General features: G+C 31.9%; 2 protein-coding genes, 2 long non-coding RNA genes and 1 pseudogene across 12 annotated transcripts; 3 read left to right on the top strand and 2 right to left on the bottom strand.

Annotated features, from left to right (window-relative positions):
• The first annotated feature begins 6296 nt into the window (after positions 1-6296).
• Positions 6297-17079, top strand: LOC114191456 (BTB/POZ domain-containing protein At1g04390). Of its 6 annotated transcripts, XM_028080639.1 has the most exons (11): positions 6297-6584; positions 6751-6889; positions 7459-7966; positions 8063-8196; positions 8277-8719; positions 8914-10038; positions 10484-10636; positions 14405-14936; positions 15824-15935; positions 16368-16524; positions 16670-17079. In XM_028080639.1, the coding sequence occupies exons 1-8, from the start codon at positions 6481-6483 to the stop codon at positions 14823-14825; spliced, it is 3027 nt and encodes a 1008-aa protein (XP_027936440.1). In that variant the 5' UTR covers positions 6297-6480; the 3' UTR covers positions 14826-14936; positions 15824-15935; positions 16368-16524; positions 16670-17079. The 6 variants fall into 6 exon arrangements, with proteins under 6 accessions (XP_027936440.1, XP_027936449.1, XP_027936432.1 ...); XM_028080648.1 differs by having other exon boundaries at positions 14405-14931; positions 16368-17079; XM_028080631.1 differs by having other exon boundaries at positions 16368-17079.
• Positions 17080-23247: 6168 nt separating this feature from the next.
• Positions 23248-31471, top strand: LOC114188290 (annotated as a pseudogene).
• A 6087-nt stretch (positions 31472-37558) lies between these two features.
• LOC114195646 lies at positions 37559-40944 on the top strand. Its single transcript, XR_003606520.1, has 3 exons — positions 37559-38501; positions 39672-39751; positions 40615-40944. It is a non-coding gene; the product is annotated as an uncharacterized LOC114195646 (long non-coding RNA).
• Positions 40945-42805: 1861 nt separating this feature from the next.
• Positions 42806-45046, bottom strand: LOC114162253. The gene is made up of 3 exons (XR_003599170.1): positions 44525-45046; positions 44187-44290; positions 42806-43046 (listed from the first exon to the last, which is right to left on the bottom strand). It is a non-coding gene; the product is annotated as an uncharacterized LOC114162253 (long non-coding RNA).
• Positions 45047-54299: 9253 nt separating this feature from the next.
• On the bottom strand, positions 54300-62220 carry LOC114193179 (protein PAT1 homolog). 4 transcript variants are annotated; one of them, XR_003606235.1, is made up of 6 exons: positions 61769-62220; positions 60745-60881; positions 60502-60558; positions 58543-58606; positions 54814-57072; positions 54300-54703 (listed from the first exon to the last, which is right to left on the bottom strand). XR_003606235.1 is itself a non-coding variant. In XM_028082906.1 (5 exons), exon 5 carries the CDS (start codon positions 56978-56980, stop codon positions 54932-54934), a length of 2049 nt encoding a protein of 682 aa, XP_027938707.1. In that variant the 5' UTR covers positions 56981-57072; positions 58543-58630; positions 60502-60558; positions 60745-60881; positions 61769-62220; the 3' UTR covers positions 54300-54931. The 4 variants fall into 4 exon arrangements, 3 of the variants coding, with proteins under 3 accessions (XP_027938707.1, XP_027938697.1, XP_027938715.1); XM_028082906.1 differs by having other exon boundaries at positions 54300-57072; positions 58543-58630; XM_028082896.1 differs by having other exon boundaries at positions 54300-57072.
• Positions 62221-72089: the final 9869 nt, after the last annotated feature.

Below are 72089 nucleotides of genomic sequence, written 5' to 3'. Positions count from 1 at the left end.
TTAGAAAAGCTGAAGGATGGATGTTTTCAAACCATGTGCACACAAACGTCTTAAAAGAAAAAAAAGTCAAATCATTGTTCTTGATTAAACATTTGACCATAGAAAAGCACGACACCCCTTATTCTTTTTTTTAAAAAAAAAAAAGAAGAAGTGAACTTGACGATTTGCAAGAAAAACAAATGACTCAAAATGTGACAATCTTGTTTTATTTCTTTCTATTCATTCTTGGAGACACCCTTTATTCATATGAGATGAGATGCATGATACAAATTAAAAAACTATGTATGAAACTCTAAATAAAGACAACAATTGAATGCAATGCGAGTTTGTGCCCTAAGAGGCACTTATTCACTTTGTATGCCTATGTGATTAAAGAGCACCATGCATGATATGCAACTAATTAAAAAAACCTACATAACATGTAATGCATGTGCCTCAAGAGGCATTTATTCATATGATATGATGATGAAATGTGATACACTTATTTGAAAACGCCATGCATGATATGCAGAGTGACATAATGAAATGAATGTTCACGCCTCAAGAGGCGCTTATTTTTGTTGGCAAAAGCAAAAGATAAGTCAAATGCTGAAGCAACATTTTGATGATGATGATAAAAGAAGCCTAAAAAAACATTTGGAAGTTAGTATGAAGAACATGTGTTTTTATGTTTAAAGTTATCTTGTAAATTGTACTTAGAATAGTTTAGAATCAACAGCAAGATCAAAATTCTGGTATTTCTTGAAAAACCAATGTGATAATCGATTATCACTTAGGATAATCGATTATCTTGAGCTGAGTCCAATTTTTCAGAAAAGCACTGGAATAATTGATTATCACCTCTGATAATCAATTATCTGCTCAAAGTTTTGTTTTTAGAAAATACACTAGAATAATCGATTATCACTAGTTTTAATCGATTATCCCTATCAGTTTGAACGTGACTGTTCAGTTTTTGACCTAATTTTTGGAACCCCTTTTTAAGGAACATCAGAGTTACCTCAAACTTACCTTTTTGAGAAGCTGGAGTGCTAGTGTTGTGACTGCAAAGAGAGTTATCTGAGTATTCTCAAAAGAGCTTTGAAAAACCTAGTGTGGGTAGAGTGATAACTTTTCCCAAGAGGGTATAATCCACTCTAATTCTAAGTTACACAAACCCGGGTATAGGGCCTTGTAACATCCCGATCGGATATTACGGATTAAAATAAATAAAATAAAGAAATATAATTAAACTGCATTTAATGAAATATCATTTCCCAAAAACGTGGGAAATTTAAAACTTCTTACAATATAAATTGTAAATTCATAATTCATAAAATCAAATAGATAAGAAAACCACACCATATTACTCCAGAAGTTTACAAAAATCCTTAAAATACAAAACAGTAAAAACTCTGGTAAAATCTTCTCCCCATACTAGCCCCTCTCTGGCGCTATGCCTCACCAAATCCACCTACAACATCATTTGCTCACGTGTATCGCGTACACGATTATTGCCAAACACAAGCAGATAGGGTGAGCTAATAGAATAAGACATATACCCAACACATTTATATATATAACACAATCATACCAAAGGAATTTCATCCTTTGATTTCATACCACATGGCCACAACCATATTAACCGTGTTCTACGTCTGCTAGTGAGTACCTCAAGATGTCTTGTTGCCATACCTATCGACCACAACCGATAGAGCACGTGCGGGAAACAATGCTACGGATCACACACTGTAACGTCAGGTGGAGTTCCCAATACGAACATAGTTCGTAATGTCCCAAGACTACCAAACTCGTCAGCTAATTACTAAGGAGAGCAATCTATCTGGACCCATCCGTACGGGCCACAACTAGCACACTCACACCAGCAACACTCGCTAACCCGAGCCACAACTCAAGAGTTCCTCGTGTTCATCCGCCATCCTGAGCCACAACTCAAGAGATGCTATTCCGAGTCACAACTCAAGGAATACCACATGCTTAACCCCTATCCCGAGCCACAAATCAAGGGATACATTCCGAGCCACAACTTAAGGAACACTAGCAAACCGACCTTTAAGGTATCATAGAAGCCTTGTAGACCACGCAAGCAACCACAATTGCTTCACGGTATCATCTGGCACAACACTCTAGGCACCAAGCGCATCAGGCTTCTAGGCCGCCTGGCAGACACCTCATGCCGCTAGGTGCCATACGCTTTCCAAATCATACATAATTAAGTATCGAAACCAAGTCCTCTTACATAATCAAGTACTCTCAACCAATTGAGCTAGTACTTTTTCACATCATACAAGTCAAAATTAAATGTTATAAAGGCTCTCACTACCTACATTTATTAATTATTTATTTATTTAATTAATTAATTTTCACGGGTCTTACAGGTCCCACTCATAATATGCACAATATGTGTGTGTGGAGGGAGAATGATGCATACCATAACCCCCACTTGCAAAACATCCAAAAAATTTCCCAAACAAATATCTAAAAAAATAAGAAAAATAATTCACAAACAATTATTCCAAGAGACAAATGTATACACATGAAAATAGAGACAAGAATATACAAATAAAAGAAAGGGAAAGAAAAAAAAAAGGAAAAATCACATCCAGTTCGCATATCTAATTAAATGGCTTGACTCTCTAGATTCCCCTCCATCTATGTGGTTCATCATGAATTCCTCGGGCAGAGGCCAATAAAAATCCAACTTAAAGTCCCTCATGCTTGTATTTCTTAAGCCGAGCGAGAAGTGGAAAGGGTGGTTGCTTCCTGCAACTTAGCCACCCTGTCTCCTGTCCACCATAGACAATAGCTTTCCATTGATCTTTGCAATCTTCTCTCTCTTATTATTATTTTTAATCTATTTTCTTGAATAATAAAAAGTAAAAAATGAATATAAAGAAAATTGTAAATAAAATAAAATAAATACAATAAGAATAAAATGAAATAAATAACAAATAAAATAAAATAAAAGTAGAATAAGATGAAATGAAAAAAAACAAAATAAAAGTAAAATAAGATAAGAAGAAAAAGAAAAGGAAAAAAAAGTAAATAATAAAACTACATTATAACCCAGACAAAATTGGGTGTTGACAATGTTAAAACAAACCACAATAACAAAACAACAAGTTCCACGGGTGTCTAGTGGATTTTTTCACAACCTGTGGATTTAGCTCCAGAAAACAAAATGTGAACCAATGAGTTCCACATGTGATTTGTGGATTCTTCCACAATTTGTGGATTTGATTTTGAATATACAAAAGTCAAAACATCGGGTTCCAATAGTGACCAGTGGATTTTCTCACAACCTATGGATTTGGCTTCGAATATGCAAGAGTCAAAACAACGAGTTCCACAAGTGACTAGTGTATTTTCCACAACTTGTGAATTTGGATTCGAAAATGAAAGATACAACCCAAGAACTAAAATTCACCCAAGCATTGATACAACTGATGGATTCTTAATAAACACGCAAAATCTTACTACACCTGAACCTAAATTAATAGTACCCTTAGGAACCATACTCAATCCACTAAATTTATCCAAGACCCCAAATTTAACCAAATCATAGTACTCTAACACAAACCATAATTTCATCACCACAAGGAAACATTTCCAATTGCTATTACACCATCATGGATTTTCTTATATGCTCAAGAACAACAACAAAACAATTTTATTCCATACAACATTTCACCTATACTTTTCCAAACGATAAATTCAGTCCATCAAATGCTTTAAACAAAATTTCCAATCAACTTACCTCTAACGCCCTACACTTCAAAAAACATTTGTAGCCACCACCAAAAACCCATTATCAAATCATGCTTACTTCAACCATAATTAACACTCCGAAGGAAAACAAATTTTATTTACAACTATTGCTCTAACCTCAAATAAATTCACATGGTAACAAGATGAAGATCAAAATCCCCAATTTTCCCATTAATTCATTCAAACAAAAAATTAAAGTAATTAGATTAAACATCTTAACCCCACATCAAAGCGAATTTTCCATCTATCTCATCTCATATTCACCACAAAAATTTGACAACAATCATAGACAAAAAAATATCTTTCCTTACCGATAAACTTAATTCCAAACGATACATTTCACACTACCACCATGAATTCAATCACTAAAGAAACTTGTTATCATATTCCATCCCTATGAACGAAATTACCCCTTTATAATTCCATATTTTAAACTGAAATCAATTTTTCATTCATAATCACAAAATAGTGAGAACAAGGCTTAACACCCCTTACACAAAAAATGTAACCCAAAGATGCATTTTCCAATTTCTCCATTCCATAAATCAAGTAATATTAAGCAAATGGTTTAACACCCCTTACACCGAAAAATCTCCTCTTAAATTTTCATTATTCAGTCTTAACCATAGTATATAAAAATATTCACCAAAAAAACTTGACAACAATCATAGACTCAAAAGTATCTTTCCTTACCCATAAACTTAATCCTAAACGATACATATCACACTACCACCATGAATTCAATCACTAAAGAAACTTATTATCATATTCCATCCCTACGAACGAAATTACCCCTTTATAATTCCATATTTTAAACTGCAATCATTTCTCCATTCATAATCACAAATAATGAGAACGAGGCTTAACACCCCTTACACCAAAAACGTAACCCAAAGATGCATTGTCCAATTTCTCCATTCCATAAATCAAATAATATTAAGCAAATGGTTTAACACCCCTTACACAGAAAACTCTCCTCTTAAATTCTAATTATTTAGTCTTAACCATAGTATATAAAAATATTTGTTCTAAATGCACACATAAAGAATCAAACCCATGATCATCCATCCTTAACAAGGCTCTAACCAATTATGCTACGCCCCACCTTTGTTTATGACTTTGCATATCAATTTAATTAATATTTATGCATCCAATTGTCCCTTACAATTATAATTATTTTCCTAGGCCTTACATTTATACTCGTGATACTTGGAAAGATTGATACTTGATGAGTCATTATTTCTCCCTATTTACTTACCTTTATGTACCCATCTTGATTGATGTTTAATGCTTAATTATCTATCTTTAGTGCATTTTCATCTTTTAGGCCTCATTGGTCAATAATTTAGATTTTCACTAATTTGGAATTACTTGGCCTAATTTTCATTCTTAATTAATTTCAGGTTTTGTTGTGTATTGGCGTGATAATGTATATGTTTAATCCACATGTAACTTACATTTTCGCTTTATGAATGTGTGGTTTTCCACTTGCCATGACCATGTCTATGCATTCGAGCATATGGTTTAGTAGGTGCAATGGATGCTTCCTAGTAAATCGTGGTGAAAGGAACCCCAATAGTATAGGCAAAATTTGTATTCATGTTCATTCCTCAAACTCTTTTAATGTAACTTGAACAATGTGATGTATCATCTTTTGAATTTTAATGAATGATAAATGAGTATTTTGAAATGTATACCTAATTTCCTACATTTTGCATGATTTATAACTAATTCACTATACATTCAGTTGGACCTCATTAGACTCATTTGGTGAGATATGGGCCAGTAGACGATGCTATTGTTCATGCACCTTTAGACGACCTTCTGATTATGATAACTGGGGTGATGTGACGCCGCCCCTACAGGGTGTTACAAAATGTGGGGCCAGTAGACGATGCTATTGTTCATGCACCTTTAATGTCAACTTAATATGCTTGCAATGATTATAATTAGTCCTCACAAGCAAGTGTTTTTAAGATGTATTCATTTATGGTCTACTGGTCTGGTGAACATGATGATGCTAAAAAAAAAGCCAATTTTCTCAAAATTATCATTTTTTAAGGATTAAATATGTTTTTGGTCCCTTAATTTTCCTTGAAAATTGGAATTAGTTTTTTTTTTTTAATTTTGAACCAATTTAGTCTTTCATCTTAAACTTTGAACTAATTTAGTCTTCCATTTTATGGAAATACGTGATTGTAGTCTTTTTAACTAAATTTTGTTAAGTTTATTTGATATTTCAAATACATCCACGATTATATTATCATGAAACGCGTTTGAAACATCAAGTAAACTTTAATAAAATCTGGTTAAAAAAAATAAATCCAACATTTCTTGAGTTGGGATGAACTAATTATAATTTTCACAATACCAAACATATATTTACCACTCTTGTACAACTATTTACTTTTCATTCCCATCTATATTTTTTTTTTCATTTTTTATTTATTTAAAAAGCATTCGATATATTTTACAAAAATGATGATTGTTTTACATTGACATTTTTAGATTTTATTTATGTATTTTTCTCATCTTTCTAGTTTGTGCGAATACAGAGTTTGTAAAGAAGGAGACTTGTGGCGGTGTTCAAACTTCAGAGCTGAACTTGCACCTTCTTTCTGCAACACACACAACACAATTCAATTTCTTCTTCCACTTTGATTCCCGTTTTCTCTCTATTTTTTCCGAATTCTCTCATAATAGGAAGAGACCATGAAATCCGGCAGAGACAAAGAGAAAGAGAACGATCGCTGCATCAGTTCGCATATGCAGACTCTCCATCGCCGTCTTCTCCAGGCCCTAAACCTTGGCACCAGGTCTTAACTTGCATCCCACTTCCATCTAATTTTTTATTCCGTCATTTTTTCATTAAATTTTCTATCTTTCTGTTTTTTCACGAAGTGGGGCCTCAAAGTGATTGAATTGTGTTTTTCATGTCGTGGATTGTTGTTCTAGCTGTGATTTTATTCTTTGTGAATACAGACATTTTGATGAGAAGACAAATAGGTGGAGGTGGCAGTGCGCCAACATTGAAGTGCAGAAAAATGTGCTACGATCAATTGGTGCCTTTCTTGATTCCTTATCGGGAGATGCACGTGCTGCACGTAATGCTGTTGTTAAGGTGTATATTTTGCTTCCTTTTCTTTTTGGGATTTTAAGTCTAGTAAGTAGCACCTATGGACCTGACTTGGGACTTTCAAAATGAAATGTGCGTATCTATTCTTGTGAAGATTGTGGAACTTGTAGATCTTTTTATGAATTTGGTTGAGTTAATCTTACTCAGCATACTTACGAAGTTAGGATTATATTTACGTCGGTGAATTAATTACAATTAATTATTACTAGCATAAATAAATAAATAAAACGAAGAAAGCATTTCACTGGGGCAGTTTGGGTTGAGAAATACAGAATTCTGTTTTCATATTTATTTTCACTTTTCTGATCTTTATACAAGAAAAGGTGAAAAAAAAAAATTAAAAAGTTGTTTTTACGTATCCTGCATTTCGAAAACAGTAGACATAGTGAAAACAGATAATGTTTTCACAAGCCAAACTAATACTTTTTGAAAATAGTTACTAATGTAAATTCCTACTCATAAATTTCTGTAGAATGGTTTAATATAGATAAATTGGTCTGGTATTTTCAATAACAATGATATATGCGCTTTCCTGCCTTGCTTTACTTCTTCAGGAATCTGTTCCTGATATTTTGGGAGCATTATTATGGATTCTTCAATGCAAAAGTGAGGCTTTATTAAGCATGGCATTAAATGTTGCTGTGAAGTTGGTTAGTGTTCTGCCTAATCCATTATTGCAATCACATATGTTGGATCTTGTTTATTGTCTATCATCCTTGCTATCTTCACATCAAGTAGAAGTTGCTATACCCTGTGCTACCACTTTGAATTTTGTAATCTCAAATTTGAATGCTACAAGTGAGAAGGAAGTTATGGAAGCACTGAAAGAAACAGAGGCGTCCCTTCGGATTGTTGGAAATATAAAGGATTTTGCTGAAGGTGTAAAGAAAATTGAGTATTTTGAAGAGATGACTTTACTTTTGAGCACAATACTGTGGCGCTGGCATCCGTCTAGGTTCCCTGTTTGTAATGATGTAGTACTTATGAAAGTTTTAGCAAATATCCATACAAAGGCAGATAGTTCTATTAAACTTGCACTTCTAAAGTTGTACACGTCTATAGGTATTAAAATACCACTCTATTGTCCATTACAACCAAATCACTTTTCCTTGTTATCATCTATTCTCTGGACCAACTAATTTCTATTGTTGTTACCAGCTTTATGTGATTCTGCAGCAAGAAGACTTGTAGAGGATGAAGAAGTATTTCCTCAAATGTTTGTGCAGGCAATGGGAAAATCAAACCCTCATGCTATTCGGATAGAGGGGTTTAGGCTTGCTCAATGCCTATTGGTAACATTTCATTGTTCTATAAGATGACCACTGTAATATAAAGTATTTCTACTAACAAAGGTTGGTTTTTTTCTGTCCAGAGATCCCAAGATAATTGTTTAAAAGTTGTTGGTTTGTGTGGTGAAGCTCTTGTTGAGGCCATAATTTGTGGAATGACAGAAACTAGGCTGAGTTCTAAAAAAATTGGAAACAACCATGAGTCTTTGTCAGTGGAAGCTTGCCAGTTGGCTCTAATAACTCGTTGGGCAGGTGATCATCATACCAACTTTTGGAAACAAGGAATTGATAGAGTCCTTCTTAATCTTCTGATTGAAAATATTCAAGACCAATTGTTTGAACCTGTCTTGTCTTTGGAAAAACAAATATATATGGCAAAAGAGGGATTAAAAGCCAATTGTCATCTTGGTCTTAGGAGTTATGTGTGGGACATTCTTGGGTGGCTTACAATTCATTGTGGAGAAAATTTAAACCCTTATACTCGTGGTAGTGAGCTCTGCATCAACTTACTAATTACATGTGCATGGTAAATTGTATTCCTTCCATTATCATTTCTTGATGGATTTAACATGTGTATAAACTTTAATATAATAACATATCATATGTCTCAGTTTCTTGCTATGACTGTTCATTATATTTCTGAAAATTTTCAGCTGATCTTTTATTTCACCTGTTGATGCGCTCCAAATTCACTAATTCTAATTTTCGGTTTCTCTATAGCTTGAGTTTTGTGGATACACTTGAAAAATGGTGCAGAATTTGTCAAAAGGATATTGATGATCATTTTCAAAGTGAACCAGTATCAAGGGCTGTTCTAATGATGATTCGTTCTCCATGTAATTCCATCTCCTCACACACTAGATTCTTATTATCAGATGTACTGAAGGTGAAAGGCATGCCATGCTTGAAAAGCTTACTACATACTCTAGATTATACATCATCCCTAGAAAGCTATGGATCATTTGATAAACTTCAACTGGTTATTAATTTAATTGGGTTTACTTGTCTTTCAAGTTTACCACAATACCCAAGATGTATCATTGAGAGCAAAGGGATAAAGGTAGTTGTTCTTCTTCTGAAACGATGCTTAAATAATGACATTCATATTGAAAGGCAAAACTTTACTCCTCATTTGTATACAACATGCCATGAAAGGTCTTGTTGCTTTTTTGATAAAGAAGATTGGGAAGGCTCCAATGTTCTCTTCTTTTATAGTTTGTTGGGCTTAACTGAAATTCTTCATCATTGTGACCTTTTACAAGAGAATTCTCCACAGTTTTCTAGAGAGGTGACAAACATTACACCACAATTAGTTAGCAAACTTCAAGAGATCTGTAAAAGAAAATCTTTCAGTCCTGGTGTGAGATGGTATGTTTCTTATATTCTAACTTATTTTGGATATTATGGTTTCCCAAGTGAATTAGCCAAAAGGATCCGAGAATCTCTCAATAAGGAAGAATACTCAGATATGAAGCTTGTCTTAGCAAATGGGGAATCTCTAAATGTTCATGTTGTTATTCTTGCTGTTCGATGTCCATCACTACTGCCTCCTCAATTGTTAAAGAGTTCTAAAGAGATACCAGATGAGTTTGTCAGAGAGACCGTGAGAGAAGTTCGTCTATCTTCTCATGTTGATTATGAAGCATTGGTATTGTTGTTGGAATATGTATACTTGGGATACTTACATGCTAGTGAAGAAACAGCAAAGAAGCTAAAAATTCTTGCTAAGCGCTGCAATCTACAGCCTTTGTTCCAAATGCTTCATAGGCAGCGTCCAAAATGGGGCTTACCTTTCCCCAGCGTTAATCTTACTTCAGCTTTTGGTTTAGCTGGAAGTTGTTTTTCGTATGGTTTGCTTCTTGATAAACTTCTTATAAATATCTTGAAATTGCACATGATTGTTGTAATCTTGCATTTTCTTTTTCGTTTATGTCCATTTCCATCTTTTATTCTCACAAAATTTTATGTATTAATTCACATATACTTATATAGCAACCTTTATTTAATTGTTTGTGAGGTTTATTCAGTGCTTTTAAAATGAGTTACTTTTCTGAAAAGACTGTTGAACTTGGACGCAGTTGCTAAATGCAATTGTATTATCAAGTACAGTGAGGCATATACATTTACTAGTTGGAGATTTCTTATTGATTAAATATTTATGGACTTTGTGATTTTAGGGTAATTGAAATGTTTATACTTTCTATACAATGAGGAACAGTAACAGTGCGATTGCTAACATTTGTTTTCAAAGTTTGGGAGAAAAAATCTGATTTTCTCAATCTATTTTCAGGGATGTCATATTGGCAGCTAAATCAAATGAGCTTGTTGGGTGGACATGCGATATTTGTTCTGACACAGTACCCCATATGCATGTTCACAAAGTTATATTGCAGTCTGGTTGTGATTATCTACAAGGTTTGTTCCGGTCAGGAATGCAAGAAAGGTAATTATTGATCAAGATATTCATAATGATCTTACAGTTTTTCTGATTTATGAATGATGAAAAGCTTTACGATTTATTCAAACTGTGGCTCATGAAAATTGAACATGTACATGGTATAAACTCAAAAGGTAGACATGCATGGCTGTCTATTACTTATTCTTTGTTGATCAACATCTATGTAATCTGTTCTTGGCTAAACTCTAATCAAGGCTGATAGAACACTTGATCAGAATGTAGGTGAAAGATAGAGCGGAATAGAAGGGTGCTGAGTTGGCAAATTCTGTTAATGGAGTGTAGGATGGGAATAGGAGAATGTGGCATAGTGGAGTCAGTTATACTTTTGGGTGATTGTGTTGGGAGAGAAGATTCTTCTTCTCTCAGAAGCATACACTCTGGTATTGCTGTAAGGAGCTTATGCTATGTTTTTCATTAAATAATATTCCCTTTTCATGGTATCCTTGATGATATAACAACTATGTGGATTGAAGGAATATTGAAGGGAATCATAGTAATGATGATGGTGGATGGTGTGGCATTGCATAACTTCATTTCTCCATAAGTAACAATTTTTGTCAACAGCCCTATTGTTTCAACTCATGAAATCAGAATTCGGTTTGGTGATAGTCATATAGTTTACTACTATAGGTATTTGTTTCAATCTTTGCATTCAATTGCAGGCAATTGACATCACTATAGGGGCTTAGTGCTAGATTTGGATTTGACAATAGGGGTTTGTGGTTAAAGACTTAAAGAAAAATGGAAATGAATTGGGGGAAAATGACTTTGAAATTTGGCACCATGAAAGTCCACTTTTACTGCTAGGGTTTTCCACTAATGGTGTGGGGGATCCAAAATCTTTCCATAGCCGGTTGAAGGAAGTCACTGATGGAAATTTTGAAGATGGGGGATGAGTTGTAAATGTATCTATGGCAATTGTTGATCCAAACTTAAATTCATTTCAGGGGAAAGAACTCCTGGATGTTTTAGAAGAATTCAAGGGTTTTTCAAGCAGGTGATGGGGTTACGCCGAAAAGGGATTCTGAGCATGTGATTGAAATGGAAGTTGGTACAAGGGCCTGTGAATGTTAGCTTGTAACATTATCTGCTCCTGCTCCTGCACAACATAAGATTGATAAACAGGTTGCTGATTTACTACAACAGGGAGCAATTTGACATAGCTCAAATTCTTTCTCCTGATATTAGTTAAGAAAAAAGACTACTCTTGGTTGTGCATGTTTTAATAAAGTAATAATTCTTGACAAGTATCTTATTCTTGTAGTGGGTGAACTTTTAGATGAATTAAATGAAACTTGTTATTTCTCAACTTTGGATCTCAAGTTTGGTTATCATCATATTCGAGTGTGAGAACATGACATCCATAAAATGGAATTTAGAACTTATGAATTTGGCTTGATGAATGCTCCGACTAGTTTTGAACCTATAAGTTTTTAAAACTAATTTAAGAAGGTTCGTGTGTGCATTTTGTTTATGGCATCCTTGTGTACTCCAAGAAATGACAAGTGAGTTTATTGCACATTCAGTAAGTGTTACAATAGTTGCAGAATATTTACTTTGTAGCCAACAAGAAGAAATATACCTTTGTGAGGAAACAATGAGTATTTGGGTCATTATCAGGAGTTACCATGGATCCTGCTAAGGTGGGAAGTGCGGTGGAGTCACCAATCCTTCATAATGTCAAAGGTGTAAGAGGGGTTTTGGAGTTTACCAGTTATTGTAGTGTAGGAACTTCATTTAAGGGTATGGATTTACTTATCGTAGGTGAAATAAAAAGTTATTAGGGTCTCTAAATTATGTAATTATGTAGTATAGAGCACAACCTAAGTTGATTATCCAAGGACACATACTAAATTGTATTCAATCTTTAACATTTTTGTCATAAAAATTAAAATTGGGGATTTAAGGATTTAAAAATGAAAAATGGAAAACAAATTAAGAGATTAGAAGCGAAATCCAGAGATAGAAAATTGATCAATCCACAAATTCAAATTACCAAGCAATTCAAAAATCATAGTTCCCTAAAGATTTAATCCAAGTTTGAACATTTAACCTAGTTCAATCAATCGACTAAACCAATTATATGAATTGAATCTCAATATCTTTCAATACAATTCATATTTAGTTATCAAATCAAGATTCAATCAATTCCTAATTTGAATTCTAATTTCATAAATGCAAATTGATATCACAAAGGGCAAAATCGAAATTAGGGAAGAGAAGAACAAACTCAGAGTGAAGAACAATCAATACAAAAACTCAATTCGTATTGTTTGATCTTGATTCCAAGAATTGATCAAAAATTTAGTTCTCCATTATTCAACATAAAAATCGAGAATAGAAAGAAAAGGAGGAAAACTAAAACTCTAAAAACTATGCAATTAATTTTTGTCTATTTGTTTAGTAATAGTTTACCTTGGGATGAATTTTAGCATTATACTACATATCATATCTCCACTGTTCTGACCCGTTTAAGGTTGTTTGTGGAAGAAATCCACCATCAGTTATACGATCCTTTCTGGGTGATTACTAAATTAGAAGCTGTAGCACAATATCTTGGACAGAGATGAAACTTTGTTGTTTGAAGTAAAATTTTGAGTAAAGCATGAAAACAGATAAAAAAAATTTGCTGATAAAAGGCATAGGATGCAGTCATTTGAAGTGTGGAAGTGGGTTTTTCTCAAACTGCATCCTCATAAAAAACAATTGGTGGCATGCCGCATTAATTGAAAGCTCTCCCCTTGATTTTATGGTCCTTTTGAGTTGATTGAAAAGTTAGGAGTGGTTGCTTATAAATTGCAGTTGCCTCTTTCTAAGGTCCATTATGTCTTTCACGTGTCCTAAAAAGGGCCATTGGAGAGTACACTGCAGAGGCCAATCTGCCATCGGAATTAGAGGTGGAACCTGATGACCACATTGTACCTGGGCATGTTTTGAGCAGTATAATTGTTATACAGAACAATTGTCCCATCAAACAATTTTTGGTATAATGGAAAGGTTTGCTATTGAGGATGCTACAGGGGAAGAGGAGCACAATTTGCCTGTCAATTTCCTCATCTCAACCTTGAGGACAAGGTTGCTCTCCTAGTGGAAGGAAGTGATAGAACACTGGACCAGATTGTCGGCCCAAATGTTGAGAGACCCAAAACATGGTGTAAACGGGTAGAAACAAGAGAGCAGAATAGAAGGGTGCTGAGTTGGCAAAATTCTGTTAGGGGAGTGTAGAGTAGGAATATAGGAGAACGTGGGATAGTGGAATCACTTACGATTTGGGTTATTGTTAGGAGCTTAGGCTCTGTTTTTCATTAAATAATATGCCGTTTTCAGTATATTTATTGAGAGTTCTATCAAATGCCTGATAAGACCTTTGGGCCCCAGGCCTTGTAAACCCTGCACTAAAACTTCTAATGTGGGACTCAACTTCCACCACAGCTTGAAATTATAGATCAAGATTGATATTTTTCTCTTCAAAAACATATTAACTTTCCTTTGGAGACTCACTAATGGTGTTCTTAATCCCTTGGAAGTAACGTGGAATCATGTTGTCATGATGGTTTGCGTTGTTATGTTCTTCCATGTTAACTTCATTTCAATTCTCAAGTTAGTCTAGGATATACATGCAAATCAGGTGTGAGAATTTTTCATTTCTATTGGACACTTTGCAAGCCTCTTTGCTTTAATTTTTGTTTCCTTCTACACTTGGATTCTGTCTCCTATGGGTCTCTCTTAAATGTTATTCACTCATTGTTGCAGTCATTCACAAGTAATAAAAGTTGATATTAGCTGGCAAGCATTGATTAAACTAGTGCAGTGGTTTTATTCTGATGAGCTGCCTGGTCCTCCATCTGGATGCTTGTGGGATAATATGGATGATCAAGAAAAGCTATTTAATCTACAACCGTATGTGGAGCTTTATTGGCTTGCTGAGTTCTGGATTTTGGAAAATATTCAGGAAGCTTGCTTTAATGTTATTATGTCTTGTCTTGATTCTTCCTGGCGGTTGTCCATTAAAATAATCAAAATGGCTTATAATCTCTCTTTGTGGAAGTTAGTTGATATTGCGGCAAATCTCATGGCTCCTTCATATCGTCAATTACGAGATTCTGGTGAACTAGAAGAATTTGATGATGCGCTAGTGCACTTGATTTATTCTGCTTCTATTCAACTTAACTAAGAAAACAAAATTGCTTTTGGTGAATCAATACTCCTCAAGATGGTTCATAGGGCAAGAGATTCTAGAGGCATATACTAACTCTTTTAGGAGCTACAAACTTTGTCAAGTATGGTATGCTGATCTTTCTGTCACATTATTTTTAATTTTCAAGGTTCTAAAATTACTTCTAGAATTTTGATATAAATCCTTTAACTTTTTGTTTTCTGCTTTTTTATTAAAATCTGAAAGGAAAATTCTGCTTAATTAGGGACATTAAAATTTTCTATACCATGTGCTATTCTTTCTTCCTTTTCCTTCAAAATATTTATTTTTCATTTTGCCCTTGCTTACTGGTTTTTCTGAGCTGACAGGTCTACCCTCTTTATTAAAATGAGTGAAAGAAAAGCAATTCAAGTGCTCCCATTTTATGTAACTTCTTGAATACTTTATTCAAAGTTTTCTAACTTCTGTAATTCATCAAACTCATAATATTCTAAGGCATTTTCATAATCTCAATTTTCTTATTAGATAACATTTTTTGATAATAAAAATTAATAGAAAGGAGAGAAGATACATCTGGGGAAGGATAGGAATTTTCCTTGTCAAAAGAAAAAAGGAAAAAGAGAAAACAATGACCTGAAGTATAGCTCAAATAAGGCACAAAATTGATTAATCTCTTTTACACATCACTGATAGGAAAGTCCTTGTAGCAATCATGGGCAGAGCATAATTATAATATTATCCCATGGCAAGTGAAAGGAACCAGTAAATTATCTGGGTGAGTAGATAAGAAAAACATAGGGAGATCAAGAGAGGGTGTGGGGACTCATTTGCATAGTCACTAAGTGCAGGTTTTTAGTACCTTAATTATTAGGGAAAATTTGCTTTGTTTTCAAATGATGTTTTAGTAGGATTTTGTTTATATGGTATTGTAAACACAAAATAAGCTATATTGGAACAAATGTTTATGACCAGGTGATTGTTAATACCTTTTGGTCTCTTCTATATATTGATTGTAGGCATCAGAAGGACCTGGGATGAGGCTTGCTCCATGATTCAAAGCAAGTAAAGTAATTTGCTGTGGTGGTTAGAGAGAGAAAACTTGTTGCTCGTGAAGAAATCTAATGTTTGGTCAGTTTAGAATGCTCGTATTACTTTAGTAGTTCCTTAAAAATAATTCATAATAGTCAATTTGTATTTGTTCCCTCCTTTTTCTTCTTATTGAGGTGCTTTCTTGGATTTAAATTGCAGTTGAAGATGCCATGCCATGCATGCCGTTTGATTTCTGTTCACAAGGCATTAGTTCAAAGCTCATTTATCTCTTTTATTTTGAAAACACATTCATTAGTTCTTCCATCTAACTATATTCATAGGCATTTCTGTCTTTTATTTTGTAAACACATTCTTAATAATAGTGTTTTTGTCTTACTAGTAGTTATTTGTGATGCAACAAACTATCTGCTTTGAGAAATTTTCCATTCCTCTCATATGATTTCTATTGGTGCTCCATGTGGCCTATAGATTTTATACATGAGGTGCTAAGCAAGTGTTATGGATTTACAGGGTCACAAGATGGGCATAGTTCAAACAATCAATGATGACCGAAACAAATAGTATCTTTTCCTAGGCAGTAAAAACAACAATTTTGGGACCTGTGTTTTGCTGCTGCTTCTGCCGTTAAAGCTCTTGACACTTTCGAAGAGTTTTTGGGAGCAAAAAGGTACTTCTTGGCTTTTCCACTTGGCAGCAGCCATGCAACTAATATTCCTACTCAACATTTTCCTCTCAACTTTTCTTTGAAATGTGATTTCTTGCATATGTGTCCAACTTGAACTTCTCTCATGGTTGTTGGCTTGAACAAACAGACTAAGCATCAACAAGTTATTCTTAAAATGAGCAAAGTTCACAGAAAATTGCATCAAATTCATCATCATTAAATTCTGTCAAGGTGCCACGTTGAAATTGATCTTCTTGGTGGCATGTATGATGGAACCCTACTCAGTAACCACGTCCAAGATTGGTGGAGGCATCGTCTCCTTCGCATATTAGTTGCTCAAGCTGATTTTAAATGCTCTCCCTCCACCTTGTATAATAGTGTATTCCAACACCATATATTAGCTTCAGGGATTCTTTGTATTTCAGCATTGTACCAGTAGTAGGTTATTTTCGTTTTTCGTGGTTCCAACACCATATTATATTCCAAATAAGTTAGGTCAGACATTAATGTGAACTTTGAAATCTTAAGTGATACTATAAAATTTATCGATTGTTGTTACATGAAAAATTATTAAAATGAAAAGAAATAGATGAATATAAATATAGAGATAATATCAAATTTGTGCTAAAAGTTACATGAGATATAGATAAATTATATCTATTATGAAAAAAAATTAAACATATAGAGTTATAATATTGACTCATTTATATTGTTGTCTAGCTAACTTATTAGTATAATAATTTCTTTCCAAAAAAATAAGAAATTTTGAGTTGTATATGTATAAAAAATATTGCAAGTATGAGTGTCATTTCCCTTCGGACTCCAAGAATCACTTTTTGATCTAAAAATTATAACAAATTAGAGTAGAACTATTTCCAATTTAAAACTTCTAAAAGTCTTTCTTCTAAGTATTTTCTAAAGCATAAATGATTCATAAATTCGCATAAGTAAAATTTACACTCATAAAAAGCTGAAAGTTACATATTCGACCTTCTCTAAAAATATTAGCATATGTAGTTAAACTAAGACAATCTCTAGTTACACTATTAATATTCATCTTAAACCAATTGGCACATGAAACTTGATATGTTACATCTTTAAGAGTGTGTTCTTACGTGGGTGATGATTTGAGGGAGAGGGAGATGATTGATTTGGTTTGATTAGAAAGTGATATTTAATATTGTTTTTTTGTATGGATTTGAGAGTGATAGTGGAGTGGATTTAAGAGTAATTTTTGTGAAAGTTTGTGAAGGATTGGAAATTAAATTTAATAGATAAAAATGTAGAATGACCTAATTGTCCTTGGTGTTAAAAAAGTATAATTAAATGATATTTAGATAAGTTGTAATTAGTTTTTCATATATTATTATCATAAATAAAAATATTATAAATATTTATGAATTGAAAAAAATATATTAAAATATATTTGATTTAGAAAATTTAATATTTAATTTAAAAAAATAATCATCTGGATACAAATGTGGTAAGTGGAAAGCTGGAATCAGATACAAATGTGTGTATTAGAAATCTTGTTCGCATACCTCAAGCCCATGCCTATTAGTGGACCTAATTTTTTTCACAATATAATAACATGGATAATAAAAGGATAGTGTGGTAATTTGTCATATTTATCTCACAAATCTCTTCGAAAAAGGGAGATAGACTCTATGCAGTAATATCACAATTAATTATCTTTTTGGTCGCTTTCTTTCCCCAAAACAGAACAATTGTTTCTCCCCTTGTTCATCGTTCTCAATTACTACAGTATTTCTTCGCATGAGAAGAGACCCTAAAAGAAACCACCATACTCCCTTTATTTTTATTTTGAATATTAAAAACGTTAAGCACAAAAAATAATCCTCATATGTTTATTATATTTAGTTTTAGTCATAAACACCAACTCCTTAATTTAGAAAACAACGTAAATAAAAGTAATTGAATCATGTAATCTACAATTAGAAAATATCATAAATAAATAATAATACATTAAAAAAATATTATATAAAATTTATTTTATAATTAAATTATATATATATATATATATATATATATATTATAATCTTATAAAACAAACACAAACACATGGTAACCTGTATTTCTGAAACAGATTTTCTTAAGGTGGTTTCAATTGAAGATCCTCGTTAGCACCCTCTGATTAGAAGGAAGCACTCAATTATTATGTCTGATGTTTCTTCCAGCATTTGTTCTCAGTTATATTTGCATGTGTTTTCTGTGTAGATGAGTACCTTCTACTTAAAAGTGTAAGAGAAGAAGGGATACAGGTACACCAAATTTTATCTTTGAGTTTATTAGTGGTTTTCCGTTTATCAGTAATGGTATTGTTTTATTAGAATCGTGTTTCTTTAATTTTAATATTACGTATTAGGAGGGTATAATTGATAAATGTGTGGTATATTAAGTTTTATTTGACAAATTTGAGAGCTTTTATTTTTGTTTGTAGGGTGCTTGATTGAATTTCCTATATACGTAGGCATAAAGGGTGTGATTATTTTGAATGGATTGAAAAAATATTGAAAAGCTAAGTATCGAAATTGTAGAAATGAAGAGTCAAATTTCTATATTGGAGGGCAATATGGAAAAGGTTCTTGAAGAAAAATGTGAGTTATTAATTAAAAGAACATGTTCTTCATTTAATACTTAATAGCAACTCGAATTTTAAATATTTCGAATGTAATTAAGTTAATTTTTAAATAAATGTAGTTGTAATTGTTTACTTTTATTAAAAATTGTTAGAAAATTTAAGTGTAATTCTAATCAGAAAATAGAAAGTTAAAAAATATCTAAGGAAGAAGACATGTACATTTATTCTTTCAAGATTTTGAGTTCGAGATACTTTTAACATTTTATGAAAGATTAACTCAAATTTTAATATTATTGAATCTTTCTGACGGATTCTCCTAAAACAAATCATAACCAATATATGAAATGAAACTTGAAAGATAATTATTGTATATAGTGTTATTTCATTATGAGTTAAATATGATTTTAATTCTTAAATTTTGATGAGAAATTGAAATTAGTTTCTGTTTTAAACTTTGGTACAATTTGATTTCTAAATTTTGAAAATAAATATCTTTTAACTCAAGTGTATTAAATGTTTTTATGTGTTAAACGATGTTTAAGACTAACATTTAACTTGTTTACACCGTTTAACACATTACAACTCAAATGTTAACTTTGAACATTGTTTAACACATAAAAAAAATATTAACACTATTGTGTATCAAAGTTACAATAATGACGGATTTCAATTTTGCGTCCTAATTTATGAACTACAAACATATTTAACCATTTTATTATTATGTGTTTCTTATTTCTTACAACTATAAAATGAATGCAGAGCTTTATGAGAAAGAAACAAACAAGAGAAAAGAAAGATCATAGTGTTGAGAAATTGTCATATAAATTATGTTTAGAAAAATTGGATTAAGAGTTTGAATATTGTAAAATCTTTCACTGAGTAAAATTGTAACCCGTGAATTGTATTGTACACTCTTGCTGAGAGAGTGTTATTTGATTATTCATTATAATTGAGAGTTCACGATCTCAAGAAAAGATTGAGAAGGATACCTAAAATGGTCAATGCTCAATGTAGCTTGGAGAGGTTTGTACTCGTATACATGAATAGAGGTTGTGACTTTAGACTTTTATCAAAGTTGTTGCAGCTATGATTATATTTATATAAATTATCTTTTTAATTGTGATTGTTTTTATTTTGTTTAAAGATATATACTTTTGACTATTTTCTGTTTTGAAATTTTGATTATAAAATTAATTATGATTTTGATATTATTGTTATTATAGGATATATATATATAAAGATAAAAGTTTTATTTTCTTTTTAGCATTTTGATTTATTTTTAATATTTTTATAAATGAAATTTTGACTTTGGTTTTGGTTAAGAATTGAAGTAACAATGTTTATTTTTGTTTTGTTGATGTAAAGGTTTAATTGAGTTGGCAAATTGCAACATTGTTTTCTTTAAAGTAATGGCAGCTTTGAGGTGGCATTTTGCTACTATGTGTTTTGTTTAATTTTATGTATATAATGATAATAAGATGGCTTACGGATTTTGATTATTAAGCATTGTGTTGTGACTAAATTTTTGAGTGGTACTTGCAGGGCATTAATTTTTTTTAGGTGTAAAAATTTGAATAAAATTAGTTTCATAATATCAATGGATTTTTAGAAAGAAAGCGATTATTTAAGAAAAGGCAGTTGGAGTAGATGAGTACAATGTATATAATTATAATAATAATTTTTCATTGGCGCATGTGAACTTTTTCGAATTGGATTAATGGCATAAGTGATGAATTTGGTGATTAATTAATGTATGTTAATAAATGGTTTATCACAAATAAAGTTTATGTAAATACATCAAATTTTCAGAGGATTGTTGGTTTAAAAGAAGCTAAGAGTTTTTAAAATCAGTATCTGTGAATTGATAAATTGTAAAAATAGGTTTATGAGATTAATGTTTAATGGACGAAATTTTAGGATTAAACTAGTATACTGAACTTGCATACGCACGAGACGTATTTGTTTTATTTTATATATTAAAACAATAAAATAGTGAAAGTATTATGTAATAAAATATTATGAAAATTAAGTTATATTGTTGTAAATGTTGTTATTAAAGTAATGAAATACTAGATCTAAGTGGGGCAATAATAATTTCAATTTTAAATATAATAAATATAATTGATATCACAATACAATACATTTTACGAAATAATTATAATAGCCTATGATTTTGTTTTTTGTTTTTCTTTTATTTTAAATTTTTTTAGAATAATAATATATTTTTATTATATTTATTTAACCATTAAAAATACTAATACTAATATTAATATAAATTATAAATTATAAATTATGAAAATTTTAAAATATTAAAACTCTATTTAGCAAAAGTATTTAGTATAACAATGTTTTCTATAATTAAAAAAAGCACACTTATAATAATAACAACATTATGAATAGTAATAATAATAATAAAAATAATAATGATACCAATAATAATAATAATAATAATAATAATAATAATATTTATGTTATAAATATTAATATTAATGCTAACACTAAGGCTAATGTCAACTATAATAATCTATAATTATATATAAAGATATACATTAACAACAAAACAAATACAAATGATAAATAATTGAAATATGATTCCGTAGTAAATTAATTTAAGATTTGTGTCTAACTATAATGATAATAATAATAATAATAATATCATTATAATAATATCTGGTAATGATAATAATAATAATAATAATAATAATACAATAACTACATATATATAAAGAGATATACATTTGTTGTGTCCTTTTTGGTTTATATAATTTTATCCTCTTAATTATTATTTTTTAAATTAAAATAATTATTCATAATGAAAATTATTTGTCCATTTTATCATTTTAATAATTTTAGTAACTATATTTTTAATTCAACTCATTACATAGATATAAAAATAAAATGAACAACAAAACAAATAAAAAGTGCAAGTAATTGAGATATGATCCTAATGAAGGATTATCTTGTTTCTTTTTAAGGATTAGTGAACTTCCTTTCTAAACATGTTTAGTCTTAAACAAACATGTGTCTCCATCCTTGGTTGGTGTCAATGTAAGGCCCATTAAAATCTTGTTTATTCAATTCTACCCTAAAGTAAAGGGTTGCCGCTTGTAATTGGGCCTAGGGCTGGCCCAAGTGGTAAAACTAAACCCTAATCTGCCCTAAGACACTCACCCTCACTCTTCACAGAATCAGCCGTCACACCTTCTGCTCCGAGAGAGAGAGCTCTGCTAGGGTTCAGCCGCCTTTTTGCATCCAGTGGGCTCGAACCAGTTTTTCCGCTTCTCGTAAGTCCATTCCAACTCGTACTCGTACTTCCTTTGGTGCTTCTTCATGTTTGTTTTCAGCTAGGATTCCGTAATGAGCTTATTTTGTGATCTGCTCCTTTGTTTTCCAGTTCATAAGCATACCTTAGAGCCGTGGTGTCCGTGGTTGCGGTTGAGTTCCTGTACTAGCATATTCCAGGTAAGGGAAGCTAGAACCCCTTGTCTGGTGTGTTTGTGATGTATGTACTGTTGATTTAATGATTTTTCGAGTTCGATATACTGTCATGGATGTTTGGACTGGCTGGTTTCCTTGTTTGGATATGTTTATGTGCGTTGCAGGCGTGAACAGTGGTAAACACTAATAATCTCGCCCAAGCGAGCTCGCCTCGCCCAGGTGAGATGAGCAGAGGCTCGCCTAGGGCTTTCTGCGCGAGTTGTCGCTTAGGCGACCAAAACTCGTTTTGAGCGAGCAGATGTCTCGCCTAGGCGAAGGGGATCTCGCCTAAGCGAGATTGCGCAGGGGCTACTATCCTTCATGTCGAGCTCTCACCTAGGCGGAGGGGAGCTCGCCTGAGCGGGGACCTCGCCTGAGCGAGAGTCATTCTCGCTTGAGTGAGACCCTCCAGCCTGAGCGAGGAGCTAGGCGAGGATGCGTCCCAACTTGTTGTTCTCTCCGTGCTTGGATGTTTAAAGTATTCTTCTATGGGTTATTTTATGATGGCTTAATGGGAATGTTAATATGCATGATTGGGAGGGGATTATATTGTGGGGGATTGTGAGCTTGACATGATTCGTATGAGTTGTGCATGAGAAGTTGGATATATATATGTGCGTGTGGTCACAAATTTGGCATGAGCAACAATGGACCTTGATGGTTGGTAAACCAGTGGCATGGTGTTGGTATGAGAGGAAGCATTTTACTCATGATTGGTAATGACGAGTTGGTGTTGATTTAATCGTGGAAAATGAGGATTGGTTATGGATGTTGGTATGAAATTTATGTGTAATGTATGTGTAAATTCTTGGCTGTTTATATATGTTGGTCTGTGTCAGTGCGTAATTCCTTGGAGTCTCTAGGTGAGACTTTCAGGGTTACGCTTCAGTGGTCGGGACGTAATTCCATGGCCTCTGTTAGTGAGTGTCCATGGTGGTGCCCCATCTATATGGTCTGGTAAGGATTCAAGGTAAGGTTGCATCCTAACACTCTAAGGAGTCAGTTAGTCTCACTTAGAGCGAACTGACTCCTGTGGTGAGAGTAGCAGGAGGCCCGAAATTCATTAAGGGCTAACCTTGTGGTGAGGGAAAATTGATTCATTATAACACTTGTAACACATAGCTTGGGGGTGAGCAGCTCGGGGGTGAGCAGAGGTATCCACCACAAGTGCAAGCATTCGCTGAATCTGACCGGGCTATATGTATCCAGATGAGTCGAGTCAAGTCTTAGTGTATTGTTTGGAAGGTCGTACCATGCTTGCATGATGTATGCATAATGAACTGTGAATATGTATATGATTTTATTAATGAAATGGTTTTGGCTCTAGCTTACCCTTTGTTGTTTGATTGTCTTGTGTGTGGTACTTCTCTTTTGCGATGATCATCAATTTATTGATGTGAGCATAAACGAGAGGTTCTCGCGGTCAACAGGGGGACGGTGACTCCGCTGCATAGTCCATCTGGGCTGGAGCTGATGTTTTATTTTTTGTTGGGCTTTTCTTAGGGCCACGACCCATGTATTCCGTTGTCTTGTGATCTCTTTATGTTCCTTTAACTTTATAACTGGGTTTTTCCTGTGGCACCGTGGTGTGCCTTATGTTGCAAGGAGTTGGTTTAAACTCCAGGACTGCGCTAAGACATTATTCTAGTGTAACGCTTCTTTAATTACGCTATTAATTAAATGGGGTGTTATAGTCAATCCTTCATCAGATCCCGTGGTAAATAAATGTAAAATGTGTGTTTAACTATAATAATAATAACAATAATAATAGATAATAATAATAATAATACTAAAATAATATCGCATTATTGATAATAATAATAATAATAATTAAAATAATACTAATACAACTACATATATAAAGAGATAAACATTTTTGGTGCCCTTTTTTATTTTTTCGATTTTATCCTCTTAATTGTTATATTTTAAACTTAAATTTTTATTTGAAATAAAAAAAATATTTTTCATTTTTATTATTTTACTAATTTTAGTAACTATTTTTTTGAATTGAAATAATTATTCAAATGTAAAGATAAATAAACAACAAAACAAATAAAAGAGTCAAGTAATTGAAACATGATTCATAGATGTAAGTAAATGTAAAATGTGTATGTAACCATAATAATAAAAAGAATAATAATAATAATAACTATTATAATAATTATAGTTCTAATTAATAATAATAGTAGTAGTACTAATAATAATAATAATATAATAATAATAGAAACAATTGTAGTTAATAATGATAATAATAATAATACTTATAGTTGGTAGTAATATTGATTATAATAATTATAGTTGATAACAACAATTATAGTTAATAATAATTATTATTACTATTATTATAATTAGAGTTGATAATAATAATAATAACAATAATTAGAGTTATAATTGATAATAATAACAATAATATAAAAATAAAATAATAAATATCATGAAAATTAGGTTATATTGTTGTAAATGTTATTATTAATGAAATGAAGTGGTAAATTCAGTTTTAAATATAATAAATAAAATTAATATCATAATATGGTGCAGTTAATTGATTTTACAAAATAATTATAATAATATATGACCCGTACACGTTTTTTATTTATTTCAAAATCTGTTTAGAATAATAATATAATTGTTATTATATTTATTTAACCATTAAAAATAACAACAACAATAATAATAATATTAATATAAATTATAAATTATAAAATTTTTAAAAGATTAAAAATCTATTTAACAAAAATATTTAGTATAATAACATTTTTTATAATAAAAAAAGCACTTATACTAATAACATCACTATGAATAGTAATAATAATAAAAAAAAAATAATAATGATACAAATAATAACAAACAAATGATAGTAATAATGATAATTTGTATGCTATAAATATTAATGTCAATATAAATACCAAGACTAATGTTGACATACTAATAATCTATAATTATATATACAACAACAAAACAATTAAAAATGACCACTAGTTGAAATATGATCTCATAATAAATAAAATTAAGATGTGTCTAACTATAATAATAATAATAATAATAATAATAATATTATTATTATTATTATAATAATAATATCTCGTAGTGATAATAATAATAATAATACCATTATTATATATCCAATAGTGATAATAATAATAATAATAGTAATAATAATAATAATAATACACTAACTAAATATATAAAGAGATACACATTTTTTATGTCTTCTTTTTGTTTTTAAAATTTTATCCTCTTTATTATTATTTATTAAATTTAAATAATTATTTATAATAAAATATTATTTGTCAGTTTTATCAATTTACTAATTTTAGTAACTTTTTTTTTTCAATTCAAAAAATACCAAGATATAGAGATAAAATGAATAACAAAACAAATACAAAGAGTAAGTAATTAAAATATCATTCCGTAGTAAATAAAAGTAAAATATGTATCTAACTATAATAATAATAATAATAATAATAATAATAATGATGATGATGATGATAATAATACCACTATAATAATATCGCGTAGTGATAACAAAAATAATACTAATACTACTACTACTACTAATAATATTAATATTAATATAACTACATATATAAAGAGATAAACATCTTTGGTATCCTTTTAATATTAATACAACTACACATATAAAGAGATAAACATCTTTGGTGTCTTTTTATTTTATCAATTTTATCCTCTTAATTATTATATTTTAAATTTAAATAATTACTTATAATAAAAAAAATTATTTTTCAGTTTTATTATTTTACTAATTTTAGTAACTATTTTTTAAAATTGAAATAATTGTTCAAATGTAAAGATAAATGAACAACAAAACAAATAAAAATGACAAGTAATTGAAACATGATTCCTACATAGTAAGTAAAAGTAAAATGTGTATCTAACAATAATAATAAAAACAACAACAACAACAACAACAATAATAATAATAATAATAATTATTATTATTATAATAATTATAGTTCTTATTATTAATAATAATAATAATAATATTAGTAATATAATAATAGAAATAGTTATAATTAATAATAATAATATTTATAGTTGATAATAATAATGATAATAATATTTATAGTTGATAATAATAATGATTATTAATTATAGTTGATAATAATAACCCGTGACAGATCTTGACCAATAATTTTGGAGGAGCCAAACTAATTTATAGTAAAAAATTTTGAACTCATCAATAATTTATTCAGAATAAAAATCTCCAATTATTCCTTTTTGAATGTAAATAACCATATTGTGTTCAAGAAATCAATATTTCATCTTATTCCAAATTTTGTTTTGATAATCTTCGTTGTCAGTGGCAGAGTATTATGGATGCAGGGGGTGCCTTGGCACCCCTAAAAATTTTGAATTTTTTTTTAGGCTTAAATACCTTTTTGGTCCTCATTTTCGTAATGTTTGTTGTGAATGGTCCTCATTTTGACAGAATGTTTAAAATAGTCATCATTTTTACCGAATGTTTAAAATGGTTCTCATTTTCGCAAACGTGTTTTATTTGGTCCTTTTCTGTAACGCCGTTTAAATCATTAACAGAGCATTGTACATGTGACACGGTTTGTATTAGGGTGTGTTACGTGTATTGTACAGGTTTGGTAATCAGATATTTGGGGTTATATAAGTGAGCTGGGGTTTAGGTAAGAAATTTTTGGGAAGTTGGTGAGTTTTGGCAATCTTGTTCCTCTATTTCCAATTGGTGTTGCTGCAATCTTCTTCTTCCTGCAATCCCATTATATAGGTATGTTACGGTCCCAATCTTCTTCCTTTACCTCTGGTTGTAATCGTTGGAGGCAACCGACTTCATGCACTGTTGGTGGTTCAACGAGAAATGAATTAACCCCAATTTGTAGCTGCGGAGAGATGACAACTTTAAGGATGGCAAGAACTCCAAAGAATATTGGTAGAAAATTTTGGGTACAATCTGTTTTTATTTTTGTGTTAATAATAAATTGATTTTAATTTTTGGTTTATTGATTTACAGAGTGGTGGTTCTAATAATGTGGGCTGCAACTTTTTCAAATGGTGGTGTTGATGAAAAGATGTCATCATGATGACACAAATGAGGCAGATTAATGATTTTAAAGTCCAATCTGTTTTGTACTATTGTTAAATGAAGAAATAAATTAGTTTGATTATGTTGATATCAGTCCCAACATGTTCAAAATGACATCTTAATCTGAGCACGACATTGAAGTAAGTGATATTGATCTAAGCTTGGGAAAAATTAAATTGATCTAAGTCTGGAAGAAGTTAAATTTATAACATTAATTCATCCTCATCAAAATGCACTACATTAATGTTTGGCAAAAGTGAAATTGAACGAAGTTTAAGGAAAGTCAAAATGCAGTACAATGGTTGACTCTCCACTTCATTCTGAGCTTAAGAAAGACAAAGATGAAAAAATTTCCCTAATATAAACCGTGTCACCTGTACAATGCTCCGTTAATGATTTAAACGGCGTTACAGAAAATGACCAAATAAAACACGAATTGCGAAAATGAGGACCATTTTAAACATTCGATAAAAATGAGAACCATTTTAAACATTCGGTCAAAATGAGGACCATCCACAACAAATATTATGAAAATGAGGACCAAAAAGGTATTTAAGCCTTTTTTTACAATAGATATTTTGATTTTTTTTATTATAGATATTAGTATTTTGATTTTATTTTGTTATAAATATTAAATCCAATATTTTATTTCTTTTATAAACATAATAATTAATACTAATAAATAATAAAATATAAAATCAAATATAATAAAAAAGGAAGATTAAAAAGATTTATCAAGATATTTTATATTATTTATTTTCATTATAGATTGTGTTTTTAATAAATTGTTCTCATATTTCATTCTCATTTGTTTTCTTTTGTTTCTGAAAAGAAAAATATCTATTATTTTTTCTCTTATTTCTCCTTTATTCTCTTCCATCTTCGAGGAAGAAAAGAAGAAGGTAATTCTTTCGTCTCATTTGATAGTGAAATATTAATTCAATAATTTATTTAATGAGCCACTTTTATATGTTTGTGCCTTGATTTTCTTACAAATTTTTCTCATCTTCCATTCTTACTTATTTTCTTTTGTTTCTGAAGAGAAAAAGATCAATTATTTTTACTTTCATCTCTCAACTGTTCTCTTCCATCCTCGAAGAAATAAAGAAGGTAATTCTCTTTTGTCTCACTTGATAGTGAAATATTAGTTTAATAATTTATTTAATGAGTCTCTTTTATATTAATTTTTTATTTTATCAACATAGAAGAAAAATGATTGTACTGTGTGTTTTTTATAATTGAATTTTAAGTGTGGTTTGCTTATCATCTAATTTTCTTTTGGTATTTATGTCTCTCAATTTTTATTAGATTATGATAAATCATTTTTTAGTATTTTTTTAAATAGGTATATTGATAAAGAATAAAAGAATAGATTCATTTTTTAAAAGTGATAAAAGGGAAGCTACCCGTGAAGATGAAAACAGGATAAATTCAACTCTTCCAGATATTCTGAAGCATGATACTAATGTTCCAATTGTTCAATCAGAGGAGCCCCTTCTTAAGGTTCAAAAAATTATAGGTGAGGAGTTTCATATTAATTCTTTAGAACGTGATCCAGGAAAACGTCTTCAAATATGGGAATATCCAATGAGTCAAAGAGATGAAATTCGAATAGTTTATTTAAAATGGGGTCCATATCAAATGCAACTTGAAAACTATCCTTATTCTAAGGAAAAACACCCAAGGAGATTTCAATCTAGTTGGTTTAAAATGTTTCCTTCTTGGCTAGAGTATTCCCCGACTAATGATGGGGCTTATTGTTTGGCATGTTATCTATTTAGTTCAAAGCCATATGGTCGCTTTGGATCATATGTGTTTACTAAACAAGGTTTTAGATCATGGAGAAAGGTTAATGCGGGAAAAAGATGTACATTTCTCAACCACATTGGAGATAGTCCTTGCTCACCGCATAACAGTGCAATGAAAGCTTGTGAAGACTTGTTGAATCAATCTATGCTCATTAATAACATTATAAATATTCAAAGTTCAGAACAAGTCTGCAAGAATCGTTTACGGCTCAAAACCTCTATTGACACAATTCGTTGACTAGCATTTCAAGCTTGTGCATTTAGAGGCCACGAGGAAACACCAAAGTCAAGTAATAGAGGTAACTTTCTTGAAATGATTAAACTTCTAGCATCATATAATGATAAAGTGGCACTGGTTGTGTTAGAAAATGCTCTGTATAATGCTAAGTATACTTCTCATCATATTCAGAAAGAAATCTTGCACATTTTCTCTAGAAAAGTAAGAAGTCACATTCGAGAAGAAATTGGAGATTCTAAATTTTGCATAATTGTTGATGAAACACGTGATGAATCTAAAAAAGAGCAAATGGCTATTGTTTTGAGATTCGTAGATAAGGATGGTAATATAAAAGAACGATTTTTTGATATTGTGCATGTTAAGGATACAACAGCCGCCACTCTAAAAAAAGAATTGAGTGTCGTTCTCTCTAGGCATAATCTTGATGTTTCCAATATCCGCGGTTAAGGGTATGATGGTGCTAGTAATATGAGAGGAGAATGGAATGGGTTGCAAGCATTATTTCTCAATGATAATCCTTATGCTTATTATGTGCATTGTTTTGCTAATAGACTACAACTTGCTTTGGTGGCTGCTTCAAGAGAGGTCATTCCAGTTCATCAATTTTTTTCAAATTTGGCTTTTATTGTAAATGTTGTGTGTTCCTCTAGTAAACGTCATGATGAGTTACAAGCTATTGAATTAGATGGAATAACTCAATTGTTAGAAATGGGTGAACTTGAAACTGGTAAAGGAAAAAATCAAATTGGCACTTTAAAACGAGTTGGTGATACTCGTTGGAGCTCACATTTTTATTCCATTTGTAGTATGATGAAGCTATATAATGCATCTTGTCTGGTTCTTCAAACAATTATTGTTGATGGATCAACTTATTCTCAATGGGGTGATGCTGATGATGCATTGAATATGTTGTCTTCATTTGAGTTCATATTAATTTTACACATGATGAAAGAGATTATGGGAATTACTGACGGTCTTTGCCAAGCTTTGCAGAAACAATCTCAGGATATATTGAATGCTATGCAATTGGTTTGTTCTACTAAAATTTTGATTCAAAAGTTGAGGGATGATGGTTGGCAAAATCTATTGAAAGGTGTGGTATTCTTTTGTGAACAACATGACATTGATATTCCTGATTTTAATTATACTTATGTTGCACGTCATGGCCGTTCTTCACTATGGAACATCATTTTAGGGTGAATATATTTCTTGTTACAATGGACAAGCAGTTGCAAGAATTAAATGACAGGTTTAGTGAGCAAACAATGGAACTTTTAACTCTAAGCAATGCTTTAGTTCCTAAGGATGCTTATAAAGCTTTTAACATTGAGGATATATGCACTCTTGTGAACAAATATTATCCTTTAGATTTTAGTGAGCAAGAGAAGATTGGTTTAAAATTTCAACTTCAACATTTTATTATTGATGCTCCTAACCATCCAGATTTGAAGAATTTATCAACCATGATTGAATTATGTCAATCTTTGGCAAGAACAGGAAAGTCAAAGACATTCTACTTGATTGATCATTTAATTCATCTTATTTTAAATCTTCCTGTCTCTACATCTACAACAGAAAGATCATTTTCTGCAATGAAGATTATCAAAAGAAGATTGCAGAATAAAATGGAAGATGAATTTCTTGCCGACAATATGATTATTTACATTGAAAAAGAAATAGCTGAAAATTTTAGTTCTGATTCAATTATTGATGAGTTCAGGGATCTAAAGGAACGAAGGGCAATATTTTAGATATTTGTGATTTCTTTTTTAGTTATCGTTATACTAAGTTATGAATTCATTTTTATTGTGTTAGTGACAATAATGAAATGTATAAATTTTGGATGTATTATTTGGGCTCCCCCAACAATGTTGGTTAAGATCCGCCACTGTTCGTTGTAGAAAATGAAACATTAAGAGTTAAATAAAATGAATTAGACAATCAATAAAATAAAATATCTTTAATTTGTTCATTTTTGTCAAAGATTGATATAATTCAATAATGGTCGACAAATCCTTGAAATTTGAATGAGTATGAACATCAACAATGAAATGTTGGAGTGAAATTTTAAACTAATCATATATTTATCAATATACCTACTTTTTTTTAAGTTTAAGAGAAAAAATAATTTATCATAATCTAATAAAAATTGAGACGTAATTACTAACAAAAATATATAATAATAATATTATATATTACAAATAAGAGTAATAACTTTACTACTAATAATGTTAATAATACTAATAGTAATAATATATAATAGTAATAATATTTGTTATAATTTTACTACTATCACTATAAATAATATTTATAGTAATAATATTATTAATAATTAGAAATACTAATACTTATAAAAATATTACAAATAATAATATTATTTATAATTAATATTATAGTTAAAATCATAAATAAATGAAAAAATAAAAATAAATTGACTTTTGCAGGATTTGAACTCTGATCCTTTTATACCAGAGTTTTAAAATAACGAAAAAACTAATTTTTATGACACGTGTCAATAAAAGAAAATGGGTAATATAGTAATTTTGGTAGTATCTTCTTTTCTTAATATGTAATAGATTTGTTTCACAATTTGAGATTAAGGAGGTTAGGATTTTTTATAATTGATGTTTGAAGTGAAACTAGTAGTTAAATGGAGGTGTGGGAATATAATTTTCGGTGGATAAGTATGTTTTGTGAATCTGGATGGTTTAACAAAAATTAATTCAATTTTGAGAATAGTTCTATCAACGAATTCATAAATTAAAATTAAAGAGTGTTTTTGAAGTGCTTTTTATTAGCTAATGTTGTTTATAGTGTTAATCTCTTGATAATAAATTGATTTTTGCTACTCCAGTTGGAATCATATTATCTTAGTTTTGAGCAATTTTAAGAAGAAAGTGGTTTAAATTGGGTAAGTCTATGAATTATAATGATGCTTTTGGCTTCTCTTTGATGTGTTATCATTGGACGCAGTCAGTGACCAATATTTTTAGGTTGTGTTTTTGTGTTGTTGTATTCGTACAACTGTACTGAAGTTTAGGGACGTTGAGCATCAGTTGAACAGTTTTTTGGGTGATGAACTATCTTTTATGAGTAGTTATTATTGAGTGAATTTTAATTGTTGTGTTTGGGATGACTTGAAAATATATGCTTGTTTAGATGTGTGAATATGTATATTGACTCAATGAAAGGTGGTAGGGTCTATATTTTTTAGTGGTGAACTCAAGTGTTGATTTTGCTCATAAGGTTCTTAGGGAACATTGAGGAGTGGTATTCGCTAAGTCTGTCTGTATGGGAGAGTAGTGAGAAGTGTAACTCTAGTTGTGTTGAAAATATTTTAATATAATTTAAAAAATAAATAATTAAAATAGAATTTTACTATTATTAATATTTTTCATGGACTTAATGTTATTTATGGTTAATGACTATATTTTTTATTACAGTTCTTGTGTCTCTCTTTTCTACCTATAAATATCACCTAAGTGCATGGGGGAAAGACACAACAAACACTAGAGTTATCTCAAAAGTGCACTTATTTTCTTCTCTATACTATCTCTTAAGTGTTCATAAGGTTTGGAGATTCTTCGCTCAATCGATCTGACAGGTTGTTGTATCTTGGGAGAGGAACACATATATTTTCCTGTGTAGTGGAGGTGTTTTCTCTCTAAGCATGCATTATGCGTGCCTCAACCCAGGCTATTTCTACTTCTTCCCTCATATTTTTTATCTATTATCATTATAAGAATTGTTGGGTCTGATTAATATTCGTTGATTTATATATATGTTTTAGTGTTATTATTGCTCTAAGAATTATTATTATATTATTCATATTATTTGTTTAATCACTTTTCCAACATTCCTAGAGAGAAAAGTTGTTATTAATTCTGGCTCACGGAATAATTTTTTGCGATGTCTAAAGCTAATGTTTTTTCTATTATATTAATTTATGCTTTAATATTTTTTTTCTCTTACAACTGATAAAGATGATATATATAATGAATATATTTTAAGTGTTTTGTATGAAAATAATTATAAAATTATTTGTCATAATAAAAGTACTATTGTGTTATGGAAAACACTTGAACTAAACTATACATTTGCAAGGAAAAAAAGTTTAGCTTGACATTTATATGATAAAAATGATTGATAATGATTATTTTCTTTATCATATTTATGAATTTAAAAATATTGTGTATGACATGAAATTAAAATGAATTATTTCATTTGATATCATGCTTATGATCATGTGTGTGCTAATAAAAAAAATCTCATATAAAAAATTGAGGAGATGGTCAAGTAAAATTAAACTCGTCTTCTAGAAATTATCGTTTTATTTTTAAAAAGGAGTTTTTCATGTTTTTGAATTTAGAAACTTTTATGCTGCTCAACTAGGTTATGAAGTGGTTTTTAAGTGCAATAAGATTATTATTTCTAGACATTTTATTTGGTTGGTAAATGATATATTTGTGATGGTTTGTTTGAGTTAATTACCTTTATCTTGTAATAAAATATTTAGTAACTTTTTCTTTGATTATTACAAATGTTGAAAGTTGTGTTATATGATATGCTACTACTACAATTATTGAGAAGTTTGGTTAGAGACCATTCAATTATAAAATTGAGGTACAAAATTAATTAAAAAGGAAAGTGATGAATATATGTCTTTAGAAATGAGAATACATGTCTTTATAAATGAGTGTTTTTGTGTAAAATTCATGGTATTATTCATTAAGTAACATCTTCATATTGTGCTAATCTAATGGTGCATCAGAAAAACAAAAAATGCTTTGACATGGTAAATGTTATTCTACAAGTTCTAGCTTGCCTAAAATTATAAAGGGTGAAACTTTATATCCTATTTGTCATATCCTCAAATTGAATTCATTACAAAGGTTGTGATAAAATTCTTATGCATTACAAAAAGAAAAATAAAAAGAAGAACCACATTTAAAATATTTCAAAGTGTGGGGGTGTCTTGCAATGGTTAACATATCTCTTAATATAAAAAAAAATCTTAGTTATATATTCTTAAGTGAGTGAAAATCTACCTCTAATACTATTTTGCCATCTAGTGTAATATTATTCGTATTTTACAATATGTCCAATTTCTTGAGATGATTGAATGATATATTATGTAAATTGGATATTGATTTTGGTGCAAAATCAACTACTAGTTATGGTTATGTTTTAACCTTGGATGGAGGTGCACTATCATGGAAATATGTTAAGTTGTTCTTCTGTCATGATCTACTATGCAAGCATAAATTATTCCTTTTTTCAATGCATCTTGACAATGAAATTGTTATATTTAAAGTTTCTTGTAAAAATGTCAATGAAATTGACATATGAGAATGAGAGACAAATGTATTTGAAACTTAATTACTCATCATATTGTCTTTCTTGACTTTGTCAAGTCAGAAAGAAATATTGCAGATCCCCTTATCAAAAGGTTGATGAATCAACAAGCATTTGAGTCGTCAAGGGGAATGAGAATATATATAGCCCATAAATTAGTTGCAACAATGGACACCCATCTCCACGTGAATGGCGATCCCATGGAATAGAGTTCAATGGGTAATATCGAAGTTATTGTTGACTAAAGTACACCAACTAATGTGATTAAATTTTATGTCTCATTCCTATGACGAGATGTATTATAAATTGTGGCAATAATTAGGTTGAGGTATATGCATTGTTATGGTTATATAAAATACCTCTTAATAAACCCAATGACAATTATTGTATGGGTGTGAGTCACAAACCACCCTTTGAGGTTTTACCTAGTTAGTGTGATGGTGGGATCGCCATTGTGAGACATGGGCAAGAATCTAAGTGACACTCATGAAACAAGATACATGCACAAGGCCATAACGTGCACCCACTGATTAGAACATATAATGAGCACCGATATTGTATGTGTTATTTACTACCATATTGTATGTGTTATTTGCTAAAACCTGGTCATAGAGGATGTAGCTCAAGACAATCAAGTCTCTGCATTTTCTCGGGTGGAAGTTTATAAGCACTAGGTGTAAGGCTCAAACCTGGAAGGTTCCTTACAATGAACAACAATATTTTTGTTTTAAAAGATACTATATTGTGTCTTATTTTATTATTTCAAATTATATAGGGGGTTGTTGGAAATATTTTAATATAGTTTAAAAAATAAATAATTAAAATAAAATTCTACTATTACTAATATTTTCTCATGGACTTTTAATTTGATGAGTTAATGTTATTTATGATTAATGAATATATTTTTTATTACAATTGACTCTTGTGTCTCCCTTTTGTACCTATAAATGACCGCTTTGTACTTCACTTGTAAGGCTTTACGGGAGCAAGGGAAGTGAACCCTATCCGTAGGGCTTGTGAGAAGTAGAAGGGGACTTCACACGTAAGTTTCTTGGGAAGAAGGGGAAGTGGACCCTTTTTGTAAGGCTTGAGAGAAGCATGAATGGTGGTTGCTCTAGTGGTGAGCAATTATTATAAGCTATGTGCGAGAGCTACAATGGAAACCTGGTTCTCGACGTGGAGATCACTGGTGGTTGTACTATTTGTTATAATGATATTTTTGGAATTGTTGTGTGAGACAACTTGTTTTGTGTGGTTGCGTCAAACAACCAAAGGAAGTGTATGGTGTTGTGAAACATTGTTGCTATGTAAGGTTTGGGTTAGGTGTGAATATTATAGATGTATATTTTTGTTTATAGTGTTTTGATATTCTATTAGCTCACCCTTGCGTTGTTATTGTGACTGTGATGATCATATTTTTATACGGGAGCATATGTTAATGCAAATACTGGTAAAGATGAACAATTGTGAGGAGATGTGTCGGGGCTTAGTGGAGAGGGTCTTATTGGGAGATATTGTAGAATGTTGTAATAAGTTTTCCTTTTATGTCTTCATAAACAATGGATTTTATTTATGGAAACTTTAATGGATTATAAGTTTATAGAAATGAAGAAAATTTTAATCTTCTTGTTATATTTAAAATGGTGGTATCATATTCATAAATTAAAAGTTTTTTAAATTTGCAAATTTTACGAGGTAATTTAATAGCATCCTAGACAGGGTGTTACAAATACGTTGCCACTCTTTTCAGAGAGACAATGTCAGGCACATACCTACACTGTGGTGCAAAGCATATTTCTGTAGGGATAAAAAGCAGACACGTTGGGATTGTAATCTTTGTCTCATTCAATAATATTATTATTAAATGATCTATGAGTGCATAAAAATACACTATCACAATCCTAACTCTAACTTTAATTGAATGAAACTAGATGACTAAGAATGTAAATAACTAAGAAAGGAAGAAAAGAAAAGAGAAAAAGAAAGCTTACCTTAGGCATTTATTTCTCTTGTTTTAGGTAATTGAGGAAGATCTGGAAGATGTTGTTTTATTTACAAGACACTACAAGAAAATCATCTATTATCTACGAAATATTTTTCGTAGATAATTTTGTTTTATCTACGAAAAAAGTTCCTAGATAACATTATTCGTTCATGGATAACCAAATGAAGAATTACATACGAAAATTTCGTAGATAAATATGATATGCTTTGACGAAAATTTTTCATACGAAAGATTATCTACGTAGAAAATAAATATCATAAAAATATACATATAAATTAATTTTAAAAAAGTTACCTACGAAAGAAATTCGTACGTAAAAATTATATAACTTTTTTAATAAAAAATAATATATTAATTACAAATATAATTTTTTTAAGTAAAAGTTTAACCATCCACGTTAACCAATTTATAATAGGTTATCCCTCCAAATACAACACTTTGACTTTAAAATTTTAAATTTTTAAATATAAGCTTGTCGTATTTCCTCTTACTCTAAACTTTTTTCTTCGTAACCCTCGTCGAGAAGACAACCCTCCCATGTCACCTCCTTCATCGGTCGTGACCCTTCCCTCGACATCGTCCTCTCCCGCCTTAAACTCACTAGCAACCCCTTTCATCACGACCATGGCCACGATTTCACCTTCATCGTCCATGCCTTCACCTCATCCGCACAGAAACCCTAGACGATGCATTCTTCTCCGGTGACGATGACAACGATCACCACCTCTTTGGCTCCATCCCTAAATCCCTCGCCAACGCCACCTTTCTCACCCTTTATCCCTTCCCTCACATCCGAATTCTTTGATCTCCTCACCGATGACAAAGTTTAGGTTTTCGAAGTCATTCGCTCATAAACCACCTTCATGACCAAGTATTATCCTCTTTATCGTTGTGAATGTCTCCAACTCCACGGTGTCACCCTCACTTAGGACCACTTTTTTTCCAAACCCTCTTTTGCCTCTCATACCACTCTAAGATAGCCCTTTCCCTTCTCCCACGCGTTCTACACACTCCTCGTCAATTCCATGGCAAGGGTTTTCCAATTTGACGTTGCAAGACAACCTCCACCAAACCTTTTCACTTTCATAACCCTAATTCGTCTCCTCGTACCCGCAGTTTGTTTTACACAATGTGCCTTCTACGCTTCAATGCATTTGCCAAAACGACACCCAAAGAGTTATGGTTCTTGCTAGAAACAGACTCGCCGATTTTCACCCCTCACATTTGACACCTTTGGACATTGATTTCTTTTGGATCTAACTATTATACTATAATATAAATATAAACTATTTGTTTTCATGTTTATGTCATTGCAGGTTTCTTTTTAGGTTGCTAGTACTCTGGAGCAACCATTCCCTAATAGGCAGTTTGATTTGGTGTGGTCTATGGATAGTGGAAAGCACATGCCTGACAAAATTAAGGTTTCAATTTAATTTCTCTTGCACTATATTGATCTTTAGCAGTGGATGGTGCACTATGTTGGAGGTATAGAGATGGCTTTTCTGTGATTCTTACAATTATGATGGCCTTACTTGGTAGCTCTGATGGCTGTAATAATGGCTGAAATATGTTTGAGACTCTGCTGTTCTGTTTGTTTACCCCTTCATAATAAGAAGAGTATAGCATAAAATTGAAGCTTGCCAACTAGAGTTCATTTTATTTCATTTTGTCAGGTATTATAAAATTGTAGGTTCTTTAGAGAACTATTCATCTATATTATATAAGCTGTGAGAAGAGGGCATAGATTTTGAGCCTGATAATGGTTCTGAGCTTCTTCTAGACACTGTGGTTGAGGTTTGTCTAGTGGCTTTTGCATGTGCCTTTTCATTTATCTTTTGGATTCATAGTATAACAAAGAATTCTAAAGGTGTAAATTTAGTTTTTGATTCAGTAATATGCAATTTCTAAAATGGGTTTGGGAGGTGTTACTTTTTTCCCGATTCATTGTCCTGTTCTTCTCTGTATTGCATTTTTACAATTATGCATTTGTAGACAAACTATTCTGGAGAGTGTCACTAGTGTTTCTATCAGTAATTTTCCACTTATTCATGTTATAAACCATTCCTATTATGTTTGGATTTGGTTTTGAAAAGTAAGCAAAGGCACAGTAAATGATTTTAGTCATTGATGAGAAAATCAACTTTCATATTTGAAACATGCATAATATGTTCTACATGTATGTATGGATACACAAAGATGATAATTGATTTTCTCATCAATGATTATTGAGATTTTACTTGACTTGTCCTCTAAAATGAATTACTGACTTTGGAGGGTGTCAGATCCATTATGTTTATCTAACTTTTTATTTTAAAAGATTACATACAAGTAAAAATCGAAGAGGATTTTTTAAATTCTTTAAGTTCGTCTCTCCCATCCCACTTTTATTTTCTTTGTCCAGGTGAGGTGAGAATTTTTATTTTAATAAAGTCATTTCCCTTTAATTTAGTTTCTAATCTTGAATCTAAATGTAGGACTGCTGGGGTGCATTCTTGAGTTGAAATGCTTTCTTGAGTTGATAACTTATTTGCTAGTTTGTATGCAGGACAACTAATTATCTTGTGACTTTGTTTGATTCATCACTCTCTTAGGATTATAATCTGCATTGGCAATTCATGGTGTTGGAAACTACAACCCTTCTCCATGTCATGTATTTGTAGTTGTTTTAAAGGTGAGGATAATTAGATATAGAAAGTTTCTTTGTGTGTGTGCCCATCATGCTAAACTTTTTACACACGAGGTGCTCTAATAAAGTGAAATAATAGTTTTTATTTTAAGTGTAACCTAGAGTTTAAATTCATTGTGTTTCCTTTTTTTTTTTCTTTTAAGTATATTGAAATAGAAGTGAGTTTTTTTGCATCAAAGGCAAGGAAATAAATCTTGATTAGCATGGTGGATAAATTATTATAAGTCTCAGTTAATTGTTATTAATTTTTTTTTCATAAATTGAAAAGTTTAACCGGTAATCAAATCACATAGAGATTCACTAGAATCTTAAGCACATGATAGTATGAGAAGGTTGATAGATTTTTCTTCCAGAAAGCCAAATTAGTTGTCAATTATGAGCAACTTTAAAGCATGAGTATGAAATTTTATTATAAAGGGGACTAGTCTAAATTAATAACTTGCAAAATATTTATATAAATGATCTTCATATCTCTTATTAATTTGATGTATAATTACTAAGCTATATATGGAGAAGAAAAGTAACCTATATGAAAATTTTTATTTGTTGACTCAACTACATGTGATATTGGAATGAATTTTTTAACATGGACCAAGACTCCTTCACCATGTCTAATAGTTGAACCAGACAATTTTTTACAAGTTGTCTCTTACTATATATATATATATATATATATATATATATATATATATAGTCAAGTAAGCATATACAAGATTTCAGCTTGGAATATCCATGTTGGATGTGTTGATTGTAATTTCTTTCATTATGTACTGAATTGTTTCTTATAATTATAGGTTTTAAATAGGTTACCACAAGTATTTTTCTAATACTGATTGAATATTTTGCAGGGTAAGATTAAGCAAGAAAGCATACTAAGTGAAAATGGTACCCACCAAGGAAGAGGAATCCATGCTCTTTTGAAGGGTTCGTGAGAACAATGCTAGATGTGCCATATGCCTTTCAAAGTGTAGAAGACATTCTTTTGGGAGAGACATTTGGCGATGAAATAGTTCACCTGAGACAACTTACATATTGATTTGTACGTCTACATTTTTTTGTACTTATTTTCCATCAAAATTAGAATTTTGAGCTGTCAAATGATAAGATAAAACTATCTTAGGGATTTGATACTGATATACATTTTTGACAAATTAAAGTTATTTAAAAAATTATAGTTATAAATTGTATTTATGAAATTATATATATATATATATGTGTGTGTGTGTATGTTTGTCTGTGTGTGTGATTTCATAGATTTTAGATTTTTTTATTTTTTGTGTGTGTGATTTCATAGATTTTAGATTTTTTTTATTTTTTATATTTAAGTTATCTACGAAATATTCGTAGATAAATTACCTACGAAATATTTTGTAGATAAATTATCTACAAAAATTTTGTAGGTAAGTTACATACGAAATATTTCGTAGGTAACTTGAGGACTGCAAGATGAATCTTTCCCACGAAAATTTTCATAGATAATTTTCTACACTATATTTCGTAGATAATAGTTGTAGGTAAGTTATCTACGAAACACATTTTCGTAGATAAAATTATCTACCAGTCTAATACCTACAAAATTTATTTCGTAGGTAATTTGTAGATAAATCCATATTACCTACGAAAAATGTTCATTACCTATGAAATATTGGCGTAGATAATAATCATATTTTTTGTAGTGAGAAGAGTTTTGTGTAAAAGAACAAGATAATTTGTAAAAGAAACATGTCTTTAATCCTAGAAGGTTGTCAATGGGGAGGAAAAATAAAAATCTACTCAAGCTTAATCTTTATATTAAATTTTCCATGTCATAAGGGTAAAAGAAAATCTTCTTACTTTGTTCTTATTAGAGATGCACAAAATTTGTGAGAGAAATGAGCTCAATACATTTGTTTCTATTGTTGTGAAATGGGACCATACAATGGGCTTGAGTTCATAGGTTTGTAATACAACTTTGCAACTTTAACCTCTTATTAAACACAAAATCATGTATTTAATTACAAAACATTTCAAATTATTTGTAATGCATTATAACATTTATTCCTATGGATTATTGATTATTTATCTTGATTCTCATTTTCCTAAAATGTTCAGAATTTTTTTATGAATTTTAATGATGATGGATTTTGCAATGAAATTACCGATAAAATCCAAACTTAGTAAGAACTTTAGGTTAAATTCATATTGAAAATCATATAAGAAACAAGAATCATTTTAAATTTAATAGTCGTTAACTAAATGAATAATTTTTATTGAAATTTTAAAGTGTTTACAAAAATCAACATAATTAGTTGATTAGGGACCTAATTACAATTATTAAAAATTGGTTAGGGATTAAATTACAATTATTAAAAGATTTTAAAGACTAAGTTTTAAATAATAAAAAAAATTATTAAGGATCAATTTTCATTTAGTGAAAAATGTATAAGAATCAATTTATAATTTTAAGAAATATTAGGGGCTTATATACAATTTTGAAATATGTTTTTGGACTTAACAAAAACACTCAATTTTTCTCTTAATGGAGGTAAACTATGTTTTTAAGTTAATCATAAATAGTATTTAATATTACTTTATATATTATGTAAATAGAAAGACAAAGTGTTCCAAACCGTCTTGGTTAGATGTAAGAAATGGACATTCCCTACAATATAGAGTAAGCTTATGTGTACTTGTGAAGTATAATGCCAGCTTAAGTGATACGATCTTATCCAAGAAAGAGTGCGATCTCTTTTTCTCTTTTTTCTTTCTCTTCTTTCTTGAGTTTCTCTTTCTCTTGGTGTTTGCTTGTCCTTTTGCTCTTGTCTTGCTTCTTTTAGCTTCTCTAATCTTTTCAATGTTCTTTCTTCTTTTCTTTTCAAATATAGGATGTAGTTTTTGAGATTTTCATTAGTCAGGAAACTTGCATTCCAGTTATGACATTCATGAGTTTCATGCCCATAAACTTCGCATTTGGAACATCTTAACACACTTGTCCTTGACAATGATTTTCTATCAAGATTGAGTTTCTATCATCATCAAAATACTCAAATCATATCATCTTTCATCAACCACAGAACATTTTATTTAAATGAATCAGTCATACATCCAATCACTACAAGAATATTAGAGATTTGCGTGGGCCAAAATAGAACGCAACAATGCAAAAGCCCACGCCAATACGTCTAGGGCGTCGGTCTCGCGACGGCACAGTGTAGACTCCAAAATCATCGATGCAAAGACTGTTTGCGTCGGCTAAAGGACGACGAACAATAGCTTTGTCATTATCGTCGACTGAACTGATCTGAAGAAAAAAAAATCAATAAACAATGCATCGGTTGAGCCCACACATAATAAAAAGTAGCGTCAGTTTTGCGTCGGCTAAGCCTATGCAAATTATTATGAATCTAGAAATGAAAAATCTGTTTTGATGTACAACCCCATAACCTGCTTCAGTCAATTGCAGCGTAGCATATCATTTAATTCATTCAAAATTGAAATTACAAACATAAAATTAAATTACACCGATACTGAACTAATTAAAAATCAAATTACAATAGTCATAATCCATCATAAAATTAAATTACACCGATACTAAACTAATTAAAAATCAAATTACAATAGTCAGAATCCATCCAGGTCTAAGATACACATAATATCATAATACAAGTCCTAAATGTTTATAACTAATCTAGTGCACTGTCATTACATTCTAAATTATACAACTGAACCTAATAAACTGAACCTAATAAACCTAGTAAGATTCAGATCCAAGCCACAATCCATGATCGAAGAGAAAAATTTCACCGAAACCTGTAAAATGAAAGTAAAAGGGGAATTCTCCTATAAAGGATTTTTACACATTCAAGGTTCACTTTTTGTTCTGGCTGTACCCAGAAGGTGTTTATGGCCCATATGGAATCATGCTTTTGTTTGGTGTGGTGTCAATTAATAAGATTATTTAACTTGAAATATTAAATTAATGATGTTTGTGTGTTGAGAAATTGAGAATCAATCTTTCCAAAATGAAGACAAAGATAAGCATTATACTTGCCCCCTGTCCCTCTAATTAAAAAACAACAATTGCATTCATTTAACTATTTTCAGAAGTTCATATAGAAACTCTGTTCTATTTTCGTATACATGGTTGCAATTGTTTGAGAAACTCTGTACTATTTCCTAAAAGTGAAAATATTACCATTCTTGATTAAGATGTTATCTATATATCACACATAACTCTGTCACACAGGAAAAGGAAATGAAAAAGAAACTAAAACACCCAACAAAAAATTAGTCACCTAAAATTAAAACTAATCACTAAAGGATGAATATATATATATATATATATATATATATATATATATATATATATATATATATATATATATATATTTATCAACCATTCATGCATAAACATTACTTATTGCTCAAAGATAAAGATGACCTTGTGTATTGCTGCCAACAGAACTTTCACCTCCGATCCAAAGTGTTTACTTAACCCAAACACATTGATTCCAATCACAAGACCACCTCCCATCATAGCACCACCTGATTCCAAAAAGAAAATGAGATAAAAAAATCAAATACTATACGGTTCAACACCTATTAAAAACGCAGCTCACTTTAACGCCCCTTAGGTTCAAGATTTTAGCTCACCAAAACTCCTTCACCTCCACTAAAACACTTAGTCACGAAGAAATAATTGGTAACCCTAAACCAAAAAAGTAATCAGCAAATGGGATTTAAATCAAAAATGCAGCAAATGGGGCTTCAATGACTTACCTAAACGCTTCAAAAAATCTGTCTAGTGAGAACGAAAACCCCTCGCCTTGCAATTCCAGATTTTGCCACTCAATGGCCTCCCAATCGCGCCTCCCAACCACCACTCCGTCGTATAGAAGGAAGCCGCTTTGGTGTTCGCAGAGAAGGGAGTGAACAACCACCACTTCGTCACAGAGCTGAAGGGTGACAGAAGCTCGTTGCACACTCTTCTCACAAGCCTCGTCTTCGTCGAAGGAGCACGCCTCGCTACAGCAGCTCGCGTCGATACTCTCTCGGTCACTCCCATTCTTCGCTCAATCCCTACAAATTGGCACCTTGTAAGGGGGAAAGTGGAATAATGCAAGTGGTGGCAAGGGGAAAAGGGTCAAGTGAAAACTCCCGGTGAAGGAGAAAAGCGAATTCTGAAAAATTCCCCACTTAAGTTAACCTAATAAAAACATGTTGATTTAGTTGTGGAGCCTATGCGTCGGCCATCCCACGCCAACAATTTTAAATTGTGAGCGTCGGTCATCCCACTCAAACAATTCATTTGCGTTTGTTTTCAAATTAATAAAGATTCCTTTTTGATAAACTTGACGAGAATAAATACTTTTCATTTTTAAATAATTTTTTGCATTATAGTCGGATTTTCGTGGGTTTAACCGACGCGCATTATGCGTCCTGCACGGATCCGACGCATCATTTTGGAAGCTAAAATGCTACATTCTTGTAGTGAATATATACAAACTTATAATATTTAAACCAGTCAAAATGACAAACAAACACTAACGTCATAGTCCAACATCAACTCATGGTTCATACCACAACACAACTTCCCTTACCCATTCAAAAACTCCTCTCTTCACAAATTCTACTACTAGCAATTTTTTAGCCACTCAACTCTACACAAAGGAAACTTCAAATAAGTGACATAAATTAGATATTTTTCTAGAAGTTCGCGAAGAAGGCAGAGGGTTCTGGAAGGTGCATATTTATGATTTCTTTTTTGTTTTGGCTTTGGTGTAGAAGTTAAATGAATGTAATGATGTGTTGTTTGGCGGTTGAACTTCATTTTCCACGTCAATTCATAGTTATAATTTAGAACTTTTGGCATTTGTTATTCTCGCTCAAATAGATTAGCTTAAGTTGAGTACCAACGACTCTTCACTTCCATTATTGATACAAGTTTGAGCATGGGGGTTGTGGTTTGTATGTCGGTCTTGAGGCGACGAGTTTGGCGTACTATGTTTCCTCGACTTTTCACTTCCATTGCTGATGCATGTTCAAGCTTGAGGGGGTTGTGATCTTATGTCAGTCTTGAGCTAACGTGTTTGGTATACTAGGGTTCCTCGGGTTTTCACTTCCATCATTGATGCAACTTCGAGCTTAGGGGTTGTGGTCCATGTCGGTATTGAATGTTGATTATGAGGGCGACATGTTTAGAGTATCAGCCTGATTTCAAGACCTGTTGACCTAAAGCATATTGAGTAATTGGCGATGCATCATGGATCGACCAAAGCATTTCAGGAAATCATTATGTTATAGCACTTCCCCATAACAGGTGGTTCTCACACCACACCCTATATTGGTGTCGCATAATATGGACATTCATAGCAAAGGTACTGTGATGGGCTGCATAATATTACGGAATTATGTTTCCATTAATGTGTTAGATTTTTCAACCTAAAACTCTTTTCAACTACTTCCATAATAATCTTTTCAAATTGCTACATTTCTCTTCCAGAAATACATTTTCCCACTTCCCACACCTAATTCGAATCATATTTTTCGGAAGCATATGTCTAGACTCTTTTTTTTCTGTAGCCTCAACTTCACTATTTTACCCAACTATGCACACCTAAATCGTTTACTGATTTACTTAGTTTGTTTCCTTCCTCTTTATCGAATTGTCTATTACCTCAGTCAGCTCATTTAATGATTCTCTCGTCTAGCACTCATCCATTATTCATCTACATTACTTAATTATATATCTTCTGTTCGGGTGTCTACTAGACTCATCTTCATCTATCATATGAAAAGCCATCCTTTCTTACTATTTTCTTCCATATGTCAAGCTTCTACCGAGTGTAATTACACCTAGCATATGATGTGTATAATTTCACTTTTAATGATCAATACAAAGATTCTCCATGAACTTACTCACAACTCCCACTACAAAAAATAAATCAAGTCTAGCAATGGTAAGATAAATAAATTTTCCAACCAGTCATCTATATCTTTTTGGGTCAAAGAAAGCTTCTTCTTGTTTTTCCATTAATTTTTTATTTGGACCCATAAGACAATCCACTGGTTTACAATAAATCATGTTTGTCTATTTTAGGATATAAAAAGCATATTTCCTTTCACAAATTACAACACCTTCCTTTGATTTACCTACTTTTGTTCCTAAAAAATATTTGAGACTTCTAAGATCCTTTGTCTAAAAATGATTTCATAGGTGTTCCTTTAATTAAGATAATGATAGAGGACTATCCCAAGATTCCATACAAGAAGAACTTGAAGATGAACCTTTACAATTTAAAGGACGTATGACAAGGGCAAGGAACAAGAGGTCAAAAGATCAAAACTATTCAAGGCTTCTAATGTTACAAGCAATCTGAAATTAAAAGAATATGAAGATCATGGCTTAAAGCACATTCAGAGGATAATTTTTAGAAAAATTAGTTTATGTTTTTAGACTTTGGGTTTCCTCTTAGAAATTAGTTATGTTCTATATTTTTGGGCTTTGGGCTTTCTTTTATAAATTAGTTTATGTTTTGGGCTTGGGTCATCTTGTAGGGTTCTCAAGTTTTCTTAAACTTATGTGCCTATATATAGAGGTACAAAAAATAATGTAGACACTTTTAGTCATATATTGAATTTGATTTAATTAAAGAGAGGATTCTCTTTGTTCTTGGCTTAGGCCTCTGGTTCTTATCAAAGATTAACATCTTTGTGGCGAATCTTCACTTGACTTATCAATCTGCTAGATTGTGGCGTCCTCCATCTCTGTCTTATTCCACATTCTTCTCTAATTTATTCGTGTTGTGCCTCTTGAGGATTCAAATTCAGAAATGATCATACTCTTTCCTGGATAGGATCGTATCATCTGGTATCAGAGCCAGGTTCTGGTTTGAATTTCCTCTTCTATGTTATTTTTCTGTCATATGAAAAAAAAACTATAATTTTTCAATGTCTGCTTCTTCTGTGTTGTGTTTTAAATTTCTTTTGTTTTATTTGTAAGGAGTAAAACCCCTGAGGTTGTTTCCAATGTGGTTGATTTTTTTTTTTATTTTGTGTTTTTTTTTCTTCTTTGTTCTCTATTTAAATTGTGTATTTCTACATTTGATTCGTGGAAATTATTTGTTTATATGTTTGGGATTTGCAAGTGCACTTAATTTTATTTACATGAGAGTATGAGGGTTTGAAGGATAAATTGTTTAATTTGTTTGTGTTGAACTACAAAAAAAAATATAAATACAACAAAAAAAATATTGTGGATCAAGTCGAAAGGAAACAAATATATATTGAAAAAAAAAGAGGATCCAAAAAAAATGGGGAGTTCAACACAACTTTTTGTTGCAATTTTATTTGTGGTTTATTAATATCTACTTGCAATCAGTCTTTCTCTTAGAGTCTTCGTGTTGTCTCATTTAAATCTCTTTGATAGTCCTATTATTTTCTAATTTTAATTTTCTTGTTTTGTGTCTTTAAAATTCCTTGAAGTTTTGTCTAGAGTTTTGAATATTCTTTGTCCTCTAAAGTCAAGATTTAGATCTCGCGATATTTTTCACATTGTTTGTTCACTCTTTGCTTAAGTTACTAGAGTTCTTTGCCAAGCCCTAAAGGGCATTTGAGTGGTAAAAGACAAGAGAGTACATTCAAGAAAAAGCCTGTAAGTGTGATACACGAGTGAAAAATTGAGTGAAACACTTAGCGGAGTAGTGAGGTCCTAAATATATTTTATTATACTAACATTTTCTTGTAGGAATTAGCAAATATAAAGTAAGGAATCATGTTTCCATAGAGGCATCCTTCTGGAACTGGTTTAACATATGGTTTAAATTATCCTTCTCTTAACCAAGATCATTTGGTTCAAGGACTTGAACGTACCAAGAGAGTGACGCGTAAAGATACACCTAGTGTTTATGAGGTCTTGGTAGCAGACGTTAATGCCTTGGAATCCATAATTATAAAGCTAATTGGCAATATTGCTAGTATTAAACGGAAGCACAATCCTGAGAGAAAATCATTGCCAAAGACAAGTACACTAAGATGTTCCAAATGTGAAGGCTATGGGCATGAAACTCATCAATGTCCTAATAGGGATGCAAGTCCCATGACTCATGAAGACCTCAATAACTACATTTCATACTTGAGAGAGGAGGAAGAAAGGACAATGCAAAAATTAGATGTATTGAAAAGAAGGCAAGAGCGAAAGCTAAAAAGAGCCCATGAGAAGGAAACACTTATAGAAAAAGAAGCAAAGGAAAAGAGAGAAAGAGACAAGAAAGAAAAGAGAGAAAAAGAAGAGAAAGAAAAGAGCGAGAGAGAGAGAGGAGAAAGAAGAAGGCAGGAGAAAAGAGAAAGAAGAGCGAGAAAAGAAAGAAGAGAGTAGAAAAAGAGAGAAGGAAGAAAAGAGAGAAAAAGAAGAGAAAGAAAAGAGCGAGAAAGAGGAGAAAGAAGAAGGAGAGAGAAAAGAGAAAGAAGCGCGAGAAAAAGTAAAGAAAGAAGAGAGTAGAAAAAGAGAGAAGGAAGAAAAGAGAGAAAAAGAAAAAGAAATAAGAGAGCATTATGAATTGTCAATGAAAAAATGTACTAACTTTCCTCTTATTGTTTTATTACCTATGGACGAGTTATTCATCAAAGAGCAATGGCATCAACAATGGAAAGACAAAAGGATACTTAAGGAAGAATTATTTATCAAGCAACAAGGAGATCAACAATGGGAAGACGAAATGATGATGAAAAAAGACACAAGCTTAGAAATATACGCTCATGAATTAGCTTGTTTACCCATTTCTAGCAAACCTATGGGTGATCAAAGTCATACCTATAATTGGATTGTTTGTTTGAGCAATATTCTTTTTCTTCTCTTTGAGCATTTTATCTTTAATTTAAAATTGTTTGATGATTGGTGCAGGTGGGTATTTGACCCTGGAGGCAGAACTCCAAAATCTTTTATAATAAGAGATTGACCTCTTTCAGGATCCAAATCTCATTTTAGTAGAATTTCTATTATTTTATTTTCGATTTATGTCTTTGATTTAAGTTTGTGTTTGTGCATAGGACCTTCTAGAATTCGAGTCGAATTCTCTCCAAACAGGAGAGAATGATAAAGAATCTTCAAGTGAGACAAATTTGAGGTCAAATTCTCTTCAAGAAGGAGGGAATGATAGAGGACTATCCCAATATTCCATACAAGAAGAACTTGAAGATGAACCTTTACAATTTGAAGGACCTATGACAAGGGCAAGGAACAAGAGGTTGAAAGATCAAAACTATTCAAGGCTCCTAATGTTACAAGCAATTTGAAATTAAAAGAATATGAAGATCATGGCTTGAAGCACATTTGGAGGATAATTTTTAGGAAAATTAGTTTATGTTTTTAGACTTTGGGTTTCCTCTTAGAAATTAGTTATGTTCTATATTTTTGGGTTTTGGACTTTCTTTTATAAATTAGTTTATGTTTTGATGTTTTGGGCTTGGGCCATCTTGTAGGGTTCTCAAGTTTTCTTAAACTTATGTGCCTATATATAGAGGTACAAAAAAATATGTAGACAATTTTAGTCATATATTGAATTTGACTTAATTAAAGAGAGGATTCTCTTTGTTCTTGGCTTAGGCCTCCGGTTCTTATCAAAGATTAACATCTTTGTGGTGAATCTTCACTTGACTTATCAATCTGCTAGATTATGGCGTCCTCCATCTCTGTCTTATTCCGCCTTCTTCTCTGATTTATTCGTGTCGTGCCTCTTGAGGATTCAAATTCAGAAACGATCATACTCTTTCCTGGATAGGATCGTATCAGATAATCTACCAAAATCATTCCCAATAATGATTATATCATCAACATACACCATTAAGTACACATATTTTTTAAGGGAGGTGTGACAATATAAAACTGAATGATTTTCCTTATTGTGTTTCCACCCAAAAGTTTGAACAATGTGCCTGACTGAATTTTCTAAACCAAGCGTGTGGAGATTATTTGAGACCATAAACAAAGTGACTAAGTTTACAAACCAAACCAAACCCTTTGCGCAATAAATCCAAGAGGTTGTTCCATGTAATCTTCTTCCTCAGGATCACAATTTAAAAAAGCATTCATAATACATAATTGATGGAGATGTCAATGACAAATGGTTGTCATGGCAAGAAAAAGTCTGATAGTAGTCATTTTGTCTACTAGAGAGAAAGTATAACAATAGTCAAACCCAAAGATTTGGGTATATCCTTTTACTACCAATCAATCTTTCAAGCGATTAACTTCACCATTAGATCCATCTTTTATAAAATAGACCAATTGACAACCAAATTTCTTCTTTCTCGGTGAAAAAGGAACTAAGTCCCATGTACCACTACATTCAAGAACCTACGTCTCATCAATCATGGCTTGTCGCATTGGACTTGTCATTGGAGTTTATGGTTAGGAGGTGGGTGGAGAAGATGGTCCAAGTGAATTGGGATGATAAGATGAATTTGAATATTTGAAGAAATTAGAACTGTGGTAGTGTAAGATACACAAAGGACTCAACTAAAGGCTTAGGCAAAAGCTTTAGACATAGTTAAGATCTTACCTGGAAGAAAAGAAGAAAGCAATTTCTTCAATAAAAGGTGACACTTATAGGTATGTAATATCTTTTAGTATCAGGTGAATAACATTGATACCCTTTTCGATGATAAAATTATCCTAAAGGAAAAATTTGATAACTCGAGTTGAAAGTTTATCCAAACCTAAAGACATATCGTATACAAAACACAGTTAAATACTCGAGGAGGAATGTGAAACAAAGGTTCATTTTAAAACACAATGGAATATGGAACTTTAATGTCCAAAGACAAAGAGGATGTTCTATTAATAAGATAATGTGCAAAAAAGAATGAGTACAATTTCAACCTTGGCACCAAGCAACAAGGTACAAACAATTTCAACTAAGTGTCTATTCTTTCGCTTTTTTATACCCTTTTGTTGAGGTGTATGAGGACATGTGGACTAATGTAAAATGTCATGTGAGTTTAAAAGAGTGGAAAATTTAGGAGAAAAGCATGCTTTGACATTATCACCCCTTAAAATCTCGATCACTTGACCACATTGATTCTTGATTTCATTAAGGAATGACATGAAAATTATTAAAAGTAGAGATGTCAAAATGGATTCCAACCACTGGCTCACCATGAGTTCGAGCCGGGTTAGGTTGAGAAAAATTATGTTTTTTCAAAAGTAGGTTAAATTGAGCCTGACTCACTTAACTCACGGATTAAACGGGTTTAAGCTAGGTTGAAGGCGGGTTCACCCACTTAACCCACCAACAATTTTTTATTTAAAAAAATTGTTATAATTATTTAGTACTTCTAATTATATAAGTTCACAATTTCATATTTTTAATGCTAAAATGTTGCTCGATAATATTTGAATAGTTTGAATGTTTAATTATTTTGTTTGTAATGTGATATACGTTGATACTTTAATCTTTAGTTATTATCTTTATAATAATATGTTGAGAATTAGGTGAGTATTTTGATTCCACTATAATGAAAAATAAAGTCAATTCACTCTCATTGTAATGCAATAAATATATAAAATAAATTAAAAATATATATTTGTAAGTGAGTCAACCCACTAATCCACCAACCCGTGGTGGGTAGAGTTATATTGCAAAATTCTGACTAACAAAAAAAAGTGAGTTGGGTTGACCTGATCTTTTTTTAGCTCAACCCGTAGTGAGCCAACCCGTGTAAGCTAGGTTGACTCTGACTCCTCTAGTTAAAAATTCAAGTCAATCTTTCATTAAATAAATTAAAGTACAATGAGAATATTCATTAATAAGTGACTAAATAACAAACCTAAAGGATGAAATCCAACTTGGACTTCAAATATAAGAATGAATTACATAAAAGACAAAGTTACACCTTGATTTAGTTTTTTTTTTTTTTTTCTGGAAAAGGAGACCAAATATGTTTTCTTAATTAACATGACTCACATTTTAAGACTTGGAGTTTGCAAAGTTTTGGAATCTTCCTTTTTAATTTTGATAAATATAAATGACTCAAATGATCATATAAAAGCTTAGGTTAAGAGATGGGAATGCTAAACATTGATGGTCTATGCCTAGATAATAGAATCCCCTAAATTCATGTTCTTCACCAATTAATCAACCTATACTATGCTCTTGAATAACAAAAGATTTGCATCAAAGGTTGTAAAGAAATTTAAAAATTCAGTTAAGTGACTTAAGAAAATTAAGTTAAAAGGACAATTAAGGACAACAAGGAACATGTTTTAGGTTCAAAGATGGAAAAGGAGATTTGACCAACTCCTTAAGAAATGACTTTAGATCTATTGGTTAAAGTAATAACTTAAGGAATTTTAGAATGAGAAATGGAAGAAAGTAATAAAACATTAACAAAAATTTAAATGGAAACACTTAAGTCAATTATCCATGAACTTTAAGGTTTGAGAAATGCAAGCTTTTGATAAACTAGTTTAAGGTCGTGCTTCATTGCAAGCTTTTGATAAACTAGTTTAAATCAATTGAGATATTCTTAATATTATTCTTCATAAGAAATATGTTGTTTCGTTATCCTGCTAAAAAAATCATGTAAAGAGAAGCATTTATCTCGAGTGTGGCCAGCTCTCCTACAAAAAGAACATCAGTACGTTTGTATTCACTTTGAGAAAAGGTAGACATATTAATTCACGAACAATCAAAATTACAACAACAATCTATATTTCACAACCAATGCCAACTTGGTGGACAAGACTCAAAGATGATATGGTTACAAAAAGGTTACCAATAGCTGACATTGATGGTCAGAGGACAACATACATAGCTGACAATAAACAATTACCAACAAACAGATGACAACAACATATAATATTGAACAACAATAGAAAACCACATAACTAACAAAGCGAAAACAATCTGCCCTAATAACAACTTAAACTTAAAAAAAATATATATAACTTAAGAAATTGAATATTTCCCAAACTTATCTTTGTTATTTATAGGGGAAAATACATTAGAAATATCTAAGTATTTAATGCTAACAACTCATAAGTAAAGATGTTAATCACCGACATTAAATACCTATTTAACAACTACTTATATTTAGTAGATATTCTAACAATTGGTATTTTTTTACTTCACATGAATAAATTTTCCAACACCTAAGATTTTCTCGTAAAGAATCCAAGAAAGAATTTTGAAACATTTTAACTTTAACCGGTAAAATATACACTTGAATGTTCAATTTGAAACCATTTATTCTTTAAATCAGAACAATTTTATAATCCACGAGTCCTATATTTCAAATCAAGTGTTAAGTAAAATGCCGACTAGTTCATTTGGGAGATGTGTAAGAAATAAAATTCAAATCCGACTAAGCCAATTTAGAGGAATTTGGTTCTTAACCAAGCGCTGCAATTTGTTTAAATGGATCAATTATGAACCAAATTGATCTTGAACCGTTTATAGTAACTTTACAGTTAGTGGTTTTGATGAAGTACGAAAGAAATGATAAATAAATCAATACGGGAAAATTTACCAATGAGATTACAGAACCAATCATAACATCTTGGAAAAGACAAGTGCATTACTTGAACGATTCAAATATTCCATGTATTGCTTAGCCGCAAACGCAACAGCAAACTATATGATGATACAAAACTACAGTCTACAGCAATGGAAAAGGAGAGGAAACTGAAACCAAGAAACAAGGTTAACATAATTTATTCTTAGGAATGCCAACGCCACCTTTTTCGACCGGTTATAATTGGTCCATCCCATAATGCTACTTCAATTTGGACATGTGACGTCTATATAAAGGTAGATAAGGAGTATGAACACAACCACAATCCCATGCCTGAATGATGTAATAATAAAGAAACATGGGAATCCAACTTAAACACCTAAAACTTGACATACTACCCACTACTGTGCTCTAGAGAAACCACAAACCGAGCAACAATAAGCTCCCCTGTCAAAACAAAAAAAAAAAGGCAAGACAAGAGGAACAAATCAAGCCAAGTCTATCATAATACACAAAAGGCCTGATTGTAAATTTATCACAATGCTACATGGCATTACCGCAATATGCACCAGATCCTTCCCCATGAGACTGCTCCAAAGTAAATAGAACACAATGTTGTCCCTATGAAATTTTGTCATTGAACAGCTCCTCAGATGAATGTGTTCAATTATCGAATTAACTCAGCACTGACTCCGAGTTCACATGGTGACCATGGCCCCCAGAATTACCATTAAATCCAACAACAGGTATAGAGCGCTGAGCAAAATCAAGTAATAATTTTTTCTGGTGATCATCGGTGTGAGGTAAACTTGCACGTAAGAGCTCAACTGGCATTTCCTTGCTAATAGCTTTAGCAGCATCTGCACCAATGGCAGCCATATTTGGTGTCCCTTGTATAAGGAATGATTGCATTACACCATCATATTTACTCACACAATACTTGGTCAGAAGGACAAAGAATTCATCAAATGTAGCCTGCCAAAGTGAACGGTTTGCAATATTATAATTGCTAGCAGCATGAGGATCAGTTAGAAGTTCAGTTGCCCTTTCAAGCACGGATACTAGAATAAGGGAAGCCCCGTCTCCAGCTGAACTTCCAAGGGGACGTAGGGGAGGTGGATCAGAAGTACAAACAGCAGCTGCTAGACAAGCACTAATTGCACTAAGATCCATTTCACGGATGCATCTTGAAACAACCTTTGCAAGGTTATTAATAGTGTCTGCTGAAGCTGGATCAGAGGGGAGATTACCAAATAAAAACCTTAAGTGCCGAAAGATAGCCATGCAGGCTACCCGCATTAGATCACCACCAGGAAAAAGCAGTTGAAGGTACCTAGCAAGAAGCTTTCTACCCTTGGGTAGAGAAACTATCCTTAGAAAAACAAAGTCATCTTTTGCAGCAAGTGTAACTGTACGTCCATTCTTTCCCAGTGGATCAACTAACTGAAGAGAGGTAGCAAGTCCTTCCAAAAGACCCTGCCGTTTCCGTTTTAACTGAAGACCGCCATCTTGGAGCTGATTAAACTGTAGGAAACGATCAATATCATCTACATCAAGAAGAAGATAAATACCATCTTCAATTGTAACCCTAGCTGCAAGCATTGGTTCCTGTTCAAGGGGTTTCTCTGAAATGCTTTGCTCAGGACTACCTACATTAGAGGAATTTGGAGGATCAACTTCCAGTAGAGGACGGGGCCTACGAATCGATGAGAATGGAACCCTCCCTAGAGCATCAACCTGAAGAAAAGCATGTGGTTCAGTATTAGAAGAGGGTCGTAGAGGAAGTTCCCTTATTTGAGCTGGACTAAAGTGGTGCCTCAATTTAGCACCAGAAGACTTTTTTGCAAGACAGCCTTGGTGATAATAATCATCAACATATGGATCATTGCTATGTGTTGCTGCAAGTTGCATTCTAAGAATATTCTCAATTTCATCAGTAGTCATATACTTGGATCTAAATCTAGGCCATCCACTATTGCTTCTATGGCCACTTGTATCAAAACCCTGAGGGGTAAACCGGAGATTCGGCCTACCTATTTGAGCTGATTTTGGCATTTGATCCCTCAGTTCCATCAGCCCCAGCATCTGATCATACTTGTTAATCATGGGTAAACCTGAGGAAATATTGGGATGATCTCCAGGATATAACCCTGCCTGGCTTACCAATTGATTCTGCATTATCTGATTAAGAGGGGAACCACTAGGAAATTGGCGCATGTTTCCACCGAAAGGTGGCCCATGATTTGTTCCACTCATCTGTAACGCAGGATTGGAGAAATGAGTACGATTTTGAGGTGACAGTGCCATCTGAGCTCCCATAGCATGGTAAGGAATGTTTAAATGCCCTGTATTATGACTTGGAGAAGCTTGCTGAGATCTACCACTGGGTGGAGGATAAGAAGTAAATGAAGAGTTCGGTACCAAAATTGGCTCACTAGAAAAGTGAGGAAATTCCTGCTGCTTGTCAGGATATAAAGGTGTTCTATGCAATGGCCTTGTTTCTTGTAAGTGAGCAATTGTGGAATGTGGTTGTGATGACCACCGTTTTCCATCGTGAGTAGTCTCAGAACCATACATATGCTGATCAAACCAGTTGGGAGCCGTTTCACCAGGTTGGAGCTGGTGATGTTGTTGCTGCCTAGGCTGCTCAGGATATGAGGATGTCCTGTACAAGGCCTTTGGTTCATGTAACTGAGAAAGAGAAGAATGAGGTTGCGATGACATTCTTCTTCCATCCAGAGAACCCTCATTATCATAAGCATTCTGTTCATACCAGTTAAGAACATCGTCCTTTTGTGCCCATTCAGCTGCAGAATCTGAATAAGATATAAGATAATAAATAATTCAGTTAAGTGGAAATTTTTGCATACAGTGACAATAGAAGAAACAAGAATGCTAAAAGCCAAGATGTAAGGTCACTGGGAACTCAAAGACACACAAAACCTCATCTTAATTCATCAATCTTCAGAGCTGGATTTTACAGACAACATAGTCTGATGAAATATCATATCCAGTAAACATCTGTGCTCCACCTAAACTATTTATTTGATTACTCAGTGACCAAAGGAATCAACTCTACAGCCTAAACATATTCAAGTTTGCAAGTTTTGCCCAGCTACTTTTTTTATTCTTAAGTTTTTCTACATAGAAGAGTACCACATGATAAATAGTCATGCAACAAAAACCCTCACCTCTTTTCCATTGACATAGAAAGCTTGGACCATATTATTACAGGTTACAAATGCATGCTTGCACAATTGCAAAAATAACTTAATTTTAAATACATATGCATGCTAACGATTATCCTTTTGGTGACGGAGTTTTCCACAGTACATTACACTAATGTCATCCTCCAGAGAACAAAACAGTATATTATTACTGAGTGTTTTGATGCTGTATCATTTGTATGGTATCAGAGCTCTAATGATGGTAGATGTAGATGATTCATTTGACAATGAAAGCTTCAAGGTGTATACTAGAAATAAAAATGGTGACTTAAACTTTATATATTTCTCAACATTCCAATGTATCTAACCAACAAAGCTATTACAGAGTCTATAGGAAATTAACCACCTTATAATTATAATAACTTGATGAGGTGTTTCCTCCACAGTTAGTGGTGTGTCAATTTATGCAGTCTCTTATCATCAGAGTGTAATGGTACAACTTATGAGATATTTAGGTATGCTCTGAATCAAGGATTGTTACATGAGAACAAAGGGAAGGCTCAAATTGAGGGATACTACGCGTATTAGGCTGATATGCTAGTCAATACCAGGTCTACCATCAGATGCTGCATTGTATTCTGGAAAAGTTAGACTAAAATGTGGTTTCTAGATCAAGTGCAGAGACCGAATAACAAGCTATATCAATGTCTTATATGAACTAAGGAGAGGGCAAAAAAGTTACTTCATGAGATAAAAGTTTCGAAATGTAGATCATATGAAGTTCCATTGTGATAATCAAGCAGCTTTAACAACATGAGTAAGATTTCCTCAAGCAAATCAGCTTTTTCTTCACTTTTCAAATCAGCTTTTTTTTTTCACTTTTCAAATTAAACAAACGCCACTCCAAATTAACCTATTCCAACTTCCAAGTATTAATCCTAACACCTTTATGCTTACACTTCATATAAACAAGTATCACGAATGAGATGGCCTCGCTATAAATAATAGAATGGAAATATATTACAAATGTTAAATAAATACAAAATTAAAATCAATGAAGAAAAGGAGCAATAAGTTATGATAAAAAAAATACATGGAAAATCCATTACAATTACTCACTTTGCCTTGATCCCTGTTCACCAATATATTCTGTGCTTTTTGGTCCACTTACAACCTTGTTCAACTACCCAAAAAGAAAAAACTTAATCTTCGTATCAACATGCACAAAGCAAAACATGTGATCACATACTTGAGTATTATTATCAAAATTATAAAAGAAACATAATTATAAAGCTAAGCATAAAAAGAAACACAGAAAAAAAGATCAAAAACTATCTGTTGTGTTGGAGAAAGAAGTCATTAATTTACCTAACAAATACAATTGAATAGGCCTGAAATATCCTACGAATCAAGCTAGCCTTTCATTAAACCAATAATGTCACTTTCTTTTTTCTAACGTTCAGTCATTAATTTACCTAACAAATACAATTGAATAGGCCTGAAATATCCTACGAATCAAGCTAGCCTTTCATTAAACCAATAATGTCACTTTCTTTTTTCTAACGTTCTTTTGTGGGAGATAACGACTAAAGTCCCATAAGTCTAAATTCCCTGCATACATGTTTGCATAACATGTAATTTCAACCGAACCCGTCTAGTGGAGATTTTGTTCAGTATTTCTTGCTAAACTTAATCATTTAACCAAGGTTAGGAAATCTTAATAGTCAGTCCACCAAGCTTTTTGCAAAGTTTCTAAACAGAACAAGGTTGCATGATCCAGACAATACTGATACATAGGAATGCCACAGGATTTGGATTCAACAACAGAAAAGATGTTGGCATATTACTAATTATTTCTCTCATTTTTCAAGAAGGAAACAAGGAAACAGAAAATAAAGATGAGAAAAATAATACATACAAGAATTTGATGGGGTACAACCTAGAGAGACCTACATCCACAGGCCAAATGAGGAAAACGGATAATGACAATCGAAATTAAAGTGAGCAGTAGGAAAACTCATAATGACAAATGGAAATTAAAGTGAGCAGCCACTTTAACGACTAAGAATAGGGTACATTTTCATCTTCACTTTTCCTTCCACTTTCATAATCTCCCCCTCACCACACACGTACTCATCTCCTAATACTATCGAATTTCCTTTTTGCTTCATTGTGGAACTTTCTAAGCAACATTCTAGGTTGTTATCTCGAATATATCTAACCAGGTATTATTGCTTTCCTTTTTCCATCCTGCATGATTCTATCACACTTTAGCAGTGCCTGAAAACGATGCAAGATTCTATACGAAGTATCTATATTGATTATTTCTTCAAGTGATCAACTTATTATTTGTTATTAGAAGCAGCTAACACTAATCTCAAGGACATTGCTAATAATATGAAACGCTAGTGGATTTGGTATTAGAAAAACATGGATTATTGCTCATTTTAACATACAAAAAAAAAAATCTAGAAAGAAACCACCATTCCCACTTGTCAAACTTCCAACTCTCTAGTACTAGGATGGTCAACAAGCATAGGATCACTAAAATGAAATAGAGTACGCAAAAAGATCAAGCTTCTAGCTTGATACCTTAAACTAATTTGAAACAAAATTATTTTTCATAGTCAATCAAAATTCTAGCACATCAAATGAGAACATTGAGAAACAGGACCAAATCAATTTCTTGCTTAACCTTTTTGTCACAGGAACATTGAGAAATAAAAATAAAAATAAAAATAAAAAACAAATGAAGCCGAACTATGACCTAAAATAAAGGTTCAGAAATATCAATAACATAAAAAAAAAAAAAAAAAACATTTTTACTTCTTTGTACGTCACAAGCCTTAACTGACTTATTTGAATCAATACAGGGTTTACTTTGTTCATATCCTACACAACGATAAACTTCATATATCATATATAATATAATATAAATATTAAAATAAATAATTTATCAATTCTTTAATGAATGCAGCAAATTTGATAATATCATCATGACAATATTTTAGTTAATTATCTAATAAAAATACAAACCACTCCAGGAGAGAATCATATTTCATAATTTAACAGCCTTACCTTCCAAAATGTAGTACTGAGATCATCAATATCAGAGAGAGATTTTAAATCCTCAGCCTGTAAATTGGAATGAGTTTCTAATAGCATCAGATCGATTTAAGAGTCAATGACGAGTACCAGTCAATATCCATTGATTTTAGGAGGGGTGGGGAAGGAAGCAGAGATTATGCCAACATTTTTATATTTAAAATTATTCTGGAAACAAAATTTGAGGTTAAAGTCAAAAGAATTATGGACATTAACCTCTTCTCTGTTGACAATGAACTCCCCATTAGACTCAAGCAAATCGTCATCATCTTCTAACCCTCCCAGCTCAACTTCTTGAACAGCACTATCCGAACCAAAAAATGCATATTGCGATGCATCAAAAACAGCACCTTCTGCATAGGGGAAAATGTTTCAACCATTAGAACTATTTAAAATGAAAAGTATAGGATGCACGGGTGATGGCATAATATCAAGTCATAATGTCAAGTTTACAAATATGTCAAACAATTATTTAAATATGTAAGACACCAAGCATTGCATAAAGTCAAAAGATACACAAGTAAGACAATTGTAAGACACTTTGTAAGACATCACACCAATTTCAAAATGTAAAGCTGCAAAAAATCGTCATAATAATCCTAATGGAAATGAGTTATTCATTGAAAGTGCAACAAGGCTTTCACTAAAATAGAAGAATTGTAAATAAAAATAATATTCATATAACAAAAGCATTGACACGTGGAGAAATAAATATCTCTTGACTCAGCACTATCTGGATTTGCACACAAAAAAAACAGTCCTGGATCAACTACCAGTGTAAAACAGATAGAGAACCATTACACAGTCACCCAACAGTCCGGTTATCAACTACAGCAGTCAACAGCAACATACCCCAAAAGATGGCAACAAAAAAATCCAATTCATATGAAATAATCAGCATATTAAACTTTCTAGAATTCATAACATCAACAAAAGGTTTTGGTTCAGCTACTCAGCATGCCGTGTAAGAACTTAGAACCTAAGAACTTAGAACCTGAAGCGTATAAGGCTACTGTGTGTGAACTGAAGATAACAACCAACAAACAGAAATGCAAAAGAACTCCTAACAATAAAAACCAGTAATATTGGATCAATTTTTTCTTAAAATTCAAATCAAATTAGTGGATAAAACAGACCAGATCTAAATGAACAAACTGAATAAAAAAAAAAACACGGACAAACACCCATCAAGATAAGGTTAAGATAGAAAATAAATTGAATCCAGGAAGATGAAGCAAACCTGTGGAAACATTCCCCAGTTGCCTAAGATCCTCTGTGTTGGGAACTCCCCCAACATCACCCCCAGTTCCAAACCCATCCATATCCACCATGAAAAGAAAGCGAAAACAAAACCCAGAAAGAAAAACCAAAATATTCAAAGAGAAAAGAGAATCCAATACAGAAAAGATTGAAACTTTAAACACTATATCTTTCTCAGTAAAACTTGAAACTTAACCCGAAGAAAAAGGGAAAAACGAAGAAGAAGAATATCCGTGCAAGCAATTGAGCGCATGAAAAAGGATTATAATTTGGATCAAAGCCAAGGAGAAAAATAGGAGGAAGAAGATAAAAGAAAAAGAGGAAGAGACTGGGGAACCCTACAAATACAAAGGAGATATAGATTGAGATTTATTTCAGAATTTTTTTTTGTTTGTGTAGAAGAACCCTAAAACCGGAACCGGAATACGACTAATCGATAAATATTTTATAAACAGCAGTTATGGACAGATTTATTTATATGTGCATTCTAACAAAATTTACATGATTGTTAATATCTATTAAACTGACAAATAATTTTAATATAAATAAATAGTATATAATGTAATGTTTATTCAAATCATTTCATTAAATTAGTGTTGATTTTTATAAAAATTATTTTAAAAACTAGTAAAAAGTATTTTGTATTAACCGATAGTTTAAATTACGTTGAAATATATATTATTTAATTTTTTTCAATAGTTAGTATATTTAGTATTTTAACTTTGTGCATTATCATAGATATTTATAAATATAAATGCAAATTTCTCTTTCCTATATCCATATCTATATATATATATATATATATATATCTTTATATCTATAAATACATCTATCCCTTTTATCTACATTTATTTTTTAATTTTACTTTTCAAATAATATTTTTGAATTAAATATCTATTTTATCAATATTATCTTTTAAGTAACTATTTATTTAAATTTCTATTTTTAATAACTAATGACAACTTATAAAAAAACTATAAATGTAAATGACTTATTTTTATAATTATTTTTAATAAAAAGTATTTTATAGTTTAACTAACTTTTGCTATAAAAGAAGTGATAATATTCTTTATGTGAAATTGTCTTTGAATTTAAATGAGTATAATATGTCTAGTATTTGATTTTTTTTAAAATACATTATTTTTTAATTGTTTATATTTTTTTTCAATTTTGTCTTTTAAATAATTTTCTTAAATTATTTGAAGATTTTCTTTTTTGATGTGCACATATATTTTTCCAATTTACTCTATAAATAATTTTTTAAATTAAAAGAATTATTTTATCAACATTATCGTCTAAGTGACCATTTGTTTAAATTTTTAAATTTTATATTTTTAATAACTGCTAACAACTTATAAAAAAACTATGCAAATTATTTATTTTTTAATAAAAAATACTTTTTATTTTTATTAACTTTTTGTATAAAACAAAAGTGGGTTATATTTTTTTTTATGTGAATTTGTCTTTAATGAATATGAATATGTATATAAATTTTTAAAATTCAATAAATAAATATATATATATATATATATATATTGATTTACATTTTTAAAATACTTATAATTTATTATATAATCTAATAAACTTAATATTTAGTTTTCACTTTAACTTTTTCTCTTTCCCTCTTTCACTATAAAACCTTAAAAGATATAATAATATTATATATATATATATATATATATATATATATATATATGGTTTTCTTTTATTTTGATATATTGATTTGTTAATTATTTTAGAAGATCTATTTTATTTAAAATATTATATTTCAAAGAATTATTAAAGAGATATTCAAAATACATATTTGAATATATATATTCAAATGATATTCAAAGAAATATTCAAAGAATTATTAAGAAGGTATTTAAGATAATATATATATATATATATATATATATATTATCACATATTTAAATGTTAAAGTATATTTTAAATATCTTTTTAATAATTTTTGAAATATAATATTTTAAATAAAATAGATCTTCTAAAATAATTAACAAATTAATATGTCTTTTATCAGAATAAAAGAACGCCTTTTATTTATATATATATATATATAATTTAATATTGTTATATGACATTATAAATTTTAAATGATTATAAAGTGTATGGGAATTAACTTTACCTTATATTTGGATAAGGATGTTGATAATTTTAAGAAATTGAAATATTTGATATTTAAATTACTTATAATTGAATTCTCGTTATTTTTGAATAATTAGTTTGAATTATGTAATTGAAATATTTTATATTTCAATTTCATTTTTGGGTTTGACTTAATTTAGTTTGATCTTTAATTCGGTTAGAGCTATTAAAACGGGTAATCCGACTCGACCCAGCTCAACCCATCACGGGTTGATGATATAGTGAACCAATCCAACCCGGCTCACTTCTTAGCGAGCTAAAAAAATTTGAACCCGGTCCGGTCCACCACGGGTTGGTGGGTTAAACGGGTTGATTCACGGGTTCACTTAATTAAAAAAAAATTATTTTTTTTATTTATTTTTTGAATCAAAACTAAATTATAATTCTAATTAAAATCTAAATAAACTTTAATACAATCCAAATACAAACCAAAATAAAAAAATACAAATTATTTATGTGTTGGCTAAAAAAAACTCTTGTGTACCCTTTTATCTGCGGGTTGGTGAGCCAACCCGGCTCACCACGGGTTCAACCTGGATGAGCCGAGTTTTAGATGAGTCGGGTCAAAAATTAACCCGTATTAAAATTTGTAAAAAAATTTCAACCTAACCCGACCCGAACCCGTGGTGAGTCGGGTTGGCTCGTGGGTTTCAACTCATTTTGACAGCTCTAAATTTGGTATTACTCGTCTTGACCTTTGGTTCAAGTCGACCCGAGAGATTCGACTTTAGTTGGTTCAACCTAGGTTGATTCAGATCAATTCAACATCGACATAATTTGAATCGATTTGTCCTCAAACGATTCGGCTCGAGTGGACACGACTCAACCTTCAACTAGAGTAGATTACTTTAATCTTTATGTCTAGGCCAACTCAAATAGACCTTCGGCTCGGACCGACCCTTCTCGACTTTCGTCCCGAGCTGACTCGTGTTTACCTTCATCCCGGGTCAACCTTCGACCTAGACCGACCTGACTCGACCTTTTATCCAGACCAACTTGACTCGACCTTCGACTTAAGTCGTCTCGTCTCAACTTTTGGCTAAGGTCGCCTAGTCCCGACCTTTAGCATAGTCTAACTCGGTTCGCCTTTTGGCTTGGCTCGACCTTTTGCCCTACTTGGTCTGGCTTGATTTTCGACCTGAAATGGCTCGACCTTCGGCTTAGACCAGCCCAACTCGACTTGGGGCCTTGGCCAGCCCGGCTTGACCTACGGTCTAGGTCGAATCGGCTTGATTTTCGGTTCAAGCTAAATCGAATTGACCTTTGTCCCGGGCCGACTTGGCTCGACTTTCTTCTTTAGCTAACTCAACTCGACTTTTGACCTGGCTCAATGTTTGGCCTAGCCCGTTCGGCCTTTGACCAGGCCCGACCTTCGGCCTGGTTCAGCCTGGCTCGACCTTCAAATTTGGCCGACCCGACTCGACCTTCGGCCTGGCTAGACCTTTAACTCGAACTGACTCGTCTCGACTTTCTGCCTAACATGACTCGACATTTTGGACATGTGAACTTTTTTTGCCCTAACCAATGAGCAATTTCTTAACTTACGAGTTTCAATTTTCTTTTTTTTTAGTGAATTTCAAATTCTACTATTTTAGTTATTTGAAATAACTTCTTAAAATTCCTCAATTTCAATTTCCTTTTAATTTCCTTATCCAAATATATATTTTTTCTTGAAAGAATTTCAAATTCTCCAAATAAATGAATTACTCTCTTAAACTACCACATTCAAACACACCATTAAGGTATTTTGTGCAATTAGCTTGTATGTAGGACTTACTGAAGGTGAGCCTCAGCTTTTTGAGTGTATGTTGAGGGATGAGACTCCTTACATCTTACATAAGCTAGTGATCAAACTTGAAAACCGTAGAAGCTTAGTTGTGCCTTTCGTTATAGGATGGGAGATGATTATCTTATGAATCTCCTCTATAATAATGTCACCCACATCCATCATATAGCATCTTCATGATGTAACAGATTAATTAGGTCGTGTCCATAGTTATCCATGAGACATGTGAGTTTGGTGTCACATTTGAGAAGAGGAATGTGACCTAAATTATTAGCTACATATAGTTGTGCAACTATCTGCTTAGGCGTGACATTCTTCATCATGGCTTGAAATTTTTCCCTCTATATCCTCATCAATTATATATATATATATATATATATATATATATATATATATTCTAGAAATTTGTAGGTACTCCTTCATAGCATTGCTATCATAGTTGATTCATCTTCCTCTCACCTAAGAAATTTTATCCTTATCATAAATCTTCAATGGATAAATATTAGCGTTGAATTTCCTCACAACTATCTCATTGTATGAAGCATTTGTAGAATCCAACACGTCCCAAGAAACTTTTGATGCTAAGTTTTGCATGAAGTCCATTTTTGTTGGATCAACCTCAATGCCTTTTTTAGAGATCTTATGTCCAAGCAAAATTGCTTCTTTCACCATGAAGTGACATTTTTTTCCAATTAAGAACCAAATTGGTGTTTACACAACATGTTATAATTGTGTTGTGATTCTCTAGACATTAATCAAATGATGATTCAGAAAAAGAGAAGTCATCCATCAAAATCTAAATGTTTTTTTCTATAGATTCTTTTTGTATTAGTTAGATTGCCCTTCTCTTTTTTCTATGTTGTCCTTCCCATCTTTGTGTAATTGCTAGGAGGCCCTTCTCGTTGTCTATTTAAGAAGGCCTCCCCACCATATGTAAAAGGTTAATTAATGTTAATTTAAAGACATCGTTGTGTGCATTTGTGAGCTTTGTTCTTGTGAGAGTGTTCTACTCCTAGTCTTATTTGTAACCTTGACTGAAGTGGTGGCAACCACAAATTATTTGGATGGCCTAATAGACCAAGTGGCGTGCCTCATTCCATCCCTTATCCCATTATATTCTCTTTTGATGTAGGTTCATTATAGCTTTTATGAAATATGGTGTTTGAGTTCTTAAGAAAACCTAGAGAAGGTCACCACTGAACATTAAGATAATAAGATATCTATATGTGAAGGTTCACTTCTAAAGATTCTAGAGAAGGAGAGTGATGGTTTGAATTAAGAAACAAAATAAAATGATAAGGTAATATCAAAGTCAAATTGAAATAAAGGAAAATAATAACAAAATGGAAGCAATAGAAGATGGAAATAGTGAAGAGGAAGCACACCACTCTTAGGTGAGGACCAAATGACCAACTCTTTCCTAGATATGAGTGATGGAGTCGCCACTTGCTAAGCAAGGTAAGGAAAATGAGAGCTTTCACCCCTTGGAGAAAGGCCTCACAATTTTTGTTGAAACATATAGTGTATAAACTCAAAATGATCAACCCTTTCACAAGCTTATGAACACCTCTATATTAATTCTAGGGGCCTTTATGAAATAAACAAAAGTACAAAAGGTTATCTAAGAAATTACCAAACCCTACTTTCTATAAGCATCTTCTAAGAATGGCACAAACTAAAGGGTGGTGGGAAACACTAAGGTGATTCTAGGGCAAGACAATGAACGTCTCTACAAAAGGCTAAAAATTACCAAAGGTGAAAAGGAGACAAAAGTTTCAAAGGTACATTTGTTTTATTCCTTTTACTTTATACTTTACTCTCTCTTCCACATAAGCTCCATGTCATCTCCACTTTACACCTATTCAAGCCTTTTTAACCTAATTAAACCTACAAAACACATAAACATAGATTAACATGTTGGCTTAAGTCAAGTCAACTCTAGTCAACAGGTCAAACCTAGTCAAATATCAACAAGTCAAATAAGCTTGAGTCAACTAAATCAACTTAGGAAAATCAACATAATGAAATGCAAAATAAGGATATAGGCGAAAGACTAGAAGTCTCCTATCTAGACATGCTCCTTGTGATCCTTCTTGGGAGAGCTTCCATTGCATTTTGTGTGGTCAAGCCTTCATCATCATCCCCTTCTTATACCCTACTTCAAAAGGAGAAGGATCACATACACTAAATGAGTTACTCATGTTATAACAACATGGTAAAACTAACTCATAGGTAATATTGTTGATCTTCCTAATGATTTGGAAAGGGTCATCCCCTCTTGGGAGAAGCTTGGACTTCCTTTGAATAGGAAACCTTTCCTTTTTCAAATGAAGCCAAACACAATCTCTGTCCTTGAAGATGACTTCCTTTCTCCCTTTGTTACCAACCTCTTGATGTTTCCTCACCTTTTTCTCAATGGTTTCCTTGACTTGCGCTTGCAAGTCTTGGATCATCTTAGCTTTTGTTTTCCCATCTTGGGAAGTTCATGCCTCATGAGTGAGGAGGGGAAGAAGATCTAGGAGGGTTAAGGGACTGAACCCATAAACAACCTCAAAAGGAGAGTGGGAAGTAGTGGAGTGCACCACCCTATTGTATGCAAACTCAATGTGAGGAAAAAGTTCCTCTCATTCTCTAATATTTTGGACTATCATGCATCTCAACATTTGGCTCAAAGTTCTATTAACCACCTTGGTTTGGCCATCACTTTAGGGTGACAAGTTGTAGAAAATAGAAGTTTGGTTCCAAGCCTCTCCCACAATGTCTTCTAAAAATGGCTTAAGAACTTAGTGTCGCTATCACTCACAATAGTTCTAAGGATGACACAACTTCCTTAAAAAAGAGATTTGCAATATAAGTTCCATCATCAACTTTGTGGCATGGTATAAAATGAGCCAGTTTTTGAAATATATCCATTACCACAAAGATGGAATCCCAACCATTTTTTGTCCTTGGAAGCCCGGAAACAAAATCCATTGAAATGTCAACCCAGGGCATGGAAAGGATGGGCAAAGAAGTGTAAAGACAATGAGGTTGGACTCTCGACTTTGCTTTCAAGCATGCTATGCAATTTTTGCAATGCTTATCTACATGTTTTCTCATGTGAGGCTAATAGAAGTGTTCTTTCAAGACTTCCAAAGTCTTGTTGGCCCTAAAATGTCCCATGAAACCTCCCTCATGTGCCTCTCTTATGAATGATGCTCTTAAAGAACCTTGGGGTATACAAAGCATCTTACTTTTGAGAAGGTATTGATTGAGGAAATAAAATTCTTTGTTGGACCCTAGGTCGGATTCACTAAAAATGGAGAAGTCATAATCTTTAGCATATAATTCTTAATGTGATCAAAGTTAAGAAACTTGGTTTCAAGCATGGAAAAAAAGGAATGCCTTCTTGAAAGTGCATTCGACACTATGTTGGCCTTCCCTTATTTGTGCTTAATCACATAGGGGAATTGTTCAAGAAACTCTACCTACCTTGCATGTCTCTTGTTCAACTTTCTTGGCTTTTCAAAAACTTTAGGAATTCATGATCACTATGGATCACAAAATCTTAGGAAAAAATGTTGCCAAGTTTGGAAAGTTCTCATAAGAGCATAAAGCTCTTTGTCATAAGTGGAGTAGTTGATGTGACTACGCTTAAGCTTCCCACTAAAATAGGCTATGGGGTGTCCCTCTTGGAGAAGCACAACCCCAATATCTACATTTGATGCAACACACTCAATTTCAAATGTCTTGGAAAAGTTAGAAAGGGTTACAAGTGGAAAACATCTTGGAACTCATGTAAGATTAAAGACAAGTCTTAAGGACATGTAGACTGAAACTTTTGGAAGAAGGGGGAAGATTCACTAAGATAAAGTATCAAAACCTCATCCTTATAACTTCTAATGGAAAAGTTGATGAGGACTTGCTTTTCAACTTTTATTTCTCCTTCCTCACTAAGCCAAGAAAGCTTATAAGGCTTAGCATAAGGGATGGTTTTCAAGCCAAGCTTGTCCACAACCCTTGTGCTAGGAACATTGACACAACTTCCATTATCAATTATGAGGGAGCAAAACTTGTTGTTGATTAGGCATCTTGAGTGAAAAATATTTTCTCTTTGAGAGTCAACTTCTTTTGGGACTTGGCCCAAGATGCGCCTAACCACCAACAAGCATCCTTCATTAAGCTTTAGTTCATCCTGACTTGAAAAAGAGGAAGAAGTGTCTGAAGAAGTACTTTTGGGGGATGAACCGGAAGACTGCTCATTCTCTACCTCTCCCTTGGTGTTCAAGACCATGTTTCTCTTAGTTGGAATATTTGAAGCAATATGTTCTTACTAGTTCTTGAACCTAGGGAAGAGTTAGGAGTGTCATAGGGAGTTATAAACTCGTCTTGTAGCCAAATGTTACAAACAAATTTTTGGTTTAGACTATGGTGATACGTTTTCTCCAATGGCAAGGATGGATTTTGTTTGCTTATTTATAGTCATGGATGGTCTTCAACAATGGCCTCTTTACCAACTAGATGTCAAAAATGCTATTTTTTAATGGAGATTCGCATGAAGAAGTTTATATAGAGTAATCTCCAAGTTTGGTTGCTCAGATAGAGTCTTCTAGATTTGTATGTTATCTTCGCAAATCTTTATATGGTCTAAAATTGTCTCCTAGGGCTTGGTTTGGAAAATTTAGCAGTGTACTTCAAAAGTTTGGTATGACTTGTAGTGAGGCAGATGATCACCATGGCATCTATTTAATAATATATGTTGATGATATTGTTCTTACAAACATTGATCACCATGGCATCTCCCAGATGAAACAACACATTTGTCATCACTTTCAAATAAAGATCTTGGCAAACTTAAATATTTCTTTGGCATTGAGGTAGCGCAATCCAATAATGATATTGTTATATTTCAAAGGAAGTATACATTGAATATTTTGGAGAAAACTAGGTTAATGAACACAAAATTTGTTGACACACCAATGGATTCCAATACCAAACTCCTACCTAATCAAGGGGAGCCTTTCTTAGATCCTGAGAAATATAGAAGATTAGTTGGAAAATTGAACTATCATATTATTGATCTTAACATTTCCTTTGCAGTCATTATGGTAAGTTAAATTTTCAATTCCCTATATACAGATAATTGGAACGTAATCATTCATATATTAAAGTACATTAAAGGATCAATTGGAAAAGGTTTGTGATGTGGTCACGATAACCATACTAAAGTTATTTGTTGTTCAGATGTTGATTGGGCAGAATCTCCTTTTGATAGAAGATATACTTTTGGGTATTATGTTTCCATTAAAGGTAACTTCTTTTCTTGAAAGAGCAAGAAACAAATTTTTATGGCAAGATCTAGTGCATAAGAAGAATATAGATATATGACATCAACCACTTGTGAACTTTTTTGGCTTAAACAATTACCCAAAGAGTTGCAATTTGGAGATGTCACTAAAATGACACTTATATGTGACAATCAAGATGTTTTTCATACTAGCTATAATCTTATCGTTCATGAAAAGACCAAACACATTGAGATTTTGTCATTTTATTCAAGAAAAGATTGTATCTGGAGACATCAAGACTCGATTTGTTAACTTAAGTGATTAGCTCACAAATATTTTTACTAAGACTTTATGTGGACCTAAAATTAATTATATTTGTAACAAGCTTGGTACATATAATTTATATGCACCAACTTGATTACAATATCTTATGTTAATTACAATATTGTGTGTATTTGGACTTAGCCCGTATTTTCCTTTATTATTCATCATTATAAATGATGGCTTCTTCTAGGCTCCATGGAAGCTTGCATGAAGATGGAGAGCTCCGTGAATGAGGTTGAACGCGAAAACATGAAGGAAAAAGGCTTGAAGTTGTGTGGTTTGGTGTAGGTGAAGGTTTCTTAAGAAAGGTGAGGCCAATTCTCAAGGATGGAAGCTAGAGTAGACTAGTAAGGAGGCTATTCCAAAGTGAGCTCAAGGGAGAGAAGATATGCACACATTTGGGCAACAATCCTCTACTAAAATTCAAGCTGAAAAATACGTGTCCTAAGCCTTCCATTTGTATGCTAAAAGGAGACCAAGGAGGCTCCAAAAAGTGGAGGGAGAAAAGAGTCTAGAAAGTTGAATTTTGGAGCCAAAATGGAGCATGTGGGAGGTGTGACTTACCATCTAAGCAAGTCACACTTGCCATGGTTAGGGATGCTCATTTGAGAGCCTTGGAGCGCAAGCATGAAGCTTCTAGACCTCTCTAGCTTATGCTCTCCAAATCAAGCCCATTTCAAGGCCCAATTCCCTTTTTGGTCCAAATTACTTTCTAAAGCCCAATTTCTACTAGAGGTACAATACATGGCCCAAAGAAAACCCTATTCTACTAAGTCCAA

The sequence above is a fragment of the Vigna unguiculata genome, chromosome 1 (assembly GCF_004118075.2).
Source record: "Vigna unguiculata cultivar IT97K-499-35 chromosome 1, ASM411807v1, whole genome shotgun sequence".
NCBI classification, from domain to species: Eukaryota; Viridiplantae; Streptophyta; class Magnoliopsida; order Fabales; family Fabaceae; genus Vigna; species Vigna unguiculata.
The sequence above is the reverse complement of the archived record's forward strand: the minus strand, read 5'-3'. Positions and strand labels throughout refer to the sequence as shown.

Excerpts from the sequence above, each read along its gene's own strand:
- LOC114191456 (XM_028080648.1), top strand. The coding sequence starts at position 6,481 with ATGAAATCCGGCAGAGACAAAGAGAAAGAGAACGATCGCTGCATCAGT. Across the intron at positions 6,890-7,458 it reads CACGTAATGCTGTTGTTAAG|GAATCTGTTCCTGATATTTT; the intron begins GTGTATATTTTG and ends TTACTTCTTCAG. Across the intron at positions 8,197-8,276 it reads GGCTTGCTCAATGCCTATTG|AGATCCCAAGATAATTGTTT; the intron begins GTAACATTTCAT and ends TTTTCTGTCCAG.
- LOC114193179 (XM_028082896.1), bottom strand. The coding sequence starts at position 61,859 with ATGGTGGATATGGATGGGTTTGGAACTGGGGGTGATGTTGGGGGAGTT. Across the intron at positions 60,882-61,768 it reads ACTGGGGAATGTTTCCACAG|AAGGTGCTGTTTTTGATGCA; the intron begins GTTTGCTTCATC and ends TCCCCTATGCAG. Across the intron at positions 58,607-60,501 it reads TCAGTACTACATTTTGGAAG|TTGAACAAGGTTGTAAGTGG; the intron begins GTAAGGCTGTTA and ends CTTTTTGGGTAG.